The sequence below is a fragment of the Oxyura jamaicensis genome, chromosome 2 (assembly GCF_011077185.1).
Source record: "Oxyura jamaicensis isolate SHBP4307 breed ruddy duck chromosome 2, BPBGC_Ojam_1.0, whole genome shotgun sequence".
Classification (NCBI taxonomy): Eukaryota; Metazoa; Chordata; class Aves; order Anseriformes; family Anatidae; genus Oxyura; species Oxyura jamaicensis.
The window spans coordinates 66,174,683-66,230,306 of NC_048894.1; the positions used below are offsets into that span (position 1 = coordinate 66,174,683).

At 42.6% G+C, this 55,624-nt stretch overlaps 1 protein-coding gene and 1 long non-coding RNA gene across 6 annotated transcripts in view; one reads left to right on the plus strand and one right to left on the minus strand.

Annotated features, from left to right (window-relative positions):
* The first annotated feature begins 11,541 nt into the window (after window positions 1–11,541).
* On the plus strand, window positions 11,542–43,773 carry DCLK3 (doublecortin like kinase 3). 5 transcript variants are annotated; one of them, XM_035318659.1, is made up of 7 exons: window positions 11,567–11,789; window positions 26,876–27,019; window positions 29,894–30,115; window positions 31,572–33,448; window positions 39,391–39,523; window positions 40,510–40,677; window positions 43,152–43,773. In XM_035318659.1, the coding sequence occupies exons 4-7, from the start codon at window positions 31,583–31,585 to the stop codon at window positions 43,346–43,348; spliced, it is 2,364 nt and encodes a 787-aa protein (XP_035174550.1). In that variant the 5' UTR covers window positions 11,567–11,789; window positions 26,876–27,019; window positions 29,894–30,115; window positions 31,572–31,582; the 3' UTR covers window positions 43,349–43,773. The 5 variants fall into 5 exon arrangements, with proteins under 5 accessions (XP_035174549.1, XP_035174550.1, XP_035174552.1 ...); XM_035318661.1 differs by lacking the exons at window positions 26,876–27,019; window positions 29,894–30,115 and adding an exon at window positions 15,565–15,653; XM_035318658.1 differs by lacking the exons at window positions 26,876–27,019; window positions 29,894–30,115 and having other exon boundaries at window positions 11,542–11,789; window positions 43,155–43,773.
* A 2,263-nt stretch (window positions 43,774–46,036) lies between these two features.
* LOC118162503 overlaps window positions 46,037–55,624 on the minus strand; it is a 26,324-nt gene continuing 16,736 nt past the window's right edge. The window contains exon 4 of the long non-coding RNA XR_004748486.1: window positions 46,037–46,157. This is a non-coding gene — a long non-coding RNA (uncharacterized LOC118162503). The remainder of the gene's footprint in view (window positions 46,158–55,624) is intronic.

The following is a 55,624-nucleotide window of genomic DNA, read 5'->3' on the forward strand; positions in this document are numbered from 1 at the left end:
GTCTTAGTTCTCGTAGTTCAAAGTAGTTTAAAAGCTTATTTTGGGTATTTAGAAATGTAATTGGAGTGGAAGCCTGCTAGAAAGGTGTTCTTCACCTCTTGCAGAAGAGCTAATATATCTCTATAACAGATCATCTGTGCTACGGTGTGCCTCAGATGAAAGCAAGATTTTACAAGTAACACTGGATTGAGAACTTGAGAATAAACTGTGACCACAGATCTATGCCTGTGAAGGAGTTACAGAAAATTTCTTACCCAGAATTGACATACAGAAAATGGACTCCACAATCAAAAAGATTGTAAAGTAAGTATGTTTATTCAGCGCCGGGGACCACGGGGGTAGTCCCACCAAAGTTGCACACACCCCAGTGCAGCAACTTGCCTTGGTTATATGCAGTAAAGAGTTATATATGCGTAAAGTTTCCCGATGTGCCTATACATATGCATGACCTATCCCTGCTTCATATTAAAATTAGTTCCAAGAAGTCATCTCCATAAACTCCTCCTGTCTGCATGCACTTGCACAGTGTCTCCTGGAGGTGGTCACTGGGGGTCGTGGGGATGAAGGCTGATAACTCTTCTTCATCACCACTAGTTGACCTCCTGTCTTTGTGCAGACTCAGCTGCTCCTTGGCTCTTGTCCAAACCACAGGGTCAGTCTCAGCCAGTTCTTGAGACAGGTTCCCTGTTTTTATCAGGAACCATCCTTTATGAGGGGCCCCAAGACTTCTTGTTTCAGTTAATTTGCACAGCAGTAAGCAAACACATTAGGCAACATCTATTTTTAATACAATAATCTAGGTATTCATTAGTCAGCATCCTGTCTACTAAGATTCTCTTAACTCCCTCTCTCAGAATATCTTATGCCAGATTTCAACAAGACGTCTCTGAGATAGGGGCAGCTCTGGTCTGACTGAGCTGGGAAATGGGATGTGCAACTGTGCCCATACCATTGGATGTGTACCATTGGATGTGTAGCATATGTGGGTAGGAACAGGGAAAGGAGATTGTTTCCCTCTCCCACTCATAGAACTTATTACTGTGTCTAAAGGAAACAAAGCAGAGGAAAGGCTGTACAACGTGCAGTCCTCTTGGCTGAATAGCCATTGTTTAGGAGACCCCTCTGTGATATGCAACAGATGTTTGTTCATTGTTTCTTGTATTAAGCGAGAAAGAAGTTCTGTTTGAAGAGTGGAGGGGGGGGAGTAAGCGAAGGTTTTCTATGGTGATAAAAACTATGAAGTGCCTGGCTAGGTATTTATGACCTTCTTTTATGTAAAGAATTCGTTTGAAGTCGACAAGAAAGGGGAAGCTCCTTCCTCCCTTTCCCTCCCTTTCTCTCCCATCTTTGATTGAAATCGCTGTTGCAAGGCTCATGTAAATCACTCCTTGATAAGCCGTTAAATTAGTTTGGCAATGTCCTGTCTCCCTGCCTCTTGCTGGGCCGACATGACCAGATAAGGAAAAAGAAGTTGAGTCACAATGCAGAGGAAGACTATGGCCTTCATCTCCACGACCACCAAAGAGACTGACATGACCCCCTAGCAACAGTGTGCGCAGTCGCAGAACATACCTGGATATGCCACATGTTCACCAGACTATAAAAGGGGACTCTAAAGGGGGGTGTGTGGGGGCCGTTGGCAGAGCAGAGACTCCTCGGCCGCTCAGCGCTGTTTTGCTTGCTGGCTGCTTACTCAATAAAATTATTTGTATGATTGAAGCAATACTCTCTGAAATTAATTGAGAGGTAACTTATAACGCCCTCAACCTTTTTTCTCCACTTTGTTTTACTGCACTACAAGGAGAAGGACAACAAAAGACTTGCCGAGGCGATTGGCTCCGGGGCAGATGTGTTCTGCAGCGGAGCGGGGGATCGGGACAGGCAGGGCTATTTTCCCACCATCGAGGCCACTCGAGGCAGCCGAGGGAGGCGTAGGCGGAGCCAACAGCGTCTTCTCCCCGGTCGTTCAAAGGCAGCCCCTAGGGAAATGAGCGACCAGGAGCGCGGTGACCAGGACGGGTGACCAGGGCGGGGCACGTCGGAAGGGCGGGGCGCGGCAGTTTGCGCGGCAGTTCGCGCAGGCAGGGCGAGTAGGGAGGGCCAGCAGGGAGGGCTCCTCAGCGCTCTGTTGCTGCGGTCCTTCCCTTCGGTACTTCTAACCTGCTCGCGAGGAACCCGGCCATGGTATCAACCAGGCAGAAAGCCATGGCCTCTGCATCTCTCGCAGCCTCTCCAGCCACGGTCACCGATGTGGCTACTCAGATGGAGGGCTCAGCGAAACATGCGGCTTTCCAGGTCTTGGGCTGCAGGGTGTGCCCGAGTCTGCTGTCGGTATCTGACAGCAGCAGCGAGGGCTATGCCTGTGGGAAGTGTGCCCAGATTGAAGAGCTGCTCAGCCAGGTAGCGGAGTTTTATGAGGAGGTGAGCAGGCTGAGGAGCATCAGGGAGTCAGAGAGGGAAATCGACTGGTGGAGGTGTTCTCTACCCTCTCTGAGACAGACTCACGAGCCTGCCACAGCACAAGTGTCTCCTGCTACGCAGCAGACAAAAGTTCCCTCTTCCCGCCAGGCAGCAGGAGAGGACCTAAGCCAAGGGGGGAATGGAGGCAGGTTCCTGTTCGAGGTGGTAGGCGAGCCCTGTCCCTGCCCACCTCTCCTTCCCATCTACCCTTATATAACAGGTATGAGGGTCTAGAACACGACAGTCTGAACAACTAAGCAGATGAAACCCCGTCCCAGTTGGAGAGGGTGCTTAAGGCAAGGCAACCTACCCCCCACATTGCTACATCTTCTGTCAAAAAGGAAAGAAGGGTTATTGTCATGGGGGACTCCCTTCTGAAAGGGACAGAGGGCCCGATATGCCAACCGGACCCAACCCAAAGGGAAGTCTGTTGCCTCCCTGGGGCTTGGGTGAGAGACTTTGCTAAGAAAGTCAAGTGCCTGCTACGGCCCACTGACTACTACCCGCTACTGGTCTTTCAGGCTGGTAATGACGAGGTAACAACGAGAAGTCCAAGAGCAATCAAAAGGGACCTTAGGGCTTTGGGGCGGCTAGTTAAAGGATCAGGGGCACAGGTTGTGTTTGCCTCTGTCCTTCCAATAGGGGAGCTTGATGCTGACAGGCGGGCTCATCACATTAACATGTGGCTTCGGGACTGGTGTAACTGACAGAACTTTGGGTTCTTCGATCATGGGAAGATCTACGCGACACCAGGCCTGCTGGCACCAGATGGGACGCGCCTCTCTCAGAGAGGGGTAAGGATTTTTGGTCAGGAGATGGCAGGGCTGATAGATAGGGCTTTGTGAAATGTGTTAATTTGATTTGTGTCAGTATGAAACGACGCTAGGGCCGCATAATGAAATGTAACTTTCTATCTAAGAAAAACAGAGTGATTAGTGTACATAGTTCTTGTAACATACAAAAGAAGGGTCCAGCAATTTGTGTAAATAGTTTGAAGGACGAACACTGAGACTCGAGTCTGGGAGATAAGATGACCAAGGAGGTTTTTTTGGAAACTGCTGACTTCTGAATGAGACGCTGACTTCTGCATGAGAAGCCCAAGCCTCTGATGTCTGGCAAAGAGATCCACCAAATAAGGAAAAACGGAGAGTTGAAGGACGACCAAAAGACAAAACCTGAGAGGAAGACTATGAGCCTTCAGCACAAGAGACCGCCAGAAAGACCACCAGAGACTGATACGCATGTGCCCGGAGAGGGTTCAGATTCTGGAAACTAATTATAATAACCCTACCTTTTCTAGGAATAGTGATAAATATGTATTAGTCTAGTAGCATAAAAATCAGCCACCTGATGTAATAGGTGTGCGTACTGGTGGAGCAGAGACTCCTGGCACACTCAGCACTGTTTGCTTGCCGCCATTCACTTAATAAATCACAAACTTTGATTAAAATCCTATTTGGGACTTAATCATTTATCTCAGCTTTAAACTAGAGTTGAAGGGGGAAGGGGATAATACCAGGCATGCCGGTGATGAGCTAAGGGATAGTGCGCTAGAATCAGAGGGACTGTGTGCCAGTGAGGACCTTCAGTCAGCTCTACAAGATGCTGCGTGTAGGGAGGCTCATCTGAAGTGCTTCTACACAAACGCACACAGTATGAGGAATAAAATGGATGAGCTAGAAGTCTTGGCCCAGTCCCACAGCTATGACATCATTGGCGTAAGCAAAACCTGGTGGGATGAGTCCTGTGGCTGGTGTGCTGAAATAGATGGTTACAGGCTCTTCAGGAGGTACAGGCAGGATAGGCAAGGTGGCGATGTATGTGAAGCACGGGCTGGACTGTGTGGAACTTCAGGTTAGCGATGGCAAAGTTGAGAGCCTCTGGGTAAGGATTAAGGGACGAACAAATAAAGGGGATGTCGTTGTGGGAGTCTATTACAGACCATCTAGCTAGGACAACAACGCCAATGAATTATTCTTTGCAGAACTAAGAGATGCCTTGAGATCAACTCCCCTTGTCCTTATGGGGGACTTCAACCTGCCAGACGTTGACTGGGATCACCACACAGCTGACACGAGCAAGTCCAGGAGGTTCATAAAGCACCTCAATGATAACTTCTTGGTGCAGGTGCTAAGGGAGTCAACTAGGAAAGGTGCCCTCTTAGATCTGTTGCTGGAGGACAGAGAGGGTCTTGTGGGAGACGTGGCAATTGGCGGCCGTCTCGGTCATAGTGACCATGAAGTGGTTGAGTTTAGAATTTATGGTGACAGAAGGAAAACTGCCACCAAAACTTCAGCTCTGGATATGGGGAGAGCAGACTTCAGGCTGCTCAGGGAACTAGTCAGCAAGGTCCCCTGGGAAACTGCTTTTGAAGGCATTAGCATCCATCAGTGCTGGTCAGTCTTTAAGCACTGCCTCCTAAAAGCACAGGATCAGGCAATTCCAAAATATCGGTAGTCAGGCAGGCGGGGCAGAAGGCCAGTCTGGCTGACCAGGGATCTTCTACTGGAGCTTAGGCGAAAAGAGAAAATGTATGGCTGCTGGAAGGAGGGTCAGGCAACGTGGAAGGAATACAGGGACACTGTTCACGTTTGTAGGGAGAAAATTTGTGTGGCCAAAGCCCAGCTAGAGTTGAAGCTGGCCATGTCTGTGGGAGACAATAAAAAAGTTTTTTTCAGATATGTGAACAGAAAAAGGAGAACCAAAGTAAACATAGGTCCTCTGCTTGATGGGGAAGGTCTCCTCACAGACGACATAGGCAAAGCAGAGACATTTAATGCCTTCTTTGCCTCTGTCCTCAACACTGATGATGGGCTTTGGGACCCAGGGTGCCCTGTGCTGGAGGACCTTGATGGTGGGAATAACAAACTCCCAACCGACCCTGAACATGGGCAGGATTTGCTGCTCCACCTGGATCCATACATGTCCAGGGGTCCGGATGGGATTCATCCCAGAGTGCTTAAAGAGCTGGCTGACGTCATCACGGGACCTCTCTCAATTATTTTTTAACAATCTTGGGAATCTGGAGAGGTCCTGGCAGCGGTGGGGCTCCCCTGCAGGTGACTGGATCCCGGACGAGCCCCCAAACTGTGAGAAACACTCTGTAGCCAATAACTTAGGCTCAGGTGAGGATCTCAGTGAAGTAATTTATTCGCAATTGCAATGGTGGGCGCCCCACAAGCAGGAGAGCACGCCTACTAGTTCCAAAACACAGTTTATATACTTTTTGATGACAGGACCCTCCCATTTCCCCACTGAGTGGGTAATCCAGGTTCACAATCTATTTGATGCTTCACAGACAATGCATGACCTTCAGTTTAAGGTCTGTTAAATTTCAAATTTCTTTTGACTTTTTTACTTCTTGAAGTGGTAATGTTTCTTCACTTATCTGACTTGACTTGACACTATGATTTTCAACTAATTGTTCTAAGGAGTCCGGTTGTCTGCATTTTACAAGGTCGCCTGCTAAGCTTTCTTATCACTGCAAGCATAAATCAATACCTCATTCCTTCCCTCTAAACAAATGTAACTCTGCAAAAACAACATTTCTATTCCCACACTATCCCCGAAATAGTATTTTCACAAACTCCTCCTTTTGGCGCCTGCGTAGTGTCTCTTGGTGGTGGTCGTTGGGGGTCATGGGAATGAAGGCTTATGGTTCCCCCCACATCGCTGCTAGCAACCTTTTGTTCCTGTGCAGACCCTGTGGATTCCTGGATCTCATCCAGACCGCAGGGGCAGCTTCAACTGGCTCCCTCTTCTTCTGTGCATGCTCTGCCCTCCACAAGGTTCCTGAAAGCAGCAAAACATGATCGACACTAACCCATGCGAGGCCATCTTTTCCCACATTTCGTTAACCCTTGAAACCACACTAATAATACAATTATCATATAACATTAAACAACAAATTTTAACAGTTTTGACATGTGGAAAATGGACTCCACAATCAATAAGATTGTAAAGTAGGTATGTTTATTCAGTGCTGGGCAGCATGAGGGGTAGTCCCACCAAAGTCGTGCGCACCTGACACGGCAACTTGCATTGGTTATATGCAGTAAACAGTTACATATGCATGAAGTTTCACAATATGCCTATACATATTCATAACCTGTCCCTGCTTCATATTAAAATTAGTTCCAAGGAGTCATTTCCATAAACTCCTCCCATCTGCACTTGCACAGTGTATTCTGGTGGTGGTCGTCAGGGGTCGTGGGGATGAAGATTGATGACTCTTCCTCATCACCAATAGTTGACCTCTTGTCTTTGCACTGACTCAGTTGCTCCTTGGCTCTTGTCCATCTGCAGGACCAGTTTCTACCAGTTTCTTAAGATAGGCTCACACTCTTATTAGGAGACTGAACTTGGTAAGTGGCCCAAGGCTTCTTGCTTTAGTTAATTTGCACAATGCACCACAGTGTCTTGGTTTTAGCTAGGAGAGAGTTAATATTCCTCCCAGTAGCTGGTAGAGTGCTATGTTTTGGATTTAGGATGAGACTAATGTTGATAACACACTGATGTTTTACTTGTTGCAGAGCAGTGCTTACACCAAGCCAAGGACTTTTCAGCTTCTCTCTCTGTCCTGCCAGCGGGCAGTCTGGGGGTGCAGCAAGAGCTGGGAGGGGACAGACCCAAGACAGCTGACCCAAACTGGCCAAAGGGGTATTCCATACCATCTGATGTCATGCTAAATAATATATAGGGGTGGCTAGCCGTGGTGGGGGGCCGGCTGCTTGGGAATAGACTGAACATCGGTCAGCGGGTGGTGAGCAATTGTATTGTGCATCACTTATTTTGTACATATTATTATTATTTTATTTTCCTGTCCTAATAAACTGTCCCTATCTCAACCCATAGATTTCAGTTTTTTTTTCTTGTTTCTCTCCCCCATCCCAGAGAGGGAGGGGGGGAGGGTGAGCGAACGACTGTGTGGTTTTTAGCTGCTGGCTGGGTTAAACCATAACACACAGTTAGCAAAGACACTAAGTAGCATCCTAGTTTAATGCCTTCCGTGCTCTATCTCTGCTTGATAAGATTCTCCTAACTCCCTCTCTCAGTTTCAACCAGCAAACCTCCAGCAATTTCCATGCCTTAACGGTGGGAGAACAAGCAACCCGAGACGGCAAGGTGTCTCCTTAATCACCCTTCTTTGTTCCCTCTAAACTCTTCACATTCCTGATGGCCACATCGTTAAGAGTCTGATGTTATCACTAACCATGTGGCTTGTCAACTCCCATGGCCACACATCTCTCCTTCCTTATTAATAACAACCATCTTCTTGACACGAATTATTACTCCATATATCACATTGATCTTATGATTTTTTTCGGTGGTCTTGTTGTGTAAATGACTGTAATATCACTGTTCTGGCAAAATGATATATTTTCTTGGTTCCACTCAGGTATTAGGATTTCGTTTCTAATGGGAGTTATTCTCTTCATTACATTCATTACATTCCACTTCTTAGAATGAGAATTATCTATGAGAATTATTCTACTTATTAGAACGAGATTTTCCCCTGCACTCTCAAAAACATTTTTTAAAAAATCAAAGAATTTACATCCGTTCTACTTCTTAGAAAAAAGATATTTTGTTTTAAATTTAAAAAATATTTTTGAGGGTGGAGGGTAAAATCTGTAATGTTCTTGTGCAGTTAGGCACGTGTTTATTGCTTTTAAAATAATGCCTGCCATTTTCATTATTTTAATCTTTTCATTATTTTATTTCTCCTTGAGAATGTCTCAAAAATCTGCCTCTAGAGTTCTAACAGCATCTGACTTTAGGTAGCCACTCTCACCTTAATCAGATTAATTCCTTCATCTTCCACCCCTTGTATTTCATATACTGAAGCCGTGGAACATGAGATTGAAATGTAGTTTGCAGAGAACTCAGTGAAGATCTATTTTAGTCTTATTTTTAGCCTTCTGTAAAGGTCAAGATTTTTTATTTATTTATTTATTTTTATATTAAATGCATTGAGTTTTTTTTTTTTTTTTTTTTTTTTTTTAAGAGAGACATATTAACTCCTGTCTAATTTAAATATGGACATTTTTGCAAATATGAAATCATCCCCTTTAGTTCTGCCAGCAGTAGAAGTGTCAGGATGCCTGTTACAGATGCTTGTATTTCAAGCTCTGTGTTGGCTAGAGCCATGTGATGTGACAAAGTTTGAAATGCCCAGGGCAGCCACTGGCTCTTCGGCTTTTGGAATACCCTGGTGCTGATTCATTTGAAAAAGATATGCAAACTTTTCTTTATAGGCTAAGGACAGTATTTATGACTGAGTGCTGGGTCTCAAGATGTTGAGCCTAATTTGCATCCTCAAGGGCTGTTAGCAAGCTGGAAAGCCACCGTGTGCAAACGACTTTCACATACAAATGATAAGCTAACATTGAAATCAAACTGCTACTTCTGTGCTGATTTGTTCAATATTCCACATTAGATTTCTGGACATCAGGAAACAGCTCTCATCAGACATTGTGAAAAAACAGATTAAGCTGAAAGTAGGTGTTTTTTCTTTCCTGTCCACTTGCAATTGTAATGTCTTTTATCTCACATTAAAAGAGAGAGAGAGAGAGAAGCAAATGAATATATATAGTTCATTTGTTCCTCTGCTCTTGCTACTTTTTCCACACTTGATATGTGCACAGATGATTTATCATTTTCAAAATAATATGCTGTGATGTCAGAAGAAAGATCATATCTAGGCTAGAACTTAATACATCCAGTATTAAAAAAAAAAAAAAAAAAAATCAATGAAACTGTTAATGATTTTCTTTAATGAGAATTTTAATGAAATTTTCCTAAGAACATGATGAGAAACATGCAAAATGCAATACTAGAGCATGAGCATCTAGAGAGAATAATTCCTCAACAGGATCACCAGGACCTTTTGTTTTGCATATCTTCCTTAATTTAAGTACAGCCCTTGAAACAGAACAGGTGTTAGCGTAGCAGGCACATAACCACAACGTGATTATATGAAGGTGCTTTATTCAGCGCTGGAAACCAGGGGCAGGTGCCCAAATCTGGCTTCGAATCCCGTTACATCCCGACCGCAATTTATACTATTGTGGTTACATAAGATGCTGCATATTCATTATAGGTTACAACATCAACCTCGCATCCCATTTTGATTAGCTCTCCTCCCCTTTGCACATGCCCAGTGCCATCTGGTGGTCTTTTAGGTGGTCTTCATGATGAAGTAAAGAGTCTTCCTCTCTTCTGAACTCTTCACCCTTCTCCCTAACGCATGCTCTCTTCAGTTCCTGGTGCTTATCCAACAGGTTTCACCATCTTCGGCTCCTTATCGAAAGGCCAAACTGTACCTGTTCATCTTCAAGTGTCCTCCCTATACATTTTCTCTTAGATATATTGGTTATACTTGTACTCGACCCTTCACCAAGCAGTACAAGATAAGCAGTACAAGATACAAAATATGTGTTAATGTCAACAACAACAGGAGATTTAGAATAGAATAAATAAGATCCTCAGAAAGGGATGATCAGACTCATTTAGGAAGAAAACCTGCTTTCTTTTGACCTTGTGCTAGATTCAGTGACATCTTTCTATCTTAGAAATCACCTGCTCTTTCCCTCCCTCCCTTGAGAACCAGGCTCTTGCTGGCACCTGTGCTGGCATTAACACATATTTTGTATCTTGTAGATGTAGAGCTTAGCACTATGGTTTAGTGGAGGACTTATTAGTGTTAGGTCAGAGCTTGGACTCTGTGATCTTGGAGGTCTCTTCCAACCTAGATGCTTCTGTGATTCTGTGATCCCTGGCCACTAAATTTTATCCAATTACCCCTGTTGTAAGTCCAATTACCTCTATTGTAAAATACATTTTCCACAGAGACATCTCTTTTCATTAGATTTCAGGAGCGGAAGAAAACACAGCTTCTCTCTGTAATTTATGCCAATGATTATTCACTCTCATTGATGAAATTTCTAATTTGAATTTGTCTGACTTCAACTTCTAGACATCGACTCTCCTTATTCTTTTTCTATACAAGATTAAAGGGCCTCTTAGTTCCTAGTATTTTCCCCTATGAAGACATGTACATGCTGTAATAAAATTGTATCTCCTTCATCTCAATAAGATGAGTGGACTGACTTCATTTTATGCAATTCTTGAATCAGCTTTGTGGCTCGTTATTTCACTCTCACCAATCTTTCAAGCCTGCCTTTAAAACCACATCTATTAGACGCACAGTGTTTCAGGGGCAGGCAGGATGCTGGTGGAAAAACCACATGCTTCTTGTTCTTCCTTGTTGTCCTCCCCTTCACCCCAAGACCTTTTGGATGTGTTGGAGGGCTGCTGGGAGAGCCCGGAGCTGCTTTTCCTACAGCGTGCTCTCTGCTCCTCTCCAAGCCACAGCATTTCTGACATGCATACAGAAGCGATGAGCAATGACTGAGCAATTTCTTAATTTTGAGCATGTCCCATCCACTCTTGCTGGCCACCAAAGGCTGCCAGGCCAAAGCAGTGCTAGCTCTCCATGGCTGCCCTTCGCAGGCCCCATCTCCCCTCCTGTGCTTGCCCCTCTGCCCAGCAACCTGCAACAATAATAAATTTGCTTCTAAATCATGGATAAAGTGTCTCACCATGACTTTACTTAATACCTTGATTCTCTTACTTGATGTTTGGCAACCAGTTGTTCAGGCATTCAATATATGCTTTATTTACAAGGTTTAGCACTCTTCTCTTCTTACTCCAATCTTCTTACTCCAATGGCTAAGGCTACGTGGCATTTGAGGGGCTATAACAAAAGCACACACAACCCACCACCCTTACACTAACACCTGTGAAGCCAGGCAGGACACACTGGCATCCCCAAATGGACGTATCTCCCATGGCAGGCAGGTGTTTGGCAACGGGGAAAGGAGGCCACATGGGACGACATCGTGGTATGACTGCACCACCTGCAGCTGACAGGAGGGCAGTGGGGGTCAGGCTGGAAGCCCCGGGAGGATGAGGAGAGGCGTGAGGAGGGTGCCTCCGGGGGTTGCAGGTACCTCGGATGGAGGGATGAGAAACAGAGGTACAAGAGAACATGGGCAGCGTGAGAAGATGGCGGCGGGGAGGCGCCCCCCCGTGGGGCTGCCTGTGGAGGGCGGGCCGCTGCCGGAGAGGTGTGACCGCTTGGTGTGCCCGTAACGCGGCGCCACCTCCCCTCCGCCGTCATCCTAGCCCTTCCGCTACTCCTGGCAGCTGTGAGAGGGACCCCAGTCCTGAGCGAGCTGAGCCCGGGCTTGGCGCCATGCCAGCCGCCGCGCCGCCCCCGCTGCAACCCGCGGCGGGCTCCTGCTGCCCCTACGGCCGCTGCGCGGGTGAGTGGGCTCTCCGTCGCCCCCGGACGGTGGGGCGTAATGGCGGGGGTCTCTTGGAGATCCTGGTGGTCGTCCGGGGAGTGTAGGTGAAGGGAGAGGCTGAAGGAAGGCTGAGGTGCTTGGGTGGGTGCTGTTACAGGCGGCAGCCGAGCCGCGTCGGGGTACAGCGCCGGCTGTATCCCTGTGTCCCCGGCTACTGCACTTGGTCAGGTAGGTTTAACAGCAGAGCAGGTATTTATAGGAAAAGTGCCCAGAATTTTGTGCTGTGCAGTATTATTTTCTGCCTTCCTCCGGGGACATTCAGTAGGCGATGGCAGTAAGGCTGGGCGGGCTGCTGGTTGGAGCTAAAGGAACAATTTACAGGTTGTGAGACACCGAGCTTGGAAACAACCCCATAAACTAAAACTTTTGCTGCACTGTTTACTGAAAAGTTTACTTAAAAGGAAAAAATAAGACCTCACGGCAGTGTAACAAAACTCTGGCTCCTTCCTCTGAGCATTTTTACTGTAACATTTTTGTGTGAGAGGATAATCGGAGTTTATTACCAAATCTGACAGTTCATCTTGCATGCTTTTGCTATGAGCTTTATACAGACATAAAAATATGTGCATGTCTGCATGTGAGTTTTTCTTCCCACCTCCTCCTCGACTTTTTCTTTAGCCTCCCCTTTCTCCTCTTGGCATATTTTTTATCCAGTCTAGGTGTGGTTTTGACTTTGAGATGTTGAGAACCAGCAGAGAGTCACAAAACAGTCAGCAAACACAACAGTGCTTACAAAATATATTACAGCTACTCTGTAGAATTCAAGTGCAGTTATTATGGCAACTCTGTCATGGTCTTCTCAAGAGGCTGTGTTTTCTAGCTAAGGAAGCCATCCTGTGGCTCTTTGGATAGAACTGATTCTGCAGAATTTCTTTCTTGAGGTGTAACAGGTTTGGATCTCCTGAAATGGCTTGACTCTTTCCATGAAAGTTTGTTGTAGGATGCTAGGGCATCTCATAGCTTCTGGTAAATCTCCATCTGTGGTTCATTAACCTGAATTGGTTACTTGGGCTTAAACATTCAGCAAAGATAACTTAGTTTTAATTCAAGTTATTCGCAGCTGTTCAAGACTGAATTTGCGCTGTGCAGAAGTTACCTCTTCTCTGTTGTATTGCTTTTTTCTGTAAACTCAAGTTAATTACCTTGGGCATGTTGACCTGGGATTTAAATGTCTTTTTTGCATATATGTGCACTGCTGCTTTTTCTAGAAGAGCTTCATGTTTTTGGCGTCTGTGGGGCTCTCAGCTTGTGGCATCTATGGGAAGTTATGTGGGATTTATTTCCCATTTCTAAGATCACTTAGCTTAGTTTCTGTTTCTACAGAAACATGTATAGTTCTGTAGAAATCAGGGAAGCTGATTGTCCTTCCTTCTTTTCCAACAGTTCTAGGGCTAATTGAGTTGGTGTATGTTGCTTTGACTTGATGATTCCTAAATGCTTAAAAACATTTGATGTCAGTGTTGTGCAGATTTTCTTGTACATGCAATTAGCGTCGGAACATTACGGTGACTCCAGTAGTCTCACTTAGCTCTGATACTGCTGTCAGTGAAGGTAATATGAATCTTTTAATTAGCTTCAGTGTAACTTGGATCAGAGCTGAAAATGTAGTAGTTGAAAGAGGTGAATATGACATTTCTGTTAACTTTGCTTCTTAAAGGTATACTGTTTTCCAGGCTTTTCTTGTTTTTAGGGTACGTGGTCTGTCCTTTTGGAAAGTATCCATCCAGTAACTGGAAATACTGAAAAATGGGCAGTAGAGCTACTGCCTTGATTGATCCTCAAGTAGATTTGAGGTTTTAGTAATATTAGCAATTTGTTCATCTTGCCTCACAGTAAGTTGCATTCACTACAAGTGAGAGTCAGGCTAATTCACCAACTTCCTTCTGTTACTAGTGTAGTTTACTCAGTCTAGTTATTGTAAGAACGTGAAACAATTGCCTATGTCATGTATTTTTAGAGGAAGATCCAAATAATCATTCTGAAAACACCATCTCCTACTCAGTCAGTATTGCTAGCCTGCACGTATACTCTTATTATTTTTTTCAGTTTTCTTGTCACCTCAAACAAGGTACTTAATAGCAATACTGGATATAGTCTGGTGGTGTGAAAATTCTCATTTTTGTGCTTGTCATCATGTTTTTAAGTATAATTAACACTGGCTTAGAGTTTTGTCTGAGAAATCCATTTTCTTTCATAAGTGTTGTGAAACAATTCGTTTTGCAGTATATGTCTCTTCGGAAAATATGGTTTGGTAGGAATTCTATATTTATATGGGAATTAACCTCTATTAAATGTGCTACATTTCCAAGCAAAATTTTGTGGTAATGGTCCCTTTTGCAAACCAGATAGAGAATCAGGCTCTGGCTGGGTCTTTCCTTTAGTTACGCAACGAGATTATTGGTATTAAAGAATCTGGAAGCCTAATTAAACCCTCAGTGACACCTCTGCAAGCTCTCTTATTTTCACTGGATTTGCTCAGTTGCAACTGATTAGTCATCAAGTTGAGATTTAGGAAGCAATGGAAGTAAAATCCCACACTGAAGAAACAGATTGATGCTCCTTTGGCTGAGATAATACTGGCTAACAGGGTTAAGAAGAAATGAAAGCTTGCTTTTGATGAAACATGAATAATTAATTTGAAATACATGGCAGTATAGGGGGTCAAGAGCATCAACATGAAAGCAAAATTGCCTGTACTTTGAGAAACACAAAGAGGGCTTTGCCAGATGGATCCTGGCAAATCTTGCAGTCATGTTAGATGTTTTTGTTTCCCTCCATCAGTTCTGTCCTCTCCTGGAATATTCCTGATGGAAGGTCCTAGACTGCGGAGCTCACGTCCCTGGTTACTGGGGCAGACCCTAAACCTGTCAAACTTCAGAAAGCAGGCATGGCTGTTCCTAATAAAATACACAGCCTGTCATCTTTGAAAGAAATGAGCAGTTTCATAACATTCTTTTTTTGGTTTTGTGCAGGGCTATAACATAAACTGAGCCTCACACCTCCAAATGCACTGATTCATTTCACGTGTAGTGCATTTAGTCTTTACAGATTATGCTTCTGTATGCTTCTTTAAAGGGCTTTCCTTATGATCACTTCTTAATTTGCTACCCTTAAAATGTCAGAAAGAAAAGGTAATAAAAGTGGAGTTCTGCTCTAAAAAACAAACAAACAAACAAAAAAACAAAAAAAAAAAAACATAAAAATGATTGCACTTGTGACTCATTACCAGGCTACATGCAATCTTTACCTTCATCTGCTGCTCTGGGGGTGATTCAGCTCAGTTTAACGGTAACACATGGCAATAGCCATCTGTGTTTGCTGTAAATATTTTATTTTTTTTAGTTACAAATGGCTTGATTTGTCTTAAACTGTATGGTGGAGTTGCTGTGGGCCTGCAGGGGGAGCAGGTGAGTCGCTAGGAAGGTAATTTTTGCCCATCCACCGTGACCTATGGGGAAAGGAAGTGTAAAACCATCGGAGCAAACCAGGCTGCCCTGCAGTAGTCTCGGTCTCTAGGGGGGCAGATGGGAGGGGACCAGGGCAGACTGCAAAGAGGCTCAGAGCATTTAGGGAAAGAGCAGGGAAGATGAGAGAAAGAGGAAAGCAAAACTCTGAGTTCATCTTCTTTGAGGAGAAAGAAGGAAGGCTGGCCATCTATCCCTCACAATTCTCAAATACAGTAAATATGGTCACATGTTCCTGCATGCTGAGCCTCCTACATGTTTCACTGCAGGTTGGCACCCACACTGGGCTGTTGGTGACACAGAGGCAGCATCTGTCCTCAGAGTGGAAAAATCCAGAGATCGTAGTGAGGGATCCAATGTGGCCATCCCACAGGCTTCCTCCCTCGCCTGGAGTGCAGCCAGCTGCAGGGTTTTTCATGCAGATCCTCCCTCCAGACAGACCTTACCATCTGAGGAGCTCTCTCACTACGTCTGCCTGCTTTTTAGCTTCTCTGGTACTCTTTGCCCTCTGATCTCCCATAAAGTCAGGGGTCTGTGTCCCAAAACTGGCAGTGAAGTGATAATGAGAGAACTGGGCAGGGAGAAGGGACTAGAGTAAATGCATGAAAGAATGGGAACGGGCATTTATGGAACTGAAAGATTTGGAGGTCTCTAGATTCTGGTTTGCATGACAGAGTATTTTATTCTTAAAATCAAAAGCTTATTTTTCTTATGTGCTGTCTGTGTATATGTAGAAGATCGGCTATATGTGAAGTGCAAAAGTTTTTTTGCCTGCTTGGGGCTTATGAAACCAGGAAGTAGGTACAAAGGTGTCTGTGTCTTGAACTTTGTACTCTAGGATTAGTACTGAGGATGTTTTCTTTCCTCACGGCTGACACTTTGGCTATCACTTAATGGGACCAGACATAATTTGCCCAGGAGAAGCTTTAGTTCTGTTGGTGATGTGTGGGAAAGAAGGACCCCGACTTGACATGCAGCTCAGTTTGCAGGGCTGACAGTTACAGGAAAAATAATACTGCATGTGAACTTAAGCAAGCTTGATGTGAAATTATGAAATATGATGAACTTGAACTCCCATCATATTAATTTTGTAGGATATTTGAGACAGATATTACTGTGGTTTGTCCTTTTTGTAGATAAGCTGAACTTAGTTTTACTTCAGTGAACTCAGAGTACTGCCTGAGCTGCTGGGGACCTTAGTTTTCTGCAAATTAGGTTAGACTGGGTCAGCAATTATAGAATCATAGAATATCCTGAGTTGGAAGGGACCCATAAGGATCATCAAGTCCAACTCCTGGCACCGCACGGTTCTACCCAAAAGTTTAGACAGTGTGCCTAAGTGCACAGTCCAATTGCTTCTTAAATTCAGGACCCGCGGGTCCTATCACTGGTGTTTATGGAGAATAGGTCACATGCCTCTCCACTCCCCCTCGCGAGGAAGTTGTAGACCGCGATGTGGTCTCCCCTCAGCCTCCTCTTCCCCAGGCTGAACAGGCCAAGTGACCTCAGCCGCTCGTAATGTCTTCCCCTCTAAGCTCTTCACCATCTTTGACGCCCTCCTCTGGACACTCTCCAACAGTTTCACATCCTTTTTGTACTGTGGCGCCCAGAACTCCACACAGTACTCAAGGTGAGGCCGCACCAGCGCAGAATAGAGCAGGACGATCACTTAACTCGCCCTACTAGCGATGTTGTGCTTGATGCATCCCGGGATGTGGTTGGCCTTCCTGGTTGTCAGGGCACACTGCTGGCTCACATTCAACTTGCTGTCAACCACAACCCCCAGATCCCTCTCTGCGGGGCTGCACTCCAGCGTCTCGTCGCCCAGTCTGTATGTACGGCCAGGGTTGCCTCGTCCCAGGTGCAGGACCCAGCACTTGCTCTTGATAAACTTCATGCAACTGGTGATCGCCCAGTTCTCCAATCTGTCCAGATCTCTCTGCATGGCCTTTCCACCCTCATCCGAGTCTGCAACTCCTCCAAGTTTGGTGTCGTCGGCAAATTTGCTCAAAATACCTTCTAGTCCTACATCCAAATCGTTTATAAAGACATTGAAGAGGACTGGCCCTAAAATGGAGCCTTGAGGGACCCCGCTAGTGACCATCCACCAGCCAGATGCGGCCCCATTTACCACAACCCTTTGAGCCCTGCCCATCAGCCAATTGCTCACCGATCTTATGTTTTTGTTAAGCTGTATGCAGGACATTTTGTCCACCAGGATCCTATGGGAAACTGTGTCAAAAGCCTTGCTGAAGTCCAAAAAGATCACATCAGCTGGTTTCCCTTGGTCAGTTAGATGGATGATCTTATCATAAAAGGAAATCAGATTTGTTAGGCAGGACCTACCTTTTGTGAATCCATGTTGGCTGGGACCAATGACTGCACTGTCCCCCAGGTGCGCTTCAAAAACTTCAAGAATCATCTTCTCCATAACTTTACCAGGCACTGACGTCAGACTGACAGACCTGTAATTGCTAGGGTCTTCTTTCTTGCCCTTCTTGAAAATTGGCACAACATTTGCCAGCTTCCAGTCTACCAGGACCTCTCCAGATTCCCAAGATTGTTAAAAAATAATTGAGAGGTCCTGCGATGACGTCAGCCAGCTCTCTAAGCACTCTGGGATGAATCCCATCCGGACCCCTGGACATGTATGGATCCAGGTGGAGCAGCAAATCCTGCCCATGTTCAGGGTCGGTTGGGAGTTTGTCACACCCACCGTCACGGTCCTCCAGCTCAGGGCGCCCTGGGTCCCAAAGCCCATCATCAGTGTTGAGGACAGAGGCAAAGAAGGCATTAAATGTCTGTGCTTTGCCTATGTCGTCTGTGAGGAGACCTTCCCCATCAAGCAGAGGACCTATGTTTTCTTTGGTTCTCCTTTTTCTGTTCACATATCTAAAAAAAAACCTTTTTATTGTCTCCCACAGACATGGCCAGCTTCAACTCTAGCTGGGCTTTGGCCACATGAATTTTCTCCCTGCAAACATGAACAGCATCCCTGTATTCCTTCCTCATCGCCCGACCTTCCTTCCAGCAGCCGTACACTTTCTTTTTTTGCCTAAGCTCCAGTAGAAGATCCCTGGTCAGCCAGACTGGCCTTCTGCCCCGCCTGCCTGACTTCCGATATCTTGGAATTTCCTGATCCTGTGCTTTTAGGAGGCGGTGCTTAAAGACTGACCAGCACTGATGGATGCTAATGCCTTCAAAAGCAGTTTCCCAGGGGACCTTGCTGACTAGTTCCCTGAGCAGCCTGAAGTCTGCTCTCCCCATATCCAGAGCTGAAGTTTTGGTGGCAGTTTTCCTTCTGTCACCATAAATTCTAAACTCAACCACTTCATGGTCACTATGACCGAGACGGCCGCCAATTGCCACGTCTCCCACAAGACCCTCTCTGTCCTCCAGCAACAGATCTAAGAGGGCACCTTTCCTAGTTGACTCCCTTAGCACCTGCACCAAGAAGTTATCATTGAGGTGCTTTATGAACCTCCTGGACTTGCTCGTGTCAGCTGTGTGGTGATCCCAGTCAACGTCTGGCAGGTTGAAGTCCCCCATAAGGACAAGGGGAGTTGATCTCAAGGCATCTCTTAGTTCTGCAAAGAATAATTCATTGGCGTTGTTGTCCTAGCTAGATGGTCTGTAATAGACTCCCACAACGACATCCCCTTTATTTGTTCGTCCCTTAATCCTTACCCAGAGGCTCTCAACTTTGCCATCGCTAACCTGAAGTTCCACACAGTCCAGCCCGTGCTTCACATACATCGCCACCTTGCCTATCCTGCCTGTACCTCCTGAAGAGCCTGTAACCATCTATTTCAGCACACCAGCCACAGGACTCATCCCACCAGGTTTTGCTTATGCCAATGATGTCATAGCTGTGGGACTGGGCCAAGACTTCTAGCTCATCCATTTTATTCCTCATACTGTGTGCGTTTGTGTAGAAGCACTTCAGATGAGCCTCCCTACACGCAGCATCTTGTGGAGCTGACTGAAGGTCCTCACTGGCACACAGTCCCTCTGATTCTAGCGCACCATCCCTTAGCTCATCACTGGCATGCCTGGTTTGATCTGTTACATTAGTGCAAACTGAATAATTTATCTGTTATATTAGTGCAAACTGAAAGTGAATGTGCTGACACGAGTATGACTGGAGTCGCCCATTAGGGTATCAGAAATAATGTTACGGAAATTAAACTATTTCCCTTTTTTGATTGAGACAGTATTAAAACTGTTCTTCAAAGAGTCCAGTTGATAAGTGTTGTTGGTAAGATTGAATGTATTTTTGTTTTACTTCTGTACTAATGTAGACAGAAGTTCATAGAAATACCATGATTTGTTGATTTCTGATGTCATCTGATAAAATACACATTGGTTATCTGAATGTACTGAGATTATGCTTACTTTATTTAGTTTTGTAAAGCATGTTTATGATACAGTATGATTTACAGTAATATTTCATTGTCTAGTGTGTTTTATAACTGTTTTACCATCAAATATGTTTTGAACATATATCATTGCCCAATGCACTTCTACCAGGCTGGATACTTATAATCCAACATTATTCAGATTACAAAGTGAAGCCTTTATGACTGTTGATCAGCAGTGCTACCCCCACCCCTGTTCATGTGCATTATGATATAAACAGTAACAAAATTATCAGATGCTGCTTTTTTCCCCCAGGCTTTCTGGCTCCATCAGTGCATGGGATGGACAAAGCTTGCCTAATCAGCATCTACTCGCTGTTTACCCTGGCTGTTCCCGCCTTTCACTGCATGGTTTTTGGACCCTGCTTTTAGTACTTGTGAGCTCTTCTGTCATGGTTATTGCTGCAGTAGCAAACATGGACTAGTGTCTTTGTGAAACCTCTAAACAGAGGGCTTTAACTGCGTTTTGTTCAGCTGGAGTCAAGACACAAAATCCTCAGTTCTTCAAAGTGGGTAAGAATGCCACTTGAGATGCGCAGGCCCAAGGTGTTTAGATGGCTTAGTGTTACGCATGTGTTGTGTTATGTATTGCTTTGTGTCTGAAGTACAGCTTCCAGCAAATTCTCTTGCAAGTGAGAGCACTGAGCACTTTTGCAGACTGGGTCTCAGGATATTGTTTTGGGCACCAGAGTGTAATCCTCACTGAAAAATTTAGATTAATTTGATTGCTCTGAAACTTTATGGAATTGCCTGAGATACAATCCAGTTCTCCAGAGCTGTATTCCTGTAGGCAAAGAAACTATTCTTCCTATATTGTTTCACTATAATCTAATTACAGAGGTAGTTTCTGTAGATAACACTTTTTGACCATGCAGTCCTGATTCTGGTTCATCTGTAAAAGAGTGACAACAGAAGGAGGTAGAATCTGTGAAGAATCACACAGGAGGGACGTGAGGACAGTTCTCCTATAGCTCCCAGTCTTGTCCCTTTGCCAAAGTTCAGCATCCAACCTGAATTCCTAGCCTGCTCATATTCTCACCCTCAGGTTTTACTGCTTCCCAATTACAGTCTCCATCTGCTTCCTCTGGGTCAGCAAAGTTTATAGAAATTGCAGTCAGCGGGTATCTAACTGTGGCCCTATTTGCCATGTTCCCTGCAGCCTTTCCCCATCCCTACTTGTGACTTCTTGGTCCTCTTTTCTCCTATCTTCCCAGTCCAAATCTACACCACGTTTCCTTTTCCAGCTTCAGACTCTGGCCCTACTACACCCAGGCTGGCTTCTGGATGATGATACCAGAGGAGCAGTGCCCCCTCCAGTTCCCTCTCCTGTTCCCAGCTTTCTTGTTCTTTCCCTGCAAGCTTCAGCTCTTACTGCATTTTGTCTTTGTCTGCATTTCCTCAATCAGCTTACACTTTTAATCCCTTTGTCAGGGCTCCCCATCCCATGTTCTATAATTCCTAATCTTATCTCTTTGCTGGGAGTAATTCATCTTCCACGGCATGTGGGAGGCCTGAGTGACTCTTCTTCTCCTTAGTCCTGTGTATCTGCCTCTGTACATGTTTGTCTATAGCCCTAGTCTCCTTTGGTATCTAAATCTCTGCACTTAATGCCTTCTTCCAGTCTCCTACATGACAAGCCATTTCCAGTCTTCTCTGCTTCCCTTACTGTCTCCTTTTGAGATGTCTCAGCCACGTTTACTCAGTCCCAAGCTTTTGACCAACTGTTCATCTCCCACTTTTTCTTATTAACAAAACAGTCTCAGCATGATAGTTGGTGGGATTTGTGAAAGCAGCCAGACACAGACCTTCCACTGAATTGGCTTGCAGAGTATCTGAAAATGTGGTGTTCAGAGGTATTTCTTTCCTTCTTCCTCTGCTGCTGTCTGCTGTTTTTTGAGTTGCAGAATCACAGAATTGTCTACGTTGGAAGAGACCTCCAAGATCATCTAGTTCAACCTCTGACCTAACACTAACAAGTCCTCCACTAAAACATATCACTGAGCTCTACATCTAAACGTCTTTTAAAGACCTCCAGGGATGGTGACTCAACCACTTCCCTGGGCAGCCTATTCCAATGCCTAACAATCCTTGCAGTAAAGAAGTTCTTCCTAATATCCAAACTAAACTGCCCCGGCGCAACTTTAGCCTGTTCCCCCTCGTCCTGTCACCAGGCACGTGGGAGAACAGACCAACCCCCACCTCGCTGCAGCCTCCTTTAGAGTACCTTTAGAGTGCAATAAGGTCACCCCTGAGCCTCCTCTTCTCCAGACTAAACAGTCCCAGCTCCCTCAGCCGCTCCTCATAAGACTTGTTCTCCAGACCCCTCACCAGCTTCATTGCCCTTCTCTGGACTCACTCAAGCACCTCCATGTCCTTCTTGTAATGAGGGGCCCAAAACTGAACACAGTACTTGAGGTGCGGTCTCACCAGAGCTGAGTACAGGGGGACAATCACTTCCCTAGCCTTGCTGGCCACACTGTTTCTTATGCAAGCCAGGATGCTGTTGGCCTTCTTGGCCACCTGAGCACACTGCTGGCTCATATTCAGCCGACTATCAACCATCACTCCCAGGTCCTTCTCTGCCAGGCAGCTTTCTAATCCCTCATCTCCCAGCCTGTAGCGCTGCTTGGGGTTGTTGCGCCCCAGGTGCAGGAGCTGGCACTTGGCCTTGTTGAACTTCATACAGTTGGCCTCAGCCCATGGATCCAGCCTATCCAGATCCTCCTGCAGAGCCTTCCTGCCCTCCAGCAGATTGACACATGCACCTAACTTGGTGCAAACTTACTGAGGGTGTGCTTGATCCCCTCATTCAGATCATCGATGAAGATATTAAAGAGAACTGGCCCCAGTACTGAGCCCTAGGGGATTCCACTAGTGACCAGCCTCCAACTGGATTTAACTCCATTCACCACGACTCTTTGGGCCTGGCTACCCAGCCAGTTTTTAACCCAATGAAGTGTACGCCAGTCCAAGCCAAGAGCAGCCAGTTTCTTGAGGACAATGATGTGGGAAACAGTGTCAAAAGTCTTACTGAAATCAAAGCAGACCATATCCACAGCCTTTCCCTCACCCATTAAGCGTGTCACTTTGTCACAGAAGGAGATCAGGTTAGTCAAGCAGGACCTGCCTTTCATAAACCCATGCTGGCTGGGCCTGATCGCCTGCTTGCCCTGCAAGTGTCACATGATGACGCTCAAGATAATCTACTCCATGAGCTTCCCTGGCACTGAGGTCAAACTAACAGACCTATAGTTTCCCGGTCTATCCTCCGGCCCTTCTTGTAGATGGGTGTCACGTTTGCTAGCTGCCAGTTGACTGGGACCTCCCCTGATAGCCAGGACTGCCAATAAATGATGGAAAGTGGCTTGGCCAGCTCTTCTGCCAGTTCTCTCAGCACCCTCGGGTGGATCCCATCCGGCCCCATCGACTTGTGTACATCTAAGTGCTGTAGCAGGTTGCCAACCATTTCCTGGTGGATTGTGAGGGCCACATCCTGCTCCCCATCCCCTTCCACCAGCTCAGGGTAATGGGTATCTAGAGAACAACTGGTCTTGCTGCTAAAGACTGAGGCAAAGAAGGCATTAAGCACATCACCCTTTTCCTCATCTCTCGTCACAAAGTCTCCCCCCGCATCCAGTAAAGGGTGGAGATTCTCCTTCGTCCTCCTTTTTATGTTAATGTATTTATAAAAACATTTTCTGTTATCTTTAACAGCAGTAGCCAGATTGAGCTCCAGATGACCTTTGGCCTTTCTAATTTTGTCCCTACACATCCTTACAACATCTGTATAATCCTTCTGAGTGCCCCGCCCTCTTTTCCAAAGATTATAAACCCTCTTTTTTTTTTTTTTTTTCTTCCCTTAAGCTCTTGATACAACTCTCTGTTCAGCCAGGCTGGTCTTCTTTGGTGCCAGCTCGTCTTTGGGCACATGGGGACAGACTGCTCCTGAGCCTTTAAGATTTCCTTCTTGGGGAGTGCCCAGCCTTCCTGGGCTCCTCTGCCTTTCAGAACCGCCTCCCAAGGGATTCTGCCAACCAGTGTCCTGAACAGCTCAAAGTCTGCCCTCTGGAAATCTAAGACAGTAGTTTTACTGTTCCCCTTCCTGCCTTTGCCAAGAATAGAGAACTCTACCATTTCATGGTCACTCTGCCCAAGGCAGCTCCCAACCACCACATCTCCCACCAGTCCTTCTCTGTTTGTGAACAGAAGGTCCAGCGGGGCACCTCCCCTGGCAGGCTCACTAACCAGCTGTGTCAGGAAGCTATCTTCCATGCTCTCCAGAAACCTCCTAGACTGCTTCCTCTGAGTTGTATTGCATGTCCAGGACATGTCTGGGAAGTTGAAGTCCCCCACGAGGACAAGAGCCAAAGATTTCACAACTTTTGCCAGCTGCCTGTAGAATTCCTCATCCGTCTCCTCATCCTGGTTTGGGGATCTATAACAGACCCCCACCAGGATGCTTGCCTTGTTAACCTTCCCGCCAATCCTAATCCATAGGGACTCAACCTTATCATTCCTAGTCTCAGTCTTGATTTCCACAACATCAAAACACTCTCTAATATAGAGAGCCACACCACTACCCCTTCTGTGCTGCCTGTCCCTTCTGAAGAGCCTATAGCCAGTCATTGCAGCACTCCAGTCATGGGAAGGGTCCCACCACATTTCAGTGATGGCAACCAAGTCATAGCTTGCCTGCTGCATGATGGCTTCCAGCTCCTCCTGTTTGTTGCCCATGCTGCGTGCATTAGTGTAGATGCACTTCAGCTGGGCCATTGCCTTCTCCCCCAGCCCTCACATTGGTCTCCCTGGCACACCTCTAACGAGCCTTATTCCTTCCGTGTCCCCCTTCCTGCCTAGTTTAAAGCCCTCTCAATGAGCCCTGCCAGCTCCTGGACTAGTGTCTATTTTCCCCTAAGAGACAGGTGGGACCTGCAGTTAGCAGGCCGGGTGCTGAGTAAATCACCCTGTGGTCAAAAAAACCCACAAAATTCCTGTGTTGGCACCAGCCTTTGAGCCACGTGTTTATCAGATGGGCTTTCCCTGTCCTCTCTGCACCCCTCCCTGCCACTGTAGGGATGGAAGAAAACACTACCTGTACTCCCGCTTCATCCACTAACCGTCCCAGTCCCCTATAGTCCCATTTTATAGCCTTCAGGCTTCTCTCTTCAGTATCATCTCTGCCAGCCTGAAGTATCAATAGTGGATAGTAGTCAGAGGGGCAAACCAGGTTAGGAAGCTTTCTGGCAAAGTCCCTGACTCTGGCCCCAGGGAGGCAGCAGGCTTCCCTACAGGTAGGGTCAGGCTGACAAATAGGGCCCTCTGTTCCCTTGAGAAGGGAGTTGCCTACAATGATCGCCCTTCTTCCTTAGTGGAGGCAGTCTTGAGGCATAGAGTCGACTTCCTTGCCCTAGGCATCCTCCTGGGTAGACTTTTTACCTCATCCTCACCCACCGGTGTCTCAGGCTCCAGGGCCTCAAACCTGTTGTGTATGGGCACCTGGGGAGGCTGGGCCAGTAGAGAGGGGGGTTGCCTGTGACGCCGAGCAGGGACCTGCTTCCATTCCTTATCTCCTAGGTCCCCTCCCTCTGATCAACAGGGTAGGGGATCCACCACTGTTTGGAGTGTCTCACCCTGGTGCCTTTCCTTCAGGCCTTGCAGGGAGTTGGTCCACAGGTCTGTCTCCTGCTCACACTCCCTGATGTCCCTCAACCTCTCCACCTCCTTGAGCTCTGCCACCAGGCTGAGCAGGTCATCCACCTGCTCACAACTCTCACACACAGTGTCTCTGCTGGCCTCAGAGGAGGAGCAAGCTCAGGCACTGTGCATCCAGAGATCTGAACTGCCGCATTTTTGAGCGGGCACTCAGTCTGGGTGGCCACAGACTTTCTAGAAAGAGCTCTCCGCCTAGTGATGACCGTGCTGGTTTACTTATTGGTAGGCAGCTGGTAAATGAGTTGTTCTTGTGAGCAGGGCGGAACGCTCTGCCCTGCCTGAGCGCGAAGTGCTGTGCAAACTGCCGCGCCTCGCCCCACTACCGCACCTCACCCTGTTTACCCGTCCTGGTTGCTCATGCTCCCTAGGGACTGCCTTCGAATGGCTGGGGAGGGGACGCTGCTGGCTCCGCCTACTCCTTGTCAGTCTCCCTCACGAGGGCTGCCGGGTCCTGGTGGCTTCCTCCACTGCTTCGACTGGCCTTGATGCTGCAAAAAATCCCTGCTTGCCTTGATTCCCCACTCTGCAGCAAAATGCGTCTCCACGCTGAGGAGCAAGATGGGATTGCCGGAACATTGGAAAGACAAAGTGATTTACCTCAGTTCTGCTGTCTGACCATCCTCTAGTAGTTGCTGAAATAGCTGTTACAGGGGAAAAAGACATTTTTGAATCTCAGGCAGAGAAATGCTCAAGTCCTAAAGGTACAGCTCTCAGCTGTGTGAGCCTTTTGAGCTTGCTCAGACAAGAACTAGCTAGGATTGTCTTGCTGTAGGACACTGTGTTTATCCAGACCTTGTGAAATTTGACTTCCCCTCCTATGTAGGATGTTGTTTGGGCAAAACTGACACAGGGTGACTGCCTTTTGTCACTGCTGAAATAAATGCCAGTCCTGACTCAAAACTTCTGCTTTAAAATGTTGTAAAGCATAGCAGAGAGACAAGGATGAGCAGAAGGGAAGAAAAGCCAGGATGCTACAGCTATGTCTATTTAGAGGAAAAATCACCAATAATGTTTCCAGTAGCAGGGCTGTAAATAATGCCCATGTAAAATTTACTTGAGGTAAAATGATGCCTGTGATCATATTTTGTTTCCATGTAACTAATTTAGTACCTTAAGACTTCTCGTACTTATTCTTCAGCCTTGGACACTAACAGCATGCACTAGCTCTGAAAGTTGCGACATTTTATAATTTACAGAAAGAAAAGGAGCTTAAGATAGTGTGCTTCCAGAGGACTTACATTTCATCCTGTAGCTGGCTGCTAATGCTCGCTGGTATGTGCCCTATGTAGTTGGCTGCTCTGAGTTAAAGGCCAGAGAGATTCTTTACTCCCAATTATTTTGAGATGCTTCTTGATACTTTGACATAAATGAAAAGTTGGGTTCTGATTAAGATTATTATTATTATTTTTTTTTCCTTTGTGGTCTTTGTTGTTCTGCATATCCTCAACAGGAATTGCTGGAGTTTAAGGAGAAACATTTTTAGTGCTGTTCTTTCTCTTCCCATATGAAAGAGTATTTTGTTTATGCTGTCTTTGGACTAATACATCAAAATCACTCCCGATACACAATTTCTGTTATGTGCAACTTCACTTCTGTGAGTAATCCTACCAATATTTTCAGGAGCTTTCACAGTTACTTTTGTGAGTGAAGACTCTCATATTGATCCAAGGCTCTTGAAATGAATTGCAGGGCTTAAGCAGTGTGGTAGTTTTACCGTGCTAGGCAGCTGAACACCACAACCACTCTCTCACTCCCCCTCCTCAGATGAGGAGGGGAAGAAGTAAAGGAAAGAACAACTCACAGGTTGAGATAAGGATAATTTAATTAAAGAGAAGAATATTAAGGAAATATTATTATTAATTAAGCAATTCAACTAAAGGGAAAAAAGGAAAAGGGGAAGAGGGAGGGGGAAAGGGAATAACAAAACAAGTAAAGGCTATGTGGAAGTGCAGAGGAAAGAAATTAACTCTCTACTTCCCACAAATGAGTGATGCTTGACCACGTCCTTGAAGCAGGGCCTCAACGCACGTAGCCGGTGTTCGGGAGGAGGACAGATGTTTTCACAACGAGAGCCCACCCCTCCCCTCTTCTTCCTTTTTCCCCCTTTTATTGCTGAGTGTGACATCATATGGTATGGAATATCCCTTTGGTTGGTTTAGGTCAGCTGCCCTGGTGATGTTTCTTTCTCACTTTTTTGCCCACCCCCTAGGAGGGTTAGAGAGAGTCCTGATGCTGTGCCAGCACTTCTCAGCAGCAGACACAACACTGGTGTGATACCACTGCTGTTCTAGCTACAAGTACAGAGTGCAGCACTGTATGGGCTGCTGCAGGGAAAGTTAACATCCCAGCCAGACCCAGTACAAGCAGCAACATCTTACTCTTGAAAGTGATGCCCATAACTAGATCCTACTTCAGTGTTTCCTTCTGTTTTAAATTGTTGTAACGTTCCTTGTAAAAAATTAATTGCATTGCAACCTGTGACTTGATAGCAGAATTAGCTGCTGGGTAAAAACATTCAGTTAATTACTTAAACTGTGATCTCCAACTGGAGAGCCAAAAGGGAAAGTAAGACAAGTGGAAATGTTTTAATTAATGAACAAAAACTTAGACTGGCCAAGGGAAGGGATAACTTTTGAAGAGCAAATAGCAGCAATAAGTTTTTAATTGTGATGGTTGGTGACCTCTGGCAAACCCCATTACGCTGCTGTTGGGGAGGGGGGGGGAAGGTTAGCCAGGCAATTCATTAAGACATAGTGGTTGAAACTCTGTATATGCATGTTATTCAGATCTTAGGTGGTCAGAATTTATCTTATTTTATACCAGTTCCAGAGTATGAACCAAGCCCCTGCCAGGAAAGGTCTGGTAGAAGCTCTGTGCTTTCCTCACCCTGTACTCTACCCCAGGAGGATTGACTGTGGCTTTCACAAATGCTTTGTGATCTGGCTTTTAAAATGAAGCCCAGAAGCTGTGCTCTATGCAGCAACCTCTTTTTCAAGGGAACACCTATGCTGTGGTCAGTAGATGGCTAAACTTCTTATGCCTGCAACCTGCTTGGGCTCCTGTTTGTGTTGATATTTGGTGATACGCAAGTGTATATAGAGGGGAAAAAAAGGACTTGTTTGCATGAATTCATACATATTAAAATTTGCAAGAAATACACGTATTTTATAACCATTAGCTCTCACTATGTCAGTAAAAGGAAAACCATGTTTTATTCTCTGGTGCATCAGTTGCCAGCACTCAGACTCATTGAAGTGTTTCTGATCCCACCTCCCTCTTCCTTCCTCTCCCACTTCTGTATAAATATGGAAACAAGATTTTGCAGCAGTATGAACTGTAGTTATAGAAGTAATGCGTGACCTTTGAAGGCTTTCTAGAAAAGCTCGTTATTGCCTAGTGTGTGCACTTTCCTGAAAGATTGGAGCTTGCTTCATATCTATCAATTAAAATAAATTTAGCATAACTGGAAAATAAGTAAAATGCATAGCTGTAACAGGCAGTTGAAATTAATTTTAGATTTTATAATATATAGATTAGTCATTGCAACCACTTTGACAAAATTTGGCACTTCCCCCTTTTCTCAGAAAACAGTAGGAGGTACCTTTGTGTTTATTTAGACGCTCAAGTAACTTCTTTCTTCCTGTTAGAAAAAGATTTGATATTATTCTTAATCCTAAAATAGTTGTTTTTATAACTTGTGACTTGAGTCAAACTGTTTTGGTTAGGAACTAAGTCACTTTAAAAGGCACAAAAACACATCCCTGGATTGTGTGTTTTTTTAATTGAGTAAAACTCAATTAAAAAATTGAGTTTTCATTGAATTTCATTAGTTATAGAATAAAAAGTAAATGGGATTTACCTTCAAAGCATAGCTGACTTAGTGAAGAAAGGGAATGTTATTGATATTTGGGTAATTGAAACAATCAACTGTGCAGCCAGGCATTTAAAATGAATGGTTCACAGAAAGGTGTGCTAATAGCAGCATGGCTGGGAGAAACATAAATCTGTGGCAAAAGTCATTATTAGTGCAGCATTGTTTTTGTTTTGTACAGAGATTATAAGCCATAAAAATGTCACACACTGTTCCTATAAGCAAGGTAGTACTTCGACAGTGGGTACACAGGAATCTGGAAATGTTGATTAAATTCAGAGCTTTGGCAGTTCCTGGTAACCTGGTGCTGGAAACTATTTAAATTTCAGAGAACTGTAATTACAGCTGAACCCCCCCCAACCCCCCATTCACAGTCAGTTTTATTCTGGGTAGAATGTAAACATCTGATTGGTAGAAACCTGCTAGCACATATGTTGTAATCTTTTGGTAACGAGATCATCCTTAAAAAGTAGAATGAAGACAGAAATAACCCGTGCAACCACTAAGCATTAGTCACATAGCTCTTATATAATGCTTACATCTTCAATCAGCATGCTGACAGCTGGGTTTCTTTGTAATATTTATCTGGTTCTCCAGTATCTATCTCATTTGGAAGAGAAAGGAGATGGAGTCACGCGCTAAGGAGCATGTTGAGGTACACACAGCACTTAGTTCATGAGAGTATTGCAACAAAGGAGCATCCTCCATCACAGCCCTGGACAAGGCAGTAGCAGAATGGAGGTCTGTAGCCGCATCTTCCCATGTGTTCCTCAATGAAGGTGGCAGCGCTTGGTGTAGTTTTCCTTTTCCTCATCCTATGTGAGGATGCATATTTCCTCTGCACTTATTTTTTTTGCCTTGATGGAAGGGCCAAATGAAAATATATAGCCTGAAATACTGAAAATGGCATTTCAACCGTTGAAAGCCAAAATGTGATAAACTTTAGCTTTCCAGAGCTCTTGAAGATGTGTCTCTTAGCCCTAGCCCCAAGAGGAGAGCTCATATACATAGATTTTCCTTTGTGGATTTTCACACTGCTACATGGCTATGTAGTCATAATAATGTATAAAAAAGAGTGGGATTCTCTGGGAGATAAGGCATTTTTATATGGGAATTACCTTGTAATGGTTCAGTAATCATGGTGGCTACTTTTAGGTTGATTTTTAGTTCAAATGTATTCAATGTCTGTTCCCTACTGAACTGTAAAACTACTAACAGGAGTTGGAAGCACTCTGATATGTCATTATGAAAGGTTACTTCTTGAGGCCGAAAAGAATTGTGTGGCAATCAAGTTTTAATAAGTACAAGAGATATGTGTACTTCAAGGTAACATTATTCTTAGCTTATTCTTGTCTTTATAGACTGAATTTTGTGATGGCTTGGCCATAATCACGTATTACATTTTTAGTTTTTCCGTTTCAGAAATACATGCAAAAATGATGCTGCTTTCTTTGTTGATTGGTGTCCTATGCTGAAATACTGGAGGAAAAAATGTTATTGTCCCTAGAGGATATTTATGACTTCCTGATTTTACTAAAGTTTCTGGAATAAAAAAGCCAAACCAAAATATCAAACAGAACTAAGATACCTTTCTTTAAGGAAAAAATTAAAAGCACAGTAAAAATTGCTATAAAATTACATAAGTAATACTTATTTTTTTTTTGAAAAAAGAATCTTATTTACTTAAGTTGTTATAGAAACCTAGAAACTAAATGAATGGGCTAGGGAACACGAAGGGGAGGTAATTATTTATAAGAATATAAGGTTGCACACATCCATCTGGTAGTAATTTAAAACCTGGATTAATTAATTTATCTTAATTCATGCAATATTATTGTGGAACTTGCTGCTGCAGGGTTTAATCAGGCCAAAATTCTCATTGGGATCAGAAAGGAATCAAGTGAGTTCATGGAAAGTAGATTTGTGACAGGATGTCAAACAATCTGGATGCAATCCTAGCCCAGGTAATCCCATTTTTTCTGAGATGACTAGCAGATGAAGGCAGTTAGGAGAAAAATCTGTTTCCAATATATTTTTTTGAATAACATCTCTTTTTCACTAACTACTTACTTATTTTCTTTCAAACCTAAGTGTGTATTTTCTCACCATGTTTGTAGTTGCATGAATATGGAGTTTTTCTTTAAAGACAGTTAAAGGTCTTTGCAAGTACCCTTACTTCCTGAGTTCATCATGTACACTGATACACAGAAAACTATTACTCTGAGAGATCTGATGATGGTCAATGAATAATGTGCCTGCTCTTTCTTTGCTTTAGGACACCGAAGCATGTTTGACCATGCATCTTACAGTGCAAGCTCAAAAGTAACAGAGAGGAAACTACATGGGACTTGTCCTCCGGTTGGTCGTGGAAACTGTGGAAATCAATTTGTAAATGCGAGCAGCTATAGGTCTTCATTTTTTAATCCCTGGAATGGTTTTCATACAATACATTTAGAGCACAGTCCTGTGAAGCCAAGGATTATTACAGTGGTGAAACCCAGTGGGCATACACTCAAAAAGATAACTTTGCTTCTGAACAGAAGATCTGTCCAGGGCTTTGAGCAGCTGATAGCTGACATTTCAGAAGCTCTGGGATTTCCGCACTGGAAGAATGACCACGTGAGAAAGCTTTACAATCTGAGAGGCAGAGAAATCCAAAGTGTTTCTGACTTCTTCAGGGAAGGCGATGCGTTCATAGCTATGGGGAGGGAGCCCCTTACATTGAAGAACTTGGAAGTGGCAATACAAGAACTTTGTCCTGAGAATCCTTATGCTGCCAGTGCAGTTCAGCAGGATGAGGAGCAGTCCCAAAAACTGAAGAGTGGGCTGTATGACAAAGCATCAAAAGTGGACAGTGGATTTGATGAGGCAGAGATTGCCAAGAATTGCAGTGTTGTTATGTCTCCCAAACTGGTAGCTAGAAAAAGTCAAGCCAAGACAAAGCAAGAAAAGAAAATGAGGACAAAAAAAAAGTGGACTAGAGAGAGTTGGGATGGTGAGCAAGGAGTGAGGCCTTCAAGAAAAACCCGAGAAAGTGAGAGGTACCTTAAGCAAGAGAGGAGCCCTGAGAAGGGATTAAAAGAGATTACAGTGGAAGTAGTGAGGTGTGAGAAGTGTGAACGGGAAAGGCAGGCAAGGCAAAAGTTACGAAGGGAAAGGCTTGCTGAGACTTCATTTGAGAACACGGACCTGGATGCAGGTGCATGTCAGAGGTATCAGGTAGAAAGAAATGCAAAAATCAGGAATAGCCAAAAATCTTCTGAAGTTCCTCTGGAAGGTGAAGAAGTTGGCTGGAAAGAGAATGGCTGCAGAAAGACCTGGAAACCTCTACATAGGAATGTTAATGAAGGGCTGGAAAAGCAAAAAAAGAGCATTGAGACAGAAAGAGATCTGGAGAAGCATGAAATCCATGAGAAAGAAGTGGTGAAAAACAAGAAAAATGCTGTGGAAGGGCCGCAAATAACTCATGAAATGAAGGAAGAAAATGGAAGTAGCTGTGTAACTAATCAAAATGGTTGGCTAATGAAAGACACTCCAAGGGATGCCGAGAAGCCATCTAAAGTACATAGGGACAGCAAAGAGAATCAAAGGGCTAAAGAGGAGAGTGCCAGGAGAGAGGGAAATATCATACACAGAGAGAATGACGTGACTCGACGAGAGAAAACAGGAGAGTGTAGAGTAAATAAAGAAGAAAACATGGCTCCAGGTCTGGAAAACACAAGCCGGAGGCATGCCATTAAAAACAGAACTGATGTGGAAAACCACTATGAAATTGGCAGGACTATTGGGGATGGGAATTTTGCGGTGGTGAAGGAATGTCGCCACTGCAACTCTAATCAGATCTATGCCATGAAAATTGTGGATAAATCTAAGCTGAAGGGGAAAGAGGACATGATGGAAAGTGAAATTCTGATCATTAGGAGTCTTTCTCATCCCAATATAGTAAGCTTAATTGAAGTGTATGAGACAGAGGCTGAGATCTACCTAATCCTGGAATATGTCCCAGGAGGGGACTTATTTGATGCTATTATAGAAAGTGTGAAGTTCACAGAGCATGATGCTGCTGTCATGATCACTGACCTGTGTGAAGCCCTGGTATATATTCACAGCAAGAACATCGTCCACAGAGACCTCAAACCAGAGAACCTTTTGGTAAGTGTGGGCAAACAAACTGTATATTTGCAGGAGTGGGATTTATTTTCATTTTTGTTATGGTTCTTTGAATAGTTTTAAGCAAATGATATGTGAAGAGAATGTACTGTGGCAGTACTGTTTGGAAAAATTAATACGATCTTGAAATTAGCCTTACAGTTTACTCTGCCTAGATCTTCTCTACGCTGTAGATCACAGTGCTTGCAAATAGAAATTTGAATGAAAATGACCTGGCTTTCAAGGGCAGTGAGCATTTGTATTCTGGCAATCAGGCATGCTATTTATCATCTGACTTTTTGCTACACAAGTTTGAATGTTTTGCATGAAGCACGCACTGAATCATCAGGCATTTTCCTTGCAGACCAAAATTTATTAAAATTGCTAATTCAGCTTATTTGATGGACTTCTTGTCCACTGCAGACCACTGTGGCAATCCTCTACTGTAGTGATTTCAATTCAGTGACAATTTGACTTTCTTAGGAGCAGAAGTACAATGCATTTATCTGAAATAAGCTGACAGCAATATACAGATGTTTTGGTGAAATATAGCATCAAACACTAAAGTTAACTCATACTCACATTGTGCTAAGGAGTTCTTTTCCAACACATTTCTGAGGGGTATGATCCAGGTCTCACCTGATGGTTTTCATATGTAGTTCACAGCCCTGCAAAACAGACTGGTGTGCAAAGTTTTGTAACACTGAAGAAATCGTGTTGCCTGCTCTGGCTGAATTACAGAAAGATACATTTTTGCAAGGACAGACTCACCCCCACCACACAGGTATTTTATCACATCAGAACAGTATTACCAGAACTAACAAGAAAAAAAAAACCCTCTTTTGGTTTCACCTTGCTCGTTAAATGACTGAATGCCTGCTTTACACACTGTTTATGTGATGCTTCTTTTTGAAAAGTTAGTGTGTTCAACATGCTATGTGAGCTTGTAAGTTGTTGATACTATTGAATAGCTCATCTGCTATGTAATAACCATCCCTAAAAATACAGGCCATGTGAGCAAGTTTATGGCTTTCTGAAATTTTAATATGCTTTCTCTGACTCCTTACAGTGACTGGAGCAGTAACAGCAGAACAACGTGGACAGCTGCCACTAATTTAGTGTTGGCCAGAGCTACACAGTACCAAACATTACTGAAGCAAGTTTATGGGCTCATTCATTGTTGGTGGGCCAGGGACTGGGAGCAGCCTTCTGGAAGTGCTGGCATCCTGCGGTGTCTCTGATTTGTCCTTGGTTGTGGGATAGATACCTCCTGCTTTACTTCACATTGCTACACCACAGATGTTTGTCTGAATTGGTCTCCTTAGGCTTTGTGCACAGAGGACAGAAACATGCTCATACTTTTTCATAGAACCATAGACCTATTTAGGTTGGAAAAAACCTTCCAGATCAACCTAACCAACTCCACCACTAAACCATGTTCCAAAGTGCCATATCCACGTATTTCTTAAATACTTACAGGAATGGTGACTCCAGAACTTCCCAGGTCAGCCTGTTCCAACGCCTACCCACCTGATCTGGGAAGAAACTCTTCTAATATCCAGTCTGTTAAGTTTTTGGCTGCTGACTCATTTGGACTACTCTGGGGTTTTCTGGTCAGGTGAATCCTGTCCTTTCTCTTTCTTGTTAACCATTTTTTTCCATATTTCTTAAACCTTCCCAGCAAATGGGGACTGGCAGAGAAAGGATCCCGTTTTCCTAAGGGAATATGTTTTGTTTACTCTTAGTCTGTTTTCTGTGGGAATCCAGGCTTGCTCCTAATGACTTTTGAACCTACTGGCTCATTTCCATCAGAGTTGACAGAGAAGCAGCAAACAATGGAAACATTTCTGGAAGTTTCATGAAAATAAGCAGCTGGTGAAAGAAGGGAAACCATGTTTCTGTCTCTACAGAGGATAAGGTGGAAATATACTTTGTTGTCTAGTGAGTTATAAGGCAGAGCTGAAAATCTGATTTTACTAGTTTATGGTACTATTCCTATTGCTCATGTGGCACTGTCCTCTAGTTATAGACTTGTGTAACAGCCCACCATTAAATCCTTTTTGCCTTTCCTCTCCCTCTTTCATTACTGTGCCTGCCCACAACTTTCAGACTCCTTGCAGTGTAGCTGTGAGGCAGAAGGCTGGTGACTTGCACTACCAAAACAAAATCTGTTTGACAGCTGGCGTGAAGACAGCTGCTCTGAAGCCCTCACTAACGGAATCACCTGGCATAGGATGAGGTGTTTAGTGAGGTAACCTTTGCTACCAAGGCTGAGTGATGTGGTGTGTTTGGTCCCACAAAAGAAGCTGGTCACTACTTTAGTGCTAGCTGGAAGAGCATAGGAGGAGTAGAATTTGCCACCAAGGTTTTTAGCTAAGGGACTTTTAATTCCACAGGTGGTGGCATTTCTGTGAGTCAGAAATTAATTTCAACCTGTAGAGGTTGTTTTTCTGGGTTATAGCAGTAAAAGATGTAAAGCCACATCCTTCCCCCCTTTTTTTTTTCGTGGTGTAGATTTTTGTATTTGTGATTGTGAACTCATTTTCTTGTATTCTTCCCCAGAATGCTAATATGGTAACTGGGCTTTATAAGTATTGCAGCTTTTTATGCATTTGAGTTTTTTCCTTTCCTTTTTCCTTTCTTTCTTCTTTCTTTCAAGTTTTCAAATTTGTATGAGAACTTCAAGTGTAGCTGTTTTATCAATAAACTTTGGTTTTGTGACCCTATTTCAAATACATGAAGTGCTGTTGAAGGTCTCCAAGTGCATTTGAGTTAAAATCCTATTTAACCAGTTACCTATCAGGAGCTCTCAGTATGATAAACCTATGCAGGTTATTTTCTGTAAGATTTCTTTTATAGAGAGATTATTCTAGCTACTATCCGTCAAAGGGTGTCTGAAACTCAAATGTAGAAGCAGTGCTTTCTCTCTGTCCGCTTTTAATATGCAAAAAGTTGCATGGGCTAGCTTGATATCATTATGTCTGTATGTAGAATCTGTACTTCCATACATACGTGCATAAAGAGGAATATTAATGTTATAAATCATCTTGGATTCACATTGGATTTCACAATGTAGATACGAAAACAAGAACTCGGGATTCATCAGCAGACAGGAAAAAAAAGGAAAAGACCAGTTTATCCCTTTTTGAAGATGAACTTGCCTTTGTATTAGTATGTTATAATCTTTCAGGTGTATGGCTGCTATACCTAGAAATCCATAAACAGTATTTGGGTATCCTGGTATCAAGAGAGTAGCAAACAATTGACTGTCCTGGTTCAGGACTACCAGATGTAGTCTTGAATGCAGTCTTGTAGTGCAGTCTTTGAATGCAGTCTTGAATGCAGTCTATGTAGTCTTGAATGCAGATGCTATAACAGGTGTCATGATAAAGCTGGGATGATCCTCTAGAGTTACTATTTTTGCTTTGTACCATTTCAAAGTATGTGGGATATGTCAAAGGCTAGATTTCTCTTGGGAAGATTGTAGATTTCTGTGATACTGCCATGAGGAAAAGCTCTGGCCTCAGGAGGGAATCCAAGTAACCTGAGCGGCTTTTCTTTCTGTAATGCATATTTGCTTGCTATTTTTGCTGCCAAGTGATGGAAAGGTGGACTGGAGATTACAGAATTTGGGATGAAGGGAATGGAATGCTCGCTTCATCTGAGCTGACTTTGAGTTGTTAGTGAAGAGGCCGAGGAGATCTGGGCTGAGGTTTTCAGGTGTGCTGACAGGTTACATGCTGGCTTTGAAATGATTGTCACAGAGCTGTAAAACTACACCCATGTTGCATGCTGTTCCTACCTGTTCAAATATCAAGTAAACCGAAAGCTCTGTGGTTTTGTCCTCAAGAACACATGGTGCAGTATTGCCACCTTGTGCTCTGATGAGAAGTTAGGACTTTGGCTTCTCTGTGAAAATTACACCAGTGTGTTTCATCAAGCAAAATGACCAGACATTTCCTAATGGCTTTTGTGCATTGGAATTAAGACCAGGATTTCTCCCTTTGCTGGTTTCTTTAAAATAAATAAATTATAATGATAAAAAAAAAATCACAAAAAAAACCCACAAACACAATTGCATAAACATTTCAGTGTTATTTGTCTTGGTACAATAGCATGCAGGCTATTTGTTGAAATTCCATATGCGATACAGTTCCCTAATGTAATTTTAAAAGCTTTATATATACAACAGAAATATGTATTCATGCTCATATAATGCATATAAAACTGCGTGTTTCAATTATGAGTTTTTGTAGTGTTCTACCACTGTTAACCATATTGTTAGAATAGAAATCCTGTGGATAGATGCAGTTCTAGAAAATAACTTACTTTTGTCATTTTTCATTTTGTCAGCTGTTGAGTCCACAGTGAATGATGACAAAAAATCCTAATGAAGTTGACTAATGCAATAGAAGAGAAGATAGCTATGTCATTTTAGTTTTCTCCTACAGAATTTTTGTCCGTGTGGTCATAGGAAACTTTTATTTTCAATTTCATGGTGGCAAGCACATTTTTCTTAAAACAGGAAAAAAAATAACAAAACTCTCGCTTAATCAAATCTGGAAGAGTGCTTACGGTTTCTGTAAAGAAGATAAATGGGAATTAGTTGGCTGTAATGTAGGTGAGCAAATCTTGTCCCATCTGTGTCCTTAGTTGTCTTGTAATAGAGACCATCTTGAATTTTTGGCTGTCTCAAGCACTGCCTGATGGCAAAGAATGACGTGTTAAAGAGTGAGGTATGCCTGTTGCCTCATGTTCTGGCTTGTCTGCTCAAAACCCGAGTGCAGATTTTCTTGGTTTCCCTATGTTTATGTTAGATGCTGCTCTGTTCCCCATAGTTAGAGACAGATAATATCTCATTAGAAGCAAGTTTATGACATTTTTTACTTCTTAAAGAATATTTGAGTATCAGTCACCATATTAAGAATAGCAATGTGTTTAATTGCCCTGCTGTCTTATTCATGACTTGACCTTTCAATATTTTTTCTTAAAATAATGTTTCATTAAATGCATTACGAATTAATGCTAAAGACACATGCATACAAAATTAGAATGGGAACAAGTGTTTTGATTACCTTACACACAGATGCAGGAGATGGGAATTGATGGAAAGGCACACTTACAAGGATGTTTTGTTGGATTAATTTCTCCAGCTCGTACTGTGTGATTACTGCGATTCATTTATTTTCAGAGCAGCAGGTGGAGTAGCAGAGTAATTTGCAAAGAAAGTGAAGCCCCTTTTTTTTTTTTTTTTTTTTCTTGGACCTTTGTGACGGAGTTACACTCTTCAAGTGACACTGTAAAGTCAGTGACATACGTGGGAATATCAATTATCATAAAATCATAGGATCATCTAGGTTGGAAAAGACTTTCAAGACAACAAAGTTAAGACATTAACTTGACCTACCATGTCCTATCACTAAACTATGTCCCTTAGTGCTGTGTCCACACATCTCCTAAATACCTCTGGGAGTATTTAGGGGTAGTACTCCACCACTCTCCTGGGCAGCCCCTTCCAATGTCTGACCACCCTCCCCATGAAGAATTTCTTCCTAATGTCCAATTTAAACATCCCCATGCACAAGTAGAGGCCCATAACATTCTCCTTTGCTTTCCTAAGGTGAAAAATAAATGTTTAATTCACTCTCCCTTATTTTTGGTCTTCTTCCTTTTAATTCCTTTGAAATTAGTGTGCCAGAGTTTGAAGAGCAAATTTTTTTTTTCCCATTATTGCTTTTCCTCTTATATACATATGCTGTCTTGGTACATGGAGAGGAGACAACTTTCTGAATACTGTTTATCAAAATGTTTTCCATTTCATTCTGTTTTACTTGGCAGTACTATTATTAGAACCTCTTTCTCTATATTATTAACTATTTCATTTATCTTTTGCAATCTAAAAATGCATGTGGACTAAATATATTTTTATATTTCATTGAATGTAGGTTCAGCATAATGCAGATAAATCTACTACACTGAAACTAGCAGATTTTGGCCTTGCAAAGCTGGTTACAAAACCTATATTTACTGTGTGTGGAACACCGACATATGTTGCCCCTGAGATACTTGCTGAGAAGGGTGAGTGTATACATCTATAATTTCTAGCAAATCACCCAATTGCTCTTAAATTTCTAATCATGGACATATTCCAGAATGTTTCAACCTACTGATATGTCTTTACAGGGTAGGAGGTTGGCTAGCAGCAAAATCTGTGAAAGGACAGAAAACCTCTTAGCTTTTGACAAACACAAGCGTGATATCAGTCATGTTTGCATTATTAATGTCTATGTAATATAATTGTGATTTCCAAGCAGACAACTTATTAAAATATCATAGATAATAATTGCTGAAGTGGTGAAATAAGCAAAAGTTTGTCTTGCAACCTCAGGATAGTCACCCCCATTTTGTGACTGTAACCCAAACAACTTTCCAAGGCCCTCTAGTGATGCAAAAGGATGGTGAACATGTATGCTAAATACATGTAACAAGCCAAAGCATCGTTCACATCAGAGAGAATTTTATTGATTTCATATCCAAAAAGATTCAGACCTGGAAAGGAGTCAGATTTTGATGACTCAGGAAAAGCTATTTCTGTCTTGTTCTGCAGAGCTGGGTTGAACATCTCCAATTATATTCAATTTTAATGGAAACTTGGCACTCTTAGTGCTTTTTTTTTTTTAAAAAAAGAAAAGAGAAACTGGGGAAGACTGTTTTAGAAATATGCCCCATGTTTTCTCAATTAGTCTCCTCTTGATATTGACCTTGTGAGACAGACAATGATTGTGAAACGTGTTGAAGAAGAGAGGCACTGTGTGAGAGCTGTGACTATTAACAGAGCAGCTCTACTTACAGAAGTGGTGTACCAGACACTTACTCTTCTGTTGACCTTGTCTTTCTACGAAGCTGAACAAAGCTGCTCTGTTTCTTAGAGAATAAAATGAAAAAAGAAACAGCTCCTACCATGAGGTGTGGTTTTTTGTTGTTGTTGCTGTTTGGTTTTGTTTATTTTCTGAAACAAGACTGAGTAAAAGATGCTTAGCCACGGTTTGTCTTTTCTTCCTTAGGCTATGGGCTCCAAGTAGATATGTGGGCAGCTGGTGTGATCCTTTACATTTTGCTCTGTGGTTTTCCCCCATTTCGTAGTCAGGAACGTGATCAAGAAGAGCTGTTTCAAATCATACAACTGGGTCACTATGAGTTCCTTTCCCCATACTGGGACAATATTTCTGCAGGTAAGATTCAGCATGTATACCAGCTCTGAAAAGCTCTTCCCTGGAGTGGCTTTGACACACAGAAGCCCCCTTTTGTTCATGACAGGGACGTCTGTCAACTTTGGGATGTCTTACAGGTGTGTTTTATATGATGATCCTGTATTTGCTTTAGATGTCAATTTAGTCCTGGTGGTATCAGTCACGGTGAATCTGAATATCAGGAATGATCAATGTAACTGCTCCCTTTCTAAGGCAAGAAAAAAAAATTTGCTCAGCTGACTTGTAAGAATTATCTCTGTAGAAAAAAGGATGTTGTGAGGCGGTGCAGGGACAAAATTAGAAAGGCCAAAGGTAATCTGTAGCTCAATCTGGCTACTGCTGTTAAAGACAACAAAAATTTTTTTCATAAATGTATCAGTACAAAAAGGAGGACTAAGGAGAATCTTCACCCTTTACTGGATATGGGGGGAAACTTAGTTACCAGAGATGAGGAAAAAGCTGAGGTGCTTAATGCCTTCTTTGCCTCAGTCTATAGCAGCAAAACCAGTTGTTCTCTGGACGCCCAGTACCCTGAGCTGGTGGAAGGGCATGAGGAGCAGCATGTGGCCCCCACAATCCACAAGGAAATGGTTGGTGACCTGCTACAGCATTTGGATGTACACAAGTCGATGGGGCCAGATGAGATCCCCCTGGGGGTACTGTGAGAACTGGCAGAAGAGCTGGCCAAGCCACTTTACATCATTTGCAGTCCTGGCTATCAGGGGAGGTCCCACTTGACTGGCGGCTAGCAAACGTGACACCCATCTACAAGAAGGGCCAGAGGGTAGACCCAGGGTACTATAGGTCTGTTAGTTTGACCTCAGTGCCAGAGAAGCTCATGGAGCAGATTATCTTGAGTGTCATCACGTGACACTTGCAGGGCAACCAGGTGATCAGGCCCAGTCAGCATGGGTTTATGAAGGGCATGTCCTGCTTGACTAACCTGATCTCCTTCTATGACAAGGTGACACACTTAGTGGGTGAGGGAAAGCCTGTGGATATGGTCTACCTTGACTTCAGTAAGGCTTTTGACACCATTTCCCACAGCATTCTCCTCAAGAAACTGGCTGTTTGTGGCTTGGACTGGTGTACGCTTTGTTGGGTTAAGAGCTGGCTGGTTGGATGGGCCCAGAGAGTTGTGGTGAATGGAGTTAAATCCAGTTGGAGGATGGTCACTAGTGGAGTCCGCCAGGGCTTGGTACTAGGGCCAGCCCTCTTTAACATCTTTATCGATGATCTGGATGAAGGGATTGAGTGCACACTCAGTAAGCTTGCAGACGACACCAAGTTAGGTGCGTGTGTCGATCTGCTCGAGCGTAGGAAGGCTCTGCAGGAAGACCTGGATAGGCTGGACTGATGGGCCGAGGCCAACTGTATGAAGTTCAACAAGGCCAAGTGCCGGGTCCTGCACCTGGGGCGAAACAATCCCAAGCAGCACTACAGGCTGGGAGATGAGGGATTAGAAAGCTGCCTGGCAGAAAAGGACCTGGGAGCATTGGTTGGTAGTCGGCTGAATATGAGCCAGCAGTGTGCTCAGGTGGCCAAGAAGGCCAACAGCATCCTGGCTTGCATAAGAAACAGTGTGGCCAGCAGGTCCGGGTAAGTGATTGCGCCCCGTACTCAGCTCTGGTGAGACCGCACCTCGAGTACTGTGTTCAGTTTTGGGCCCCTCGCTACAAGAAGGACATGGAGGTGCTTGAGTGAGTCCAGAGAAGGGCTACGAAGCTAGTGAAGGGTCTGGAGAACAAGTCTTAGGAGGAGCGGCTGAGGGAGCTGGGACTGTTTAGCCTGGAGAAGAGGGGGCTCAGGGGTGACCTTATTGCACTCTAAAGGTACCTTAAAGGAGACTGTAGTGAGGTGGGGGTTGGTCTGTTCTCCCACATGCCTGGTGACAGGACGAGGGGGAATGGGCTAAAATTGCACCAGAGGAGGTTTAGTTTGGATATTAGAAAAAACGTCTTTACTGAATGGGTTGTTAGTCACTGGAATAGGCTGCCCAGGGAAGTGGTTGAGTCACCATCCCTGGAGGTCTTTAAAGGACGTTTAGATGTAGAGCTTAGGGATCTGGTTTAGTGGAGGACTTGTTAGCATTAGGTCAGAGGTTGGACTCGGTGATCGTGGAGGTCTCTTCCAACCTAGACGCTTTTGTGATTCTGTGATTCTGTGATAAGATTCCCATTTGTAGTTCCTGCGAATCAGAACACCTAGCTGCATGCTTTCAGCATTTCTTCAAGATTGAACTCTCTTCCCTTTTCTCTTTCTTTGGGGGAAAATGGTGCGGAGATTTAACATCTCCTGTCACTAGTTTTAAATCTAGTTGCTAAAATATTTCCCGGGGATAGCCACAAAAAAAAATGTTACAGTAAAAATTAGTAAGAAAGATTAGAAAGATATTTTGTGTAGGAATAACCATCACTTTCATTTTCCCTTCTTTCCGGTTCTTTGTTTCATAATAGCAGCAAAAGACCTCATAAGCAGGCTGTTGATAGTGGATCCCCAAAAGCGCTTCACAGCATGGCAAGTACTTCAGCACCCTTGGATCAGAACAGCTGGAAAAACTAATGGCAGAAACTTGCAGAGGGAAGTAACAATTAATATTGAGCGCCATTTCCGGACCCAGCGCCGAAAAGAAGTTGTAGATGAGGACACATGAAGTCTCTTCAAGCTCATCTATTTGTCTCTTTTTATTGATTAACAAATTACTTGTTTTCTTTTGTAAATGAATTGAGACTTTTGTGTGTAGATTTTGCTGGCCATCATTATGCCTCTCCTTGATTCTGAGATTCTGAATAAGGATAGAGATCAAATTTGCATCCCCACCCTTGTGGTGTCACTTGGGAGTGTCTCTGACAGCAGTGGGTACTAGATATTTCCTGGAGGATATCCATTATTTTTCTTTAAATACTGATTTGAACTTTTACATTATATAACGTATATCTTTTTAGATGGCAAATGTTTGCTTCTGCAGCCAACATTAGTGGTGACTGAAATGTGTTTTCTTGTCTCGTTTTGTATGATACCTTCAGGAGTTTTGCATTTTGTTTTCTTTTTTTATAATGTTTTGTGTTTATAACATTGTCAAAATGGCTGTCTGCATACACATCCTGCGCTAATTCTTAAATTAGCTTTTCACAAGTTCCTGTGAGCAGTGGAGAAGGTGAGGGATTTTTTTTTTTTTTTTTTTTTTGTGTGTGTGTAATATATGTATCATTTAGCTGTAGGATATGTTAAATAAAAGGTAAGATACTATTTATTGAGTTATAAGGAAAGAAAAATTGTTGTAGGTGAAATGAGATATTTTATGATATCTCCCTTGGCAACATCTTTTCTTTAGATGTTCTCAGGGACAGGGCAGTAGAATGCACAATGTTTCTGTTAAACTACCATGGTTCTATATAGTATGGTAGTTTCATTTCTTTATAAGAAGAGTGGGAAGATACCATGGCTGATACGGTTTCAAGGCTAGAATAATAACTTTTAAAACAGTTTTCTTCCTACTCTGGGAAGTAGGAAGGTAGCAGTTCTAAGGAAACTATTCCCAAAGGTATACTTATAGAATGATAACCCAAGCTTTTTTTTTTTCATACTGAATTTTTTATTAGGAGCCATCCACATCCATCTGTGACTCCCTCATGATGATGGAGAAGAGAGAGCTGGAAAGCTCCTTCTGTGATTTAAGTTAGCCCTTACCCTTATGGTTCCCCTCTCATCAATGTCCTTCATAGCTGAATTGCTTTTGTACACTTGGTCAGTGTAGTTTAGCAAACTTATTTATTTATTTATGTATTTATTTTTATTTTTTAAGTTGCCTTCCCTGGGGTCTCTTCTTCCTTGATTCTGTAAGAATAGCCAATGTGGTGAAATTACATTAAAGTTCAGCTCAGGAAGAGCAACTTCTTGTTAATGTGTGGGAAGGTCTCCCAGGGGGACATGTCATATGCTTCATTGCTTACGTTATTTTTGATTGGATTGGATGGAGTTTTAAAGAAATCCTTTGGGGGGAAAAATGCAGTCCTGAGAAGGGCCATAACCTTTAAGAGTTTTGGAATCTCAGACATTTTCTTTAACTAATCAAATCCAAAAAGCACTCTAGTTGTCTGTTTTATAATGCCTTGTCCATGAATTACATGTACTAGCAAATAATATTCACAATAAAATTTATCAGTAGTATTAACATAAAGTTCATAGCGTGTAGAATTGAATGAAGGTATCTTGTAATGAGATGTCAGAAGCATTTCAGAATCAGTAGAACAGGTTCATAACTATAGGAAACAGTATATTTTTTTTTCTGAGTGCTAAAATTCTGTGTGAATTTTCTGAATTACCAAAAAGTATGTGGTACTGTCATCATGTTTCTGTTTCAAGCTGTAACAATTTTTGCCTCAAAAATGATGTATGGAAGTAGAAACAACTTGGTTGTTACAAGAGAATTGCATTTTCAGTTGGGTTGGCTTATTTTAATACATTAAGACTTGCTGTGGAATACAACAATTCGTAAAACAAATGAGTCAAACCTTTACTGTATGCCCAAGTGGTATTTATGATATATCTCTGCTTTAGAGACTCTGAGTTAGGAAGAGTTTTCCTGTTGAAGAATGGATTTAAGTGCTTTCCTATGTGTATCCTCATATTCTAAATGTGTTACGTGGTCTTTGAATACTAATAATAACTTCTCTGCTAATTTAAGTCTGTCTCGGATGTGGAAAAATAGCTTCTAACTTGCAATATTATATTTTGTAATTATTTTTAATATAGTAGTTCAGGAATAAAGTTTGACATGACAAAAAAAAATCAGCAATGAATCCAATGGTATGGAGTTTGCTATGGGTTGCCTTGTCGCCTTTAAGAACATGTCTACAGCCTTAATCCTGGTACAGAAGATAGAGAATTTGTTTGTAATAAATAATAAAAGTTTTTTTTTTTTTTTTTTTTTTTTTTTTAATCAAAGACCTTGTATTTTTCTCAAGTTCTGTAGGCTCTAGACTGCTTGAACACAGACTGTGCTGCGTCCTGCTATCACATAGTGTCTGTAAGCACCAATGCTAATGTGGCAGCACTGAAGGACTGGATTGGTGATGCTAACAGACCTGTGGCATTAGGCCCTCCTTCAGGCTGGAGGCTCAAAAAGCTTTTGGTGCTTCTCAGGGCTTTTGCCACCTCCTGTATCCTGTTTTTTCAGTTGAGTTGGTTACTTAGATAATCCTTCCTTTCTTCCATTGCTTTCAGTGTTCTTGCTCTGCCACTGTGCTTCTGTAAGCTAGTTTCCCAGTCATTCCAGATTACATTACCTGAAGTCTTGGGAATGCGTGTGATTTTGATGAGCTCAGCCTTAAGCATTGCTTGCTGATGTTGACAGTTGGTAAGATTATAGAGGACTCAGACAAGTGAAAAAAAAAAACTTTGTCTCAAAGATCTCTAGTGTCCCTCATATCTCCTATTGTCTCTTTTCTTCCCAAGACATACTTTCTTCCACATGAACCAAATTCATGTTACAGAGGTGAGTTTTTATTTGCAGTTTTTCCTTTCCACAGAAAATGAGGTAAGAAGCGTAAGATAGCAGTAGCAGGCCAAACTGCAAGACTTTTCAGACTTCTAAGGTGTCAAGATCCAAACATACATTTAAAGAAGTGGATCATCCATATTTCATTTCCTAGTGACACACATCTGTCAGTTTTCTTTTTACTGAGCCAACACTTAAAATTAGTCAAAGCTTTCAACTACAATAGTCACACTGCAGAATAGCTGGGCTCTATGTGAGGGTGCGTTTACTACCAGAGATTATCAAAAGCGTTGAAGCATTTTGAACATCCTTTAAAGCCAGTGTAAATACAATTGTGTCATAATCTTTTCTTGACTGTATTAGGAGTTTCTGAACATTAAGTCCAGGCTCTCAGTGCCCAGATTTGGGGCACTAGTCAGTCTGCTTGAGAATGTAGTAAATTTGCTGTGCTTATAAACTGATCTTCCCAAAGAAAGAGTATCAGTCTCCTCTCTCTCTCTTTTTTTTTTTTTTTTTTTTTCCTCCTGTATCCTAGATTTATCTTAATTTCAGAAATGTATAGAAAATGTTTTTCATTTTCTGACTGTGCATTCTTCTATTCTGTGCAAGTCCACCAGTAGAATGAATTACTACTGGTGTTCTTGCTCCTGAAAGTAACATGGACACTTTAGCTGGACTGGCAGGATGTTGATACTTACTGGTATGTCTTGTATGCAACTACGCCAAAAGTGTCATTTTTCTAAATTAAAATATAACTTTTCCATTGAAGTCTATAATATTTTTTCCCCTGAGAAAGCCAAGCTATACAGTGGATGTTATGTCTCAGTATTTCCAATAAATTAGGAAACAATTGCCTGGGCAAGTATTTTGATCCTTTTTATGCCCTCATCCTCCACCCCCTTAATTTATAATTTATTTATTTGGGTAATGTTTCCTGTAAAAGTTGGCATATTCATTAAGTATTGTGTGTACTTTCATTTACACATCAAAGAACCCCTTATAATGCTGCAGTCTTTTGAGCAGTTACAAATGTAAACGCATTAAAATCAGCACAAGTCTTTGCAAAACTGGAGCTGAGAGAGCTTCCAACACTACTTTTGTCCCTCTATGTCATGAATGGTTTCCACTAGGATATGAGACCAATCGTGATAAGCATAGCTAGTTTCATTGAAGTATAATGCACACAGTACTAAATTTTGTTATAAATCCTTATTCTGTAAAATTCAAAATTATGTTATTTTTCTGCAGGCCTGCAGTCCTGGTGGAAACAGTAGAAATAAAAATGCATCCAATATATTGATGGTGTTTTAGAACAAACTACCTTCTCTCTGGATGAAGTGGCTGCTACTGTGAAAATCAGTACACACTCTCATTTATTGTGTATTGGTACTTAGAGACCACAGCCACCTCTCTACTCTCAGAATAACAGTAGACTGTTAAGAATTGAATGACTTAATGATAATCACACAAAATTATTGCACTGTATTTTAATGGGTGTACATAGGGGTCTGTTTATAAGTGATTTAATGCTTTCTTGTTAGGAGTGTATTTCCCATGCTACTTGTAGTTGAAGTCCACCAATGCTTTTTTTTTTTTTTTTTTTTTTTTTTTTTTTTTTTTTGAATAGGCCATGTCACTGCTACATGCAATTTGTTTGGAAAAGATGACCTCTTGTATCATCCAGTCTGCTGATTCCCTCTGTTCTTTAGCATTATAAACAGCTGTTGTATTCTTGCAGAATTTTATCTTTTGAAATTACAGCTGTTTTGATAACATAGAAATTAGAAAAACAAGAAAAAGGTGAAGCTAACAATCCTAAATTGTCACTGGAAATATTTTTGTTTTTCAAATGCAAAAACTGAAATGAAATGCTGAAACTACCTTAAAATGTGAATAAATTAAAAAAGTGTTCTGCAGTCCGAGCAATGTGAATATTTTGCCTGGTCAAAACTGAGCCATGCAGTACATTAATAAGGATAAGTATTTAGGTGCAACAACAGTCAACTTCCAGCAATGCTTTAAGAATGCTGTATTGAATGAGGGGTGTAGGACTGAATAAGTTCCTTCTAATCAGTGGAAAAAATGGTGTACATTGTAAGCAAAAGTTTCTGTGTTGTTATTGCTGTATTAGTTGGTAATGCTTTCTAGATTTCAGTGACTGACATTATATTGTAAGATGGCATTTTTATGGAAAAAAAAAATCAGTGTAAAACATTATCTAAAGTGTTTAATGACCACTTCAGTAATGATGTTTTTTCTGGAATATAAATACAATTCTGTCATCCTGACATTGTAATGCTTCAACATATAAGTGTATTATTTAGCAGGCTCAGAAGAAACCTCTGTGCATAGAGTAAGGATGGCTTTAGACATCTCAGTTACATTTTTACACATTTCAGCTTGTCGGAAGCATACTGGCAAATGTAATGTTCGTGTGGTGACTGAGGGGTGACTGAAAGATATATTATGGACCTGTCTCTCAAATGGAAGTGCAATATCTCACCCTTAAAAATGCAAGCAAGTAAGGCTGTTTGGATAAAGGCCAGCATATGTCCCAGTGGATTATTATTTCTATTTACTTAAAAAAAAAAAAAAAAAAAAAAAAAAGAGGAAAAGCTAAAACAAGAAACTTTCTTAACTTTTTTCCACTCTGTTTTCTTGAAGTAAATAAATGCTGTAGAGAAGTTTTAAAAAAGCTTTTATCAGTGAAATAAATTAAAAAAAAAAATCTTTACCCTTGCTGGTGTGTAATGTTCCTATAGCAGTTCCCCAGTCATTTTGGTGTGATTCTAAGCAAATAACTGATTCTAAGCAGATGCTACAGCAACTGCTAATGTTCTCCCACCTGGATCATAATTCCCTAACAATGGGATAGGAGCAGAGTCCCTTAAAAGAAATAAAACCAAATTGCTCCACCATGTAAATATGCGATAAATTATTAAACCACACAAGGGTTTTATGGAAGTTTATACTTAAATGTTCTCATAACTCACACAGTTAATGAGCAAGGGACAAATAGTCAGACCTCGGTGCTATAATGTAACAGTAATAAACTTATGACAGATGAATCCTCACAGAAATTTGTCGAATGTCTGGGAAGGTTGTAAAACTAAAATATTTCAAAATCTTGTTTTGGAGAAGGGATGCAGGAAGTACGAGGAAAACTTGAACAAAAATACTCAGGTAAAGCCCTTAATGGCCAGGAAAATGAATAATTTTTCTGATTGCTGAACAGATTGCTGAATGTGGCAGTCACTGTAAGTGTTCTTGCATTTCTTTTGTAGTGAAATACTCATTTTAAGCTCTGAGGGTGGGATCTTAAAACTTACGAGCAAGGGGTTCTGATGATCACTTTCTGTGTTAAGATGTTAAGATGTCGGCAAATGATAAGGTTTCTGCTTCTGCAATAATTAGTTTTGATATTCCAACCCTTCATTTAAAGTATCTTCTGCTGCTTGTTAATGTAGTTTTTCAGGAAAACAGAGACAGATTTGTATGTCATTAAACTTTGTTCCTTTGTTCTTCCCTTCACTGGATTCCATCACAAACATCTTACAAATATGTACTTTGAAATTTTAAGATCTTTTAGTGTTTCTGAGGACAGTTCTGAGAGTTTCATTGTATTGGAGTTGGTGTACACCTAGGGAGACTTTTTGCCCCTTGGTTGTGTGTAGGGTGATTCCTTGTAGGGTGGTAAGTATTCCAATGAGGCTTCTTGGGTCAGCAGCTTCTGTGGTGAGTGCATGTTTGTGGTAATGATATAGATGCTGTATTCTGTGATTGCTCTTTTGTGGTGTTCATACTGCTTTTGGAGTCGTATTATTTGCCAGCGTTACTACTACCTTTCCATGCAGAAAACAAACAAACAAACAACAACAGAACACCCCAAACACTATTCAAAATGAGCTAATAAAAAGTGTCATTAGATCATTGTTTTAATGAATTCGTAATGGGACTGGTACAATTTGTACTGACAACTAATCAGCCTTTATCAGGAGGATACTTTGGATGAACTCTTGGACAGATACTGTACAGATCCTGTGTAAGGGATTCTGGAAAGATAACAGACAAAGAATTCAGGCGCTTCATTCTTTCAAGGTAAATCATCAGGAATCTGGATTTGCTGCCTTTCAGTTTGTTTCCAATGTCAAATGAACTGATGGGCAAGGATAAGAGCATTGTTTGCAAGTAGAAGGCTTCTTATTGGCAGGCCAGAGTGGTTTTGATTCAAGGGAATTTATTTAATGCCAGTCCAAACTAGACTTAGTGAGTCCAATACTAAAAACTTTTCAGTTCACATATTTAAATATGCAAATGGATATGCATAGGATAGGTATGTATGGGCTGAAAAAAGCACTCTTTCATTGGTTTATTAGCTATTTTGCTTATTAACATTGCTAGTCTTCAGGTATGTTCTTTTTTAGTGCAGAATACAACATGCAAAACTGGATTTATGTTTAACCCCAAGGTGACTCATATCTGCTGCTTTGTGTGGAAAGATCCTTTATGTTGCTGAGGTGTGTGGATGTGTTTTGTTAACATGAAGCTTTCCTACCTCTGTACTAGCCAGTAACAGTAATCGTAGTAATTCTGGGGATCCTAGGAAGCCTTAATGAACTTTAGCTCCTGTTTATTAATTAGGCATTAGTGCCTTGATGCCTCAATAAATGGCTTTGCAATGGGCTGGCTGTAAAAGCAGAGCAACCTTAATTCCTCCCTGGAGCAGTGCCAGCCTTGGCAGGAGGACAGTCTTGGCTGTCAGGAGCAGTGCTGTCAGCAAGGGTAGTGGTAAAAAAGCACAAAACCATGAACCTCCTGGCTCCTCAGTAGTCAGAAATCAGAAGGCAAATACCTACGAGGCAGGTGGGAATGTGATTTGCTTGAGGTGAATCTCTTGCTTTCTCTGGAGCAAAGGGTGCAGGACAGCTGGGATCCAGGATTCAGACCTCTGGTTTCTCTCTCACTCATCGATGGCACCTCATGTGTTAGCAGCATGTACAGTTTTGTGCCTTCTGATCTGGCTCAGCAGCCCCAAGGACTGGGTAGTCTCTCTGCAAGCTGACATCGAGGTTCTTGGCACTGCCAGCTGTAAAACCTGGGGGACCCTGGAGCTGGGGGCTCCTGCATGGAGGCCTGGTGGTCTCCATGGGGGACAGACTCCTGCTCTCCCAGCTGAGCTGGCACTGTGCTGGTTCTGGCCCAGGGAAAAGGGGTGGGGTAGAGGTCTGGGGGTCAGAGGCTGCTTTCATCCTGCAGAGAAAGGGCAGAGAATTTTAGTTAGAGCAAAGTTTGATACCAGTCTGTTCTCTCACTTCTGCAGCTGCAGTCCACAGCAGCTTTGGGACAGGGTCACCTTCAGTCCTTGAAATCCTCCCACCTTGTGTTTGCCATGTCCAGCTTTGAAGACTCTGCTACTAGAAATAGTAAGAATAACACTTAGTGCTTGTACAGGACTTCATATATTTAAATATCTTCACAAACTAACTAACTAAGCCTCACCAAGTCCTTATGAGGCAGGCATTTATTCCAACTGAGTGCATTCATAATTACAATATGCTAGACATAATCCTGCTGTCAATCAACATAATAGACTTAAATATCTAATTGAGTAGATTCCCCCAAGCAAGTTCAGTTTCTTAAGGCAGGTCTTCAAGTGGGGTTTAGCACAAGAAATTTAAGGAGCTGAGGCTTTAGCAGCTTTGGAGAAGAGGTGTCTGAGGCTCTACATAGGCAAAGTGGTGGAAACTTGTAAGCCTCCACGAAGCAGTTACTGCCTGAAGACTGTGTGTATCAGTTCTGCAGTCCTCACTGAGATTGTACTGCTTTGTGGAGTTTCCTTCATTTCCTTTGGGAGCAGGGAAGGAGAGCAGTAAGGGGGGTGGAGGGAGGGTGTTCTGTGCACAAGCAAAGGTGCATACTTCCTCATCTGGTCTCTTGTTCTGTTAGAGAATGACAGCTTCACTCCATGTCTTTCAGGAGGCCATCATGTAAGTTGCTTGAGGCTGACAAGCACCAAAACAAACATTTCATCCTGTAGTGTTGAATGGCAGTTAATATATGAAGTGTCAGTAGTTGGTACTCAAAATATGAAACATCTGTCTGGGACATGTGAGTTTAAGGGCAGTTGGCAACTGACTGACAGCAGCATTTTTGAGTTGCAACCACATAAATATATCAATGGACATTATAAGCATTATGTATAAGATGGATACATTGAACAAATAGAATTATTAGTCATTCTTTCTAATCAACCAAAGGTATTGTTCTGAGCTCTGGTCAGAAAATTACTGAACAGATTCACTAGATTTTGCGCAACCTATGTAGGACTCGTGCTTGGCTCCCTCTTTGCACTTCCCACTGTCTGGGACACTCCCCACATGCTCAGGTATGTGAGCTTGGGTGCTGCAGGTCCAGGTGGTCTACCACTGGGGTGTGGAGAAGGGAAAAATAGGTCACCTGAGCTGGCAAGGGTTGCCAAGAGAAACCCCTGGGCTTAAAGAGGTACCTAAGAACTAATTTGTCTCCCACAACCTCCCCTAGACCTTTTCTGTGACTCTCCAGGGGACTCGAAGGTACTTCAGGAGGAAACTGCTCCATCCTGTTTCAAAGTAAGATCCCTGTGGCTCCCCTGACAGTCACAGGCTAGCCTGTTCTTAAAAAGCTTGGAGAAAATGACCCCATGTGCTTTTCAGGCAATCAACAATAAACTTTGCTGCTCTTACTCTTGGAAAGACTTTTCTAATTTTCTAACTTTCAGTGCCTGATGGTTGTTCCTTCCAATTTCATCTCCTGGGATATGTGACATGGCTGCCTCATGCCTTTAGCTAGAAAATACTTGGGAGATGGGTAAAAGAGTTGACACCTTCAAGTCCTGTTCTCTGGTAGGTTTACTGTCAATTTCTTAGATGTTAACATTGGCTAGAGATGATCAAAACTCCAGTGGCATTGATATCTATGCTCAAGAGCATGTTTCCTCTTCTTGTGGTGCCTACACCTCATTTCACTACTGTCTGTAAGCTGAAATAAATTTCCAGGTTCAGTCTTGCTCCCCATTTTGCCCCAGCCTCATTCCTTTATGTGTGGCTGCAGCACTGTGGCCACGTAGAAACATTTATAGCCTAGAACATCATGGCAGGTGAAATACTTTGGAGACTGAGGATTTAGTGGCACTTTGTTCGAAGCTTTTAAGTACTTCACTTAGATAAGTACTATGAGCTTTCAGAAAAGGAGGTCTACAGAGACCTCACTATCATTAGTATTTAAAACACCTACTGTGGGGCAACATCCGGAGATCCTCTAGATCTCCTAACACCACAAGAACTCTTGTGGTGTTAGGAAACATACAAACAAGGTGTAAACTGCAGCTTACAAACCAACAAAAAATCCACCACCTTTACTCAAAATTTAACTGCTGAAAGTCCTAGAAATTTAACCTGAAAGCAGTCTTTGTGGAAATCTGTAGTGTTTTTTTTTTTTTTTTTTTTTTTTTTTTTTTTTTTTGGTATGCATTCTTTGCTACAATCTGCAAACCTGGCTTTAAAAAATAGATGTGGATGTAGCTGTAGATTCAAGCTGACAAGTGTTACAATATGAAATGCATTTCAGAGGGGAAAAAGTGACAATATGAAAAAGTATGTTTAAGAAAGAGTATAGCTTAGAATACTATATTAACCTGTTGAAAATATTGCTTTACATACTGTGAAATCAAGAATATTTATGTCAAAGTAAAGTACAATAATGTTACTGTGTTTTAGAAGCAAATGTTGCTCTAGTGATCACTCATTTCCTACACTTGAATGGTATTCTGGAACAAAAATATCTAAATAAATTCCCAGAGTTTAAAGCAGGAGACAGATAATGTGGTGTTCCTTCTTCCCTCCTTTTTTGATATATTTTTATGACCTTTCTGACATGAGGTTCATCAAACATCTGCTAACACCTGGGTAATGCTCTGAGTTTTCCATTAGTGTGTGCGTACCTTTTCAGTGGCTCTCTATAAAATTGAGACCTTGCAATTTTAGGAAATTAAAACTTGGCACTACATTTTGTCACTTAGCATATGCATGCATGTCCATGATGACTCTAATGCTTTTATGTATGTGATGTATTTTTTTTATTTTTATTTTTATTTTTTTTTTCCTGTGATGCTGACTTATTCCAGAAACTATGCTGCTCACAATATAAAACACTTCAGAAGATTTTTCCATTAACTAAAATGATACAGGCTCACAATGCTGCAGTCTCTTGAAGTATCTCTTGAAGTTAAGAGCCTTCTAGGTAATTCTAGCTTTCCTACAGCACTTTCAATATGTTAGCAGAAACCACCTCTTATGTTGTGGCTGTATTTAGGTGAAGGACATCCATGGGACAAACAGGGCAGGCAGAAGCTGGATGTATTTATTGCACATCTGTCATAGCTGTCCCAGGTAGGAACCGTGCAAACAGCCAGCTGGTTGGCTCACAGACGATGTAACCCTCTGCTTGAAAACTCACACACACCAAAAAGTGGAAAGTATAGGAAAGAGAAAAAAAAAAACAACAGGTGAAAAAATAGGCAAAGTATTGCATAAGCAACAGTTTTGTTGTTTTTTCATGGGCTACGGGCTAAAGGCAAAGGGGCAACCTGAGCTTGCACATCATCTGGTGCTGTTCAGCTCCTCCAAAACCTCCCCAGAGCAGCATGCTAGAAACACTGGAGTTTTATCATCCTTTACATCTGGCTCCTAGCACAGATACTGGGAATTACTTGTTAGATGGGTGTGCTCCTTTTTCGTCTTGATAGAGGTATGTTTTTTCCTCCTTCCCAAACATTTCAGCAGTCAGTAACACTTGTATGAATTATTTCCCTCCAGGCCACAGCTGAGTTATTTAATGTGTTCCTGATGAGGCAGCTTGAGAATACACACAGAAACCCCACCACACTCAGGACTGTATTCTTTGTGTAGGAGGCCCTTGAGTGCAAAAGCCCTAGCCAAAGTATGGGAGCTGTACACAAATAACTACTGATGGATATGTGCTAAACTCAATATTAACCCTCAAGGTCTCCAAAAGTTCAGAGAAACTTGCCGAAAGCCCACAGCACACCCTAAGTAGAAGCGAGCTCACTGTACTGTACTTTGGGATTTTATTCATTGCTCATTGACTGGCCGGGTTTCATACAGCACAGGGCTTTTACTCAGCTCTTCGCACAACTCTGAACTTCTGATTTTTCTTCGCCTGCAGGTATTTTGTTATGGTTTTGCGGGAAAACAGCCATGGCCGGGACAGGCCACCGGGTGGTGCTCTTAGTACAAGAATTTGAGAACTTGAGTGCAAAAAAATGTTGCTCCTGCCCGGGAACTGGCTTTACAGGAAGGGTTTGCTTTGGCTGCAGCATTAATTTACAAATGATCTTTGACATTAGCAGCTGTTTTTTTTTTTTTTTTTTTT

Coding starts and splice junctions, on each gene's coding strand:
- DCLK3 (XM_035318657.1), top strand. CDS start 11,720: ATGCCAGCCGCCGCGCCGCCCCCGCTGCAACCCGCGGCGGGCTCCTGC. Junction 33,449..39,390: donor TCAAACCAGAGAACCTTTTG/GTAAGTGTGGGC, acceptor CATTGAATGTAG/GTTCAGCATAATGCAGATAA. Junction 40,678..43,151: donor CTGGGACAATATTTCTGCAG/GTAAGATTCAGC, acceptor GTTTCATAATAG/CAGCAAAAGACCTCATAAGC.